At 43.0% G+C, this 72,089-nt stretch overlaps 1 protein-coding gene across 2 annotated transcripts; it reads left to right on the top strand.

The window, feature by feature from the left end:
• The first annotated feature begins 15,276 nt into the window (after nt 1-15,276).
• MYL3 (myosin light chain 3) lies at nt 15,277-54,037 on the top strand. 2 transcript variants are annotated; one of them, XM_075140823.1, is made up of 8 exons: nt 15,277-15,476; nt 15,869-16,011; nt 38,835-38,862; nt 43,972-44,121; nt 45,261-45,434; nt 48,037-48,114; nt 49,631-49,666; nt 53,203-54,037. In XM_075140823.1, exons 2-7 carry the CDS (start codon nt 15,889-15,891, stop codon nt 49,657-49,659), a joined length of 582 nt encoding a protein of 193 aa, XP_074996924.1. In that variant the 5' UTR covers nt 15,277-15,476; nt 15,869-15,888; the 3' UTR covers nt 49,660-49,666; nt 53,203-54,037. The 2 variants fall into 2 exon arrangements, with proteins under 2 accessions (XP_074996924.1, XP_074996923.1); XM_075140822.1 differs by lacking the exon at nt 15,277-15,476 and having other exon boundaries at nt 15,775-16,011.
• The last annotated feature ends 18,052 nt before the right edge of the window (nt 54,038-72,089 follow it).

Genomic DNA, 72,089 nt, shown 5'->3' with positions numbered 1-72,089 from the left:
GCCAAAGTGATGCTCAGAAGTGCAGGAAAGTGGCTTTTGCAACTGTGTAAGTGGGTAACTCCTATGACAAATGGGGCAGTGCCAAAAGAGCTTCCATGGGAGCAAGGAGAGAGGACAGATGGAGTCAGAGACTGATTCGTCTCTCTTTGACCATCCACCACGAAGACTGAAAAATTTCTTGCTCTTTACCTGCTTCCACCTTCTATCCCCTGCTGGCTGTTTGCTATAGATCCTTCTTTGAGGTTAACTGTCTTCACAGTTTGCTTTGGAGCAGTTCATATGGGTGTTACCTTTCACCACAAGGTTACCTGGTTTTGTGCTGAAGTGGATTAAAGAGTGTCCCACCTACCCTAATTCTGCTGGTTGCAAGGGCTTGAGGTTTCTTCTGGGGACAGGGAAGAACAGACGTTGTGGGGAGGCTGAAACCACACCAGCTATATATAAAATCAAGCCTTCATCACAAATCTTAATGACTTCGCCTGGAGTACATAATGAATGTCAACATTGTCCTGTGCGTTAGCAGGTTGCAGGAATATCAAACTCCAAGCTGGTGAATAGAGACAGACAGCTGAATGCACTAATATTTTTATCCAGAAGAACTAAGTCTGGAGGAGGTCCTCTGTCCACTGACAGCTGAACCTCTGGTCTGTCCGCAGGGCGTGATGGCTATCCAGTGATCTTTTTCTCTATCAGTGGTGAATATTCTCTGGCTGTTTGTGTGATGAAATGTAAGAACAGAGATGTGCGCATGAATAATTTTTCAGTATAGGAAGGACCATGAGGAAATGTGATCTGCCATGAGACTGCAGTCCTTTGAATATGGAGATATCTCAAATCCCTTTCAGAAAGGCAGAGCTAAGTGACCTAAATATAACAACTGTCCACTTTCTGTGCTTGGTTTTACAGAGAAAAACTCCTTTGACTTCAGCAGATCTTGGATTGGCCCATCTGAGAAACCACCAGTAAACCCACACCAAATTAGGGCTGGGAGAAACCTTGAGGATGAATCAATCAATATGCATACCTGGAGGCAGAATGGGGCTGGTTCTAAGAGAGTCTTCTGAGATGATGGACCAGTGGAGGGTATGGCAGACCATTTCCCCATCTACTGTCTTCTTCTGTTGGTGAAAGAAGCTGAGACTGAATATTCCTAGGCCTAGTAACAAAAAGTCTAAGGCTCTCATATCTGCCTGGCTGGCCTTGTGATGATTTGGTCTCCTTTCCTTCCTCCTCTGATTTTCCAAGTGGTTAGTGAAAAAAACCTACTCTAGACTCACCTGACTCCCTTTGTCCCTGCTGGGACAGAGAAGACGTGCAGGTAGCAGAGTCCTTCTGGCTCGCGGGCCTTTTCATGTTTTCATAGCCTGTGCAATTAATAGCTACCCTGGTCAGAAAAGCTGTTCAACAAGAAGAGCTGGATCCCATCGGTATGAAAACTTCCTGGGGAACCTGGACCGCTGTCGCCTACCTGACTGCATAATAGGTACCATTCACTGACACACTGGGCCCAGTGGTCTACACGATGACTGGGGCGGTCAGAAAATGGAAAAGCCTGGAAGAGTCTCAAGACATGTCCCAAGACAGGTTCACCCCCCTACACATAATCCTCACCAACACGCTGGGGGACTCTCCACAGTGGTGGCTCCTTCCCATGAGCTCACGTTGGTTACTGAGCCCATCAAGGTTTCGACGTGATGTCTTCAACGCAAAACAGAGCCCTAGGATCAGATGACAGCAATTGCTCCCACTGCATCCAAAACACTGCCTCTCAGCAGAAAAATATGTCTGGAATGCACCGTCATTGTATTACACAGGGGCGCGATTTCACTGCAGGGGATACAGTAAACCCCTGAAAGATGTTGGCTGATCAACAGATCATGCCATAAGGCTCTGCTCAGATTGCTTTTGGCATGGCTGCCTTGTGACAATTCTAATTAAAACCAGCTGGCCCTAACTATATTTAGTGATATTTATTTGGGTTTTGATGCTTTTTTTTTCCTTCTTTAATCCATATGGCTGTAAAGAATTTCTAAACAAGCAGGAACAAGCATGTTGTTGATCAGCTAATGAGAACAAGAGCTGGATAAAAGGGGATGGCAAACCCAACTGAAGGGCATGATAAACCAATGAACTGGCCATAGGCAACAGAGCTGTCAAGCTTTCTTTGTTGTAGGGTTGTGACTGGAAATTAAAGCAGCTAATTGTCATGCCTGTGTGATCGAAAGGGTGGGATTAGTTCTGATTCCTAGCGGGATTCCCAACATCTTGGCAGACCCTGAAAGACCATCCAGTCCCAAGGCAGGAACAATTACATCTATGCTCTTCCTGACAGCAGTTTATTTAAACTCACCTTAAAGCTTTCCAGCAGGCAAAAGTTTTCCATAAGACAGATTCCAGCACACAGCATTCATCCTAACACAGAGTTTCTCCTAACATTTAAGCAGAAAGATTAACTGTGCTGCAGTTTAAGCTCTTGATTATCACAGACATTGAGAATCGAGTAGTTTTGTATGCTCTGAAGTATTTTTTCATGTTCTTGAAGGTTATAAATTTCTTGCCTTTTCTTTCCCTTTCCCCCATCTCATTCCTCTTTAACCCAAACAAACCCAGTTCATTCAGTCTGTCCTCATAGTTCATATTATCTGGATACGTGTTGTTTGGCAGCATCTGGGGGAGGCCCACCTTCTCCTCCCCACACAAGCAACAAACCTACTTCTGTCTCTGTCTGTCTGCAGGATTTGACGGGTTGCCATTCGGGTGAGATGGGTGGGCTGCATAGCACGTGGCCATCCCCACTTCACAAGAGTAGGCGCTCACCCCTTACCAACCAGTACTCATCGGACGAGGATTTACGCAACTGGAAGCCCCTTCCCTTCCTCCCTCCCTTTAAATCAACTTCTGAGCTAGTGTTGTAACAAGTCAGATGGTCATATGGCTCCTATTACCCTGGGATGCGAGCAACGCCCATCATTTCATCTAACACCTTGTGAGTGGTGGCCAGGGATCTGACGCTTTATGAAACCACGCTTTTCACGGCTGATGAACCAGAATGGAAAATCTGGTAGACTCTGTGTTTTATGAGAATGGGGAGAACAATGCTGTCATCAGATTGCACTTAATCTTTCCCTCTTGGCAGTCCAGATGTAAGCGAGGTTGACATGCTGCTTTGTTTCAGACTCTGCAGTGCTGTTGTGAATATGACTGTTCTCTCTGCAGCTGTCACTCAACGTGACACAAATGGGACAAAATCAAACTCTACAAGACTTGGAAAACCCACCTGGTGGGTCCTCTGACCTGTTTATTCTTCTTAAAACTCTCTTTTTCTGCATTTCTCCTACACTGAGTGGCTGTGTACAGGGACAGATGCCTGTAGATGTGCAGTTGAAGATGTCCCTGCCCGTTGCAGGGGGGGTTGGACTAGATGACCTTTAAAGGTCCCTTCTAACCCAAACTATTCTGTGATTCTATAAGTCTATGTCCAGCAGGCTGACATTGACTGAAAAATGCTCATAAAATTCATATCCATAAACAGTTGTAGGCGGTTCTCTTTCTCTACAGATGTTTTTACCAGCTGAGGATGGGAAATGGGATGTAGCAGTGTCCACTACCATGTAGTACTCTGCATTCATTTCATTAGGTTTACTTTGCACGGTTAGGTGAATCCCAGAAAATAATCATAGTTGCATATCTTTTGAAGATACACTGAACAATTTATCATGACTGCACTTACACCGAAGGAGATCTGAACCAATCACAGCATCCACCTTTTCACTCAAGCTTGTGGGACTGAGACTTGTTCACCAAATAGGTCTCTCCCTGCCCAGCATAGGATCTGCTGCCAGGTTGACTGCCTGGAACTGCACAGCTCCTCAGGTCTGAGCTGAACACTAAAAAATTATCATCATCACCCTCAGCTGACAGACAAATCTCTCTGTATCATTCTGATTCCCCCTTATCACGTCCCAGATCCCCTTTATCATGCCAGAAGGACTGTAGACCTTCCTTTACCATGCTTTCTGTGCCAGGAATTTCAGGAATCTTGTGTCTATCCAGTGCTCCTGTCAGAAAATATGAAGGGAGCATAAAACCCTCTGGTCAAGAGCAAAATTGACAGGCAGATTTTGAATACTTTTTTAAAATGACAATGTTAGTAATGCTTTCATATTGACTACACACATAATATGATTATATATGTGTGATATACACAAATTCATATATACGTAACTTCATAAATGCAAAATTTCCTTGAGAGATTAATTGAAATACATTGCATTTTTAACTTTCTGTTATACGTTTATGTATTTACACAGTAACCTACACATATTCATTGGCATGCATATGGCAATGCAAGCACACAAATATATATGTATTTCTGCTCCAGATAAGCCAGTGTAACAAGCCAGACAGCAAGTAAATATGCTTTGATATCAGAACCTCAGAACATTCTTACAGAACCACTTTTGGGTTTTGGGAAATACTTTAGAATGGTCAAGCATATCTCTGGTTTGTTGACGTCAACAAGTATGAATTGGAGTCATTCTTCCCAGGAACTGTCGTCTTCTATTACGTCCTTGCGGTGCGCTGTAAAACCAAGATGTGACTGGCCTGAACTACTGGGGATCACATGTCTTATCCCATGAGCCGGAGTCCAAGGTCCACTTGTGAGCTCAGTCTCAGTGTACATTAAGTTTTGATGTGCTCTCAGACACCCTTTTAGGATCTTGACGGGGACACCCAGTGCGTCTTCAACCGCTGTCAAGTGCTAACCACTGGTAATAAATTGCTATTTTGGGGGGCAGAAGGGATTGCCTTTCTGCGTGCTGTGTGCAGGACATCCTGCAGACAACACTCACGGGACATGACTCATTAGTTGTAGTAGACTGATATCCCCTGTGGGTATCACAGCACAGAGAGGCACACTTGGCAGAATGCAGGTTCAATGTCATATTTCCCATGTCCTTACCCCAAAATACCTTTTGGCCTTCTTCTGTACAATATCATCTCTGGAGAAACTCTTGTAACTGAAACTGGGCAGGACCAGGTTATTATCTATTTTATGTCTTTTTATTTATTTACATCAACGATTGCTGCAGAGATGTGGGATGTTCTCTGTGGGGGTGGGCTTGTTTGTTTTAATTTTGACATTTGTTCAGTAGATATAGTGAACAATAGAGTAGGCTGTGTCTTAGTGGGAGAGTTTGGCCATTTAATGTATCCTACACAAAAAGCGTAAATCTGTAAGGACCAGACACCCCTGGCATCTCTTTAAACAGAAAGCTGAAGGAGTAAGAAAACCTAAGAGCAGAACATCAAGCCTCTTTCCCATGTGTCTTCTAATAACCCAGACATAAGACATCGCAACATACAATCCACCTACACTTGTCTTCCCACCGCAAAGCAGTGTCATTTTGGTCTCTTTGGCAAAGTCAGATGGGCAGGCTTGGCAGATGCCTGGTAGGTCAATATACTCAAGCCATTTTGGACAAGCGTATGAGGACTATAATGAAAGGGGAAAAGAGTCTTGTAGATGTATTCTCCATGTGGAAGGGTATCCATCATTAACCCTTTCTGTGATCAGCAGAGCACAGTGTCAAAGGAAAAAACTTCAGCCTAAAGTAACACTTGAGAGATCAGTGAGATGTACTGGCCTCCCCAGTGAAAAAAGCATATTAAATAGAACTGACTCATGACAAACAGTTTTCCAGGTCCCAAAACCTGCACCTCTCTTATCTCAAATGAGCTTCGGTGAATGTCAGCAATGGGTCAGCTGACCAATCATAGAGTTCATGCAGTCTTTAGTCATTAGATGTCCGTCCAAATCTTATTCCAGCTTCTTGAGTCTGTTTGTGGGAAATCTCTCTTGGCACAACTAAAAAGCCAGGGGAAGGAGAGGGAAGAGTACAACAAAAAAGGGGAAAAGGGTAATTTTTGAACAACATCAATTAGATGTCAAGACCAAAAAAATGTGTTTGGTGGACACCTTTTTATAAAAGATCTCAAGCTCCTTCAGAAACGTGCCAGCTGATCAACAAAGAAATAAGAAATATAAGGATAAGATGGTAACCAAGGCAGAACAAGAAATGTAACTAGAAATACACCCAAGGGCAAGTCCTGGGTATGAATGCTGGGAGGTTAGCATGGGATCATATTGGTTGTTCGCGGGCTGAATTGTGTCTGTATATCACGAACTGATCCATGGGCAGATCTGGCTCCACGTGTTTTGCACATATTTGAATGCTAACTCGGCTGCCGGCGCTCAGCTCTCTTTTTACACCTCCATGGCTTCTTCAGCCAAGCAGTGCCTGGTGGAGGGTCCCCAGGGTTTCAAGAGCGCAGGGCAGAGCTAGCCCTTGAGTCCTTCAGCCCAGGACATTCCTGGCATTCTTCTGCCAGCCAACTCTATGTGACTATTGTTCCCAAGCTATTGATTCAGATTGGGTTACAGCCCTTCACAGGGGGGGTTGAGTTTCACAACCAGGCCAGGAATTCTGCTGCATGAAAAAGGAAGACAAGTATTTTGGGAAGTGGCAGTAATGTTACACATGTGACATCACAAAAAAAGACTCCATGTTCCCTTTTGATACCCCCTCTACTTTTTAAAACAAACAAACAAAAGAGCATCAACATCAAGTAAATTATTTACTGTTAAAACGTTGCTGTGTAAGGTTTCATGAGTATGTTCCCATCACATACACTGTGTGCCTTCTGCAGGAATTGTGTTCAGCTCTCAGTATGTATAGTACAGTGTGGAAAAATCAGGAGAAATTTATTTATTTCCTAATTCTGTCACAGACTCTCTCTTTGACCTTGGTACTACAAAAAAAAAAAAAAAAGGATAACACTCCCCACTCCCTTTTTCTCCTCCTGTCACTTGTATGTATATTCTAAATTTTTATATTTTTATTTCTATATTTTACATATTTTTTTTCCCTCCATGTCTGTAACTAGCAAGCTGGATTCTGTTGAGACCTCAAGATAGTCCTGTGACTCAAATGATAATGATAAATGATAGCAAGGTGTAAATTACTTTGATTGTCACTGCAAAAGTTGCCTTTATGGTTATGGCCCAGAATTTTAAATACCTCTGGTAATAAAAAAGGAATAGAAAAATGCATAGCAGGGCCAGATCATGAGTGTTTATGGTTCATTTGAAGTTGTTAGTGCTCATCTGCAAGCAGGATTTGGCCTCCAGGAAGCAGAAATGAGATAAGCCGGGTACATCTATTTTTGTTGCTGAACAGAAAGTTCCAAGAGAGGCCTGGCTTCTTGAAGGCTGTTTCTTGTGATGTGGGATTTCCGCCTTCATCTCCCATCACATCAGGAGATAACATATGCTCAGAGCTTCCCAAAGCTATGCTTAATGCTATAGTTGTGTATGTCCTGGGAACTTGCTCTGATGGTCTCTGGGCTTGGGCTTTGATAATGACTGGAGTAGAGACAGCTACCCAGAAAATTCATGAGTGTCTTTTGCACATCACTCTGAGAGCATCAGAACAGAAAAGTGGGAGGCTTAGACTCAGTCTGGAACCTTTGCTAACCTCAAAGTTGCAATACTACAGCAGTTACCACCACTTCACAGCTTGAAATACAGTTTTATTTGGCTGGAGCTCATTTCATATAACTAACCATCCTGATTAGTCTTCCAGGCTTCTTGTCTGGTAAGTGGAGTGATATAGAATCATAGAATCATTAAGGTTGGAAAAGACCTCTAAATCACTGAGACCAACCGTCAACACAACACCATCATGCCCATTAAACCATGTCCCTTTGAAAAGCAAGTAAGACAGATTTCCAAGAGAATGTGATAAATTGCCCTTTTCCCATGGATTTTTTTCTATTAGTTCCTAAAAGGGAACCTGAATGGACAATAATACAAAAGAATATGTGTATTTAGGGGGAGGGAGGAAGGAGGGAAGGATCACTTGTAGATCCAGTGTGGGAGCAAACTTGGCTCTTGGTGTTTTCCTTCTAACAAGGAAAGAGTCAATTGCAGGCCCTGACTAGACTTTTTTCTTTGTTGGGATTGAAAGTAAGAGTCTTAATTACATGAGGTAGTTAACAGTGGCCAGTGCTCAGACTCTGGACGTGACCGGAAATCTTCAGTTTCTGGAGGACTTCAGATCAAACTTCGCTCTAGGCCGTATGACCTGCCACTGTGAGTCATCTACTTTGGGACAAAAAAAATCAGTGTTTGATGATGGGTCCAGGTGAAGATGCTTCCCAAAATGCTTACCACATTCCCCTCTGGCGTGTGATACTTCTTTTTGGTTTAAGTGGTAAGAATTTATGTTACAAATTTGCTTGCATGTGACTGTGCAGAGAGGAGTGGGATGTTCAACTTTTTATACATGATCCCATTAAGGAGGCTGTATGATTAATTATATCCTGTGTCCAGCACCAGGTCAGAGAAGTCTCCTGAGATGTCCTCTTCTCAGACTTTACTGTGACTCTGGATAAATTGCTCCCCCCCCCCCCCCCCGCCGTGTCCACCACTGGCCCCTTTTGGGTCATTTTTCCAGTCCAGAGCTAGATCTCTGTGAATTCACTTCAGGTTGCTAGAAGAGGGCAGCTGTTACTTACAGTCCCTGGGGTTGTTTTTCACTTAATGCCACTGAAAACAGCACAGCTTGGAAGAAAGGACGAAATCCACCTTTGCCCACCCCTTGCACTGCAGCTGTCTTTGGTAGTGGTTTAGTAACAACTCGAAACGCTCAGCTTTGAGATTTACAGCAGCCACATTGCAGTACAAGTGGGGAGAGTCAAAGGCTGTAAAAATAGTTGCAGTGCCATATGAGCTGCTGATCTCATACAGTACCAAAAAAGAGAGAGCAAAGGAGCAGAAAGGAGGAGAGCAAAATGCCACAGCCCCATTAAAATCAGCTCTGTGAATCTCATTTTCCTTATAATGGGCTTTATAAAGTTGAAAGCACAAGGTAATGATGAAATGGTGATGGCAGTGGGGACTTTTGGATAAATCAACTTGGATCTACCACTTTTGCCTTCAGTATCTGCTCTAGGATCTGCAAGGTCACTCTGAAAAGAAGTATTTACTTGCCTGCTAAGTAACCAGTGATCAGGGTATGGGTAGAACCTCTCGTCAACCTGTCAGTTGCTGAGGCTGATCATTTTACTTTGTTCCTGAGAAGATCATGAGTTGACTTGCTCGGAGCCCATAAGTATTCAAAAGAGAAGAGTTCTCAGACTCTGTTGAGTCCCAGAGACAAAGGCATAAAAAAGTGTGATGGATGGAGTCTGGGGGTAGGTATGCTCCTTTTGGAAATAAAGGAATGCATTATTTTATTCCTTTCCTGAAAAGAAAATTGAAATATCCTAGTGGGGATGAAATGGGCTGTATGAGTATGGAAATGTGGAATTTCCTTACTTTAAGCATCTGAAAGTTAAGCCTCCAATGTGAACGGCTGGGACTTCCTTTGCCAATACATATAACGAAAGAAAAGTCTAGAAGAATATTCATTCTACCTGTTATAAAGACCAAAAGTTGGAAAGAATCACCATCTGGGAGTGTTTCCTCATTTTAACAAAGAAAAGGCAGAGCTGATCGCTCATCTAAAAGCTAGATATTTCAGCGACGCTGAAGTTAAATGACATCACTGTCCCCTAACGTTTCTAATAGGAACTAGATGATTTTCTGAAGAAAATAAAGATCTATACTTAAAAGAAGTAGGCTATCATGAAGTCTACAAAATAGCTGTTAATTAGTCCTTTTAATTGACATCTAACACTATTGCCTTTCAACAACCAACTTGAAGGTTCCTGCTGATTTTTGCAGACTTTTACTGATTTTGCAGCAGGACTTTAAAAGTTTGCTAAGGCTGTAATGCACAAGCATTTCGTTTCTGTTCCTGGTCCCGTGGTACGTAAATAGTCACAGGATCCATTATATACTAATTTTCTACTAAATCCCACATGTAGCAAGCGCAAGAGCACATTTCCACCTAGTTTTGTGTCACCAGTGCTGCTTTGCTGGTTGGTATCTTCAGTGTTACATTTTCTATACGGATTCAGCTGGTTTTTTTCTTTTCTTTTTTTCCCGTTCTGCGCCCCGGTCCGATGAACAGCAAACATGTGTTCTCCTGATCCCAATAGTCAGAAAGTAAATGATGGTTACTGCCAGACAATCTACTATTCTGGTCCATATCCACAGCTGGTATAAATCAGCATAGTTCCATTGAAGTTAGTGGAACTCGCTGATTTATAGCAGCTGAAGAGTTGGTCCAAAGGCAGGCGTTTGCTCTTCTTTTGAGCTGATGTTCCTATAGGGAGCAGTGGTAATATCAGTCAGACAACTGACCCTATGGAAAATGGGAGCAGCAACAGTAATCTCAGAGAAAATTCTCATTTTTACCTTTATTTCTGTCCTCCTCCACCTTTGCTCACAGCAGCTTCCCATCAGATAAACCCCACCGCATCCCTCTCTCCATGCGGATATAACCCCTTCTGTTCTTCCTCCCAGTATATTCTTGTCTTGTTTTAACCACTCAGGTATTAAGGCATGGATGGAAAAACTGATGAGCTCTACAGTTGACAAAAAATAGGGAAAGAAATGGAGATTTCTTGGAAGTTCCCTGTCCGGTTTTCTTTTTCTTTTTCCTTTTTTTTTCTCTCTCTTTTTTTTTTTTTCCATTAACTATCTTTGAAATGCCATTGCTGTTTGAAAATATCGGACTTTCTGTTTATAACTTGGTTATATTAAAGTACAGAAGTTGAGTAGCATATGAGCAGATGTGGTTTGGGGCTTGCTTTCTTCGTCCAACAGCTGACAATACATCTGCTGTGCTGGGGACTGAAGAAGCAGAAAAATAAATCGTCTTCTGGTTGCAAATCTTCTAAAAACACTTTTTCTCTGTTCTCTGGGGAAGACACTCAAGCTGTGGCCATCTTACAACTCTAAGGACAGCATTCCTTATTGGGAAAAGTTGCACAACCACTTTTGGTTGGAGAGAGAACATCTTTGACGTGCTCTCAACCTCTCATTTAAAGATGTCTGGAGAGTTTCCATCAATGGTTGTTTTTGAAGAGAGAATTGAAGTTTAAACTCAAAGATTAATTTTATTTTTATTTTTAACAGAAAAAACCCCCAACCTACTCAGGGTGGGGGGGATGTTATTCTGTTGAGAAGTCAAATATCTGAAAACTGATATGTTTTGGCCCCAAATAATTCGACTCAAATATCCCACAACATTATTTCATGAAGATTGTTAACTTTTCTCAGGTCATCGTTTTTCTCAGAAAGAGGCGATTCACATTCTCTATACAATCTTTTCTACTTGGTCTGAGAGAGAGTGTGGCAAATTGCAGTAAATGGAGTAAGATTGCTAGATAATCTCATCTAGGCTCTCTTTCCTATGAAAGGTTGGACCAGATGATCTTCTGAGGTCCCTTCCAACCTGAGCTGTTCTATGAATCCAGCAAAACTGGACAGACAGACTTATCTAGGACCGGAGAATCATAAGGCACTGTGGCAGTACTCCCAAATTTAAACAATTCAGACTTTGGCTAGAATATTTTGTTTTCACTTAAATTCTATTTTGCTGGTTCTTAAATCCAATTTTTTTCTGTGGGAAATGTTTTGATGAGTTCTGTTCTTTTTGAAGATGATCCCGGTCCATCTCTCAGGAGAAACTTATCATACCCCAATGATCAAGAGAATTCTAGAAAATTCACAGCTAGCTCAGCCTCTCATGTAGGACTCTAGGGTGACTCTGGAATAGCTTTTTTGGCACTGAGATCTGCTGCTAACATCTGTTGTGAGCATGACTGAAAAACTGAAGAGCACTCCCCCCCACTCCTTGCCCTTCAAAACCTATTAATAGGAAGAGGGATTTTTGGTCAGGGGTTTTTTGCAGCTGCTGGGACTCTAGGGATCCTCATGGAAGAGATGAATGGGGGATTTAGGGCAAGATTAGCTGCATTGATTTGGCTGTTTGCAGAAGGATTTACAGGGCATTGGAGTATCTTTAATCCATGGAATTGATCCAAGACATCCACTAGCCGTGGTTAGCCAGCCCTGCAGGTACTTAAAACTCATAACGTACCTCCCTGTTTTGCCTTGACATTCTATATTTAAATAAAGATAAGCATACATGCATGCAGTAATCACATAGATGGGGCTATTGCCTGTCATCTACGCTACACTGGGATGAAAAAGTAAAGTGAAGAAGCACCCGAAGCTGTGAGAAAGGGCTGATCTGTTAGGGTGTTCTGGTCATTGACAGGTCTACACAAATAAACTAAACAGAAGGCAGGAGGGAACGTGCCATGGGTCTAAAAGAGGAACAGACAGGTAGGAGACTGAATGAAAACCCAAAGTATCTAACTGGGATTTTTTGGCATTGCCAGAAGCCTTCCCCTCCAAGCAGAACTGACAATTTACAGAAAGTGTCAGGATGCTGCAACCATTTTCATTTTGACAGCAGTGCAAAGGATCTTTTCTGTGAACTGTGTCAAGCCAGCTGTATCGTGAATATACTTTATCACAGTTATATAAAAAGACATACTGCGATAATCTTTGTATGACAGTATCACTACTGAATTTTGGCTGAGAATCAGACTGCGGTGAGCTTTCAGCCACCTTGCTGGGTCATCTTTGATATTATTTCTCTAATGTTTTTTTATTAGAGAGCAGCTGAGGGGAAAAAAAAAACCCAAACCCATCAACAAACCCCCCAACCATGGCTGATTTGTGGAATTCGGAAGAGAAAGTGAAATACGACTCTCCTTGTTATTATGGTCTCTTCTTATCTCACAGAGGTGGAGGTGACAAGATCCCAAGCTGCTGTTGAGCTGCTGCTGGCATCTTAATTGCCTGGTATTTTCCAGTGCTGTTTTCATTTCAGGAATAAGACCTGGTGGCTTTTTCAAATGTTGTGTAAAACACACTCACGGGCTTAGGCTGGTGCCTGCTCAGATGCTGTCCTTGCGGTTACGGCTGCTCTCAGAGTGCACGCTAATTTGCACTGCAGTTCTGCTGCTTTGAATTAGCAGAACCCAGAATTTCCTGGGTCTGTGCTGGCTCCTGCGATGTCAATCGAGAAGTCTGTAGTGGTGGAACATGGTGAAATTACTCCCTGGCATTTCTTCGTGTCTGTAGAAAGCTCTTAAAATTCTCCAGCCGTGCCTCATTTCAGTGCAGAAATCAATGCAGCAAAACTTTATACAGGGCATGAAAACAATGCATATTTCTGTTATTTCTTCACAGAAATATCTACAGCTTGCAAAGTTTAGAGGGATCGCTTATTCTGATCAGCAGGGATATCAGACTTAATTTCCACACTTAATTCTTATTTGCCCTGGACAGAAAATGGGCAAATGAGAAATAGAAAACTGCAGAAAAACCTCTACTCCAGGGCTCTGCAATATGAAGGAAATCTCAGAAGATGGAGTTCAGCCCCGTTAGGGCTCATCTCACTTAATTTAGGTGTCTACAATGTAAATAATTTTATGTGAACTATGTGGCTCTGCTCCCATCACAGCCAACAGAGATCTAGTCCATATATTCAGTGTGAGGGTGATGCATCTCTTTCAGCTGTAGGTGCCTATGGCTTCACCCTGTTGCTTAAATGCAAGTACCTGGTGTCATCTGAGATGCCTCTGCCTACAATGGCCTCTCCAGAACTGTGTAAGTGTCCTATAGTTTAATAATTCACAGGGGATGGGATTAATTTGCCTACATAAGTGTTTCTAGAGCCTTTCCTGATACCTTATCTGAGACACATCTGAGACTGACAGGTATGTGGTTATGGCACAGACCCTATGGGAGGCTGAGGCCCTTCCGCAACGGCAGCTGAAGGCCAGGTGGGATCATCTAGTGCATCTCTGTTGCATCTCCAATGCAAACAAATCCCACCCTATAATCCAGGGATCAAATATATGTTTCTACCTTAGGGAAGCTGAACTGCTCCCCTGGCTGCACTGGTTATAGTGAGTAGATTGGTACATTGGTAAGCTGCTGGCAGAAACTTCTTCCCCAGGTGACCACCCAAACATGGATTGGGACTGGTGGGCTCCATCAGAGCAGGTCTTGTGGCTTTTGTGAACTGAAGAGTATTGGCAGGACTAGAGTCTGGTCTGAGCAGAGTGAGTAGACAGATCTCTGCACAGCTTCTCATGGAGACACATCCCTTCTTTACTACCAGCTTTGACCAGAACTGAGTTTCCTGGAAGGTGACACACTGCACGGAAAAATGCAGTTCTTCAGGCTGTCCCTTAAACACTGAAACACCAAAACACCTCACCAGCTTGGTCAGGAGCAGCTCAGAGCTCCTGTCATAGACAATGTTCTCGAAGTGTCCTCTTTGATTAGAGGAATGAGATTTGCTTCCCATTATCCAAAAAGCACAAATTACCATCACTGTGATAATCACGCTATTGCAGTGATGTATTTATTACTGCGATAAATACTGTGGCATTACCTCAAACCTGGAATCAGAAAGCAGGCTCTCATTCAGGTAGGACCTGGAACTGCACACTATGGTGTATAGACACCAAGCTCAGCCCTCTTCCATTCCCACTCCAGTCTCTTCAGGATCCCCAACTCTTTTCACTTGCTGAAGTCATGCTGGAGCCAGCAGCTTAAAGGGGTGGCCAGCTTTCTGCGTAGTATTCATGTCGCACTTCAAAGCTGTTTGTGTCCTGCCAGTAAGGGATGTGCCGCGATTTGGGAGCAGCTGGGCAGGATAAAGCACAAGCGCTTTTCCAGCAGAGCCACCAGAGAACCAAGGAGGGCAGAGAGGCAGGCACTGGGGGGTCAGGCTGGTAGCGGTGTTGGGAAGAGGGGTTTGAATGGTAGATTATCAGAAGAAAAAAAAAGAGATTTAGGATTCAACTGATATTTATTTGAAGTGCCAGCATAGATCCCCTTTTCAAATACCTTGTAGTTTGGTGAGTGGTTGTCTTGTTACAGGGGATGATGTCTTTTTTGGGAAGAAAAAAAAAATCTAAGTAATGTGGAAGCGACCGTGTCTCAGAGAGTGACCTCCTGATTTAGAAAAATGACATAAGCGAATACAGATCTGAAAATTGTTAACTCCATTTTGCTTTGAAGGGGGGTTATTTAAATAAAAGTGAGGCCGGGATTAGAAAAGCTTCAAATGGATATCCTTATCTTAGTTATTTTAATAGGAATTTGACATTCAAGTCCCTAAAATGGTCTGGAAAGTCTCAGCCATGAGGATGTACTTACGTGCTATCCTAGCCCCTGCGTGTGTGTTTTAGATACATTCTGCTATAAGCAATACTGTTTTTTTGCACCTTCCCAGGAGAAGACCAGTGTGTGATCTGAGGCATGAATTCTCCCCTGCGCCAGCTGACATGTTGATGGTCAACCTCCCATATAGCTCCATCCTCATGTCTAAATATAAATCTGTGCTTGTCTTTTAATGAACCGCAGCACAACAAAGGCCAGGGGTGCCGTCCAGCCTGAAAGAGAGACACTCTGCAGCAAGTGAGCTGGGAAGGTAAGTGTCAGCGTGGCTCTGGGGAGGATAAAACCCATCGATGGGACCTGGGTCGTAACCCAAACTTCCCCTTGTACACGTACATGCATGCACATGCACACCAAAAAATGTTTGACCCAGCGCCAGGCTCAGCCCTAAAACCCCCAAACTCTCTTTCCATTTAAGTGCTAATTTGTAACAATGCCGTATCGGATGGCTCTAAAATAGCCGGGTAAATGTCTTGTCCTTTTATAGCAGTGGCCCTATTGTAAGCTCTGGCATGTGACAGGTCTGAGAGTGACACAATGTGTGACTTCAAGAGACTGGACAGGGATAAAGACCTGTGTGCGCTGGTGATTTATCCTGCAGCAGCCACCTCTTTCCTGTCTGTCTCCTTCTTTCCCTCTCGAAAGCAGCCCACCAGCAAACCAACATGCCTCCAAAGAAGCCCGAACCTAAGAAGGCAGAACCTAAGAAGGAAGAACCCAAACCAGCGCCTAAACCAGCAGAACCAGAACCCAAAAAAGAAGTCGAATTTAACCCAGCTTCTATCAAAGTACGTATCTTTTAATCTGGCATGGGAGGAAGCAGGCTGGTGGGGCTTGGGTTGGTGGTGGTTCTGGTGGTGGTGTATTCCATGCTGTGAGATAACATTCTCCAAAAATAGCTCTTGGTTTTTAGCAGAAGATGAGCAGCAAAGGCAATTGCCACAGGTAGAGTAAGAGTGGGAGCAAAGTCATCAGGGGCTCTGCTAAACAGAGAAGCTAAAAGCTGAATCTTTTTTTATCTGAGGATGTTCAGACCTGTTGGTCCCATCTTATGCTCAAAGTAGCAAACTTTATTGCACGCAAGCTTCACTGACCTCAGTGGGAAACTTATTGCAGGCAATATTGCAGGTAGATGCCAGGAAGGCTTGACTGTACTCAGGGTTGACCACTAACTAACCAACGGCCAAGGCTAGATTGTAGGTTTGGAGTGGGCTTGGAGCATGGGTTGAATTCATTTCTCTCTGCCTGGAATGCATTGCTTTGGTAGACATCACCAGCTTGGGACTTTCTTAAAGTGAGCCAGTGGTACCTCCTGTGGTTTTCGAGAAAAGCCCAACTGAATGACAAAGGAACTGTGTGCTTATGTGTGTGTTTTGGAAGGCAGAGAGAAACTTGGGCAAAAATCCAGATTTCCTGAATGACCTGCTGCTTTCAGGTTCTGCCCCAAGGATTCCTTCAAAGGGCATGAGCCTTCTCCTCCTTCTTCTCCTTTAGAGAAGTCTCTGCTGGAAAGAGTCACTGCTGATCTCAGCAGGGGTTGCTGAAGTCTTGCTCAAATGTGTACGGACAAGATTATGTTTCCAAGGCCATTTCAGAAATAGGTTTTGAGAGAATTTGGGGTCACTGCTCTAATCCTGAGCTGCCTAACTGGCATCACATTGCCCTTTCAGTGAACCACCCCATGGACAGGGAACTGCCAATGTTTAGGAAACACTGAAGGTTTTAAAGCTGTGAAGTAGGTAATTCCTACTGAGGATGCTGGAGATTTGTTTCCCTTTCAAAGGCTTTTTTCCATGGGAGTTGACCCTTCAGCAGATATCTGAGAGTGACTCTTTTATTTCAAAAGTAATTTCTCTCAGTGAATGATAGGGAGAAAGAAATTATATATTCCTGTAGAAATGATGAAATGGACTATCAAAGAGTGACCTCTTGACTTATAAAAATGCAATAAGCAAATAAAGGTCTAAAAATGACTAGTTCCCCTTTGCTCCTTCTGCACCACACTCACTCACAGGCAATGTCAGAGACCCCTGCACGCATCTCTAGGAACAGCTTTCCCATATTATTTGCACAGTAAATACCCCATGACGGATAGACACTGCAAGACATAGCAGGATTTCTTTGCAAGGCATTGTCCTTTGGGAATTGTCCTTTGGGAATTGTCCTTTGGGAAAAGGCATTGCTCTGGGGGAAAAGAAGAGGAGCTTTGCAGCATCTCATGGGTTTCTTTCTCGTGGGGATTTGGACCAGACAATGACTGGGTGTAAATCAGCATTATTTTGTTGATTAATTTAAAGCAGCCAGATTCTTTCCTGTTTCTTACAAGAAATTGAGCAACCAACAGGGGAGTCCTGGTGATCACCTGTGTTTAAGGTGACCATAGGACATGAGACAAGACTAGGTAATGCCAAAGAGGAAAATGGGCAGATCTCCACTGCCATCATGGCACCAGCTCCTCAGAGCTGAGGTGATCTCTCTGGGACCCTCTCTTGTCAGCTCAAAGAGTAGTTCCCCCTCTCAGGAAAACACAGAAACTATGTGAGAAAGGGAGTAAGTTCATCTGTCTCTTCAGTGTGCCTCCTGAGCACACCGAAACAGGACTCATGGGTAGCATGTAAATCATGGGCTGCTGAAACCATTTGCTTCTTCCACATGGGACTGACTCCTGCAACTGGGGTTTTCTACCAAAGGAAGCACTGAAAATGGGTTTGTTCTTCCTTGAATCATAAAGACCTTGAAAATTTTTCAGTTTAAATACTGGTGAAAAAAAAAGCAATCATTTGTAACTGTATCAAGAAGAAGTCAGATTACAAGGAATTTGGTTTTGGGCTAGTTTTAAGAATAATGACACCAAAGTTAATGCTGTGTCTGAGAAGCACTTCCACCGTGACCTTGGGCAACGTGGTGGGATCCAGCTCTCTGCTAACATCTCTGTACTTAACATTCCTGCACTGTAAAAGGAAAAGGGGACGATTGCAATAACTTCTCTTAGAGGGCACAGATACCTTCAGCTGAGATGCCATGACGTTATGGTAATATTCAGCTGGGATACTATGACATTGTGGTATGGTATGAAGAGCAGCTAAGTCCAGTAGAGAGATGAGTTGTAATTAAAAAAAACCTAAACAAACCCCAAACTGGTACCACTCAAAAAATAGATATGCATCTTTGCAGTCATCACAATTTCAAAATCATCAAATTCCATTATCTACTATATACAAAACTGGACTAGGGAAAGCATTGGTAGATGCATGGTCTGGGTCTGGTGTTTTTTTTTTTTTTTCCAAAACTTGTACCAAGGGGAGATGATATTCTCTAGAGAAGTTTTCCTGGGAATTTTTCAATTAAATGTTTTTCATCAAAAACACTTTTGTCAAAATTGAAGTTATTTGTGCACAAGTGCTGGGTCTGGTAAATATATGGCTTCCTGTTCCATAAACCTAGCTCTGGTGCAGCTCAGGCCATCTGGTGTAGATCAGAATACCTCCCTAGATCATTGTACAACATTTGAAAAAAATGCTTTAATGAGTTTTGAAATTCTCCAAACATTCCGTTTCTGCATTCCAGGATGAAACTGGCTCTTGTTTTCATGCTGAAGATAGCCTATAGTTAAAAAAAGGCTAGAAAAACAAGCTTGTATCAAAACAAAATGTTAAAAATGATCAAAATGCATCTTTTGATGGGAATGTCTCAAATTATGAATATTTATTCTCAGACCTTATTGCACAATTTTGTATTTGGAATTTTTAAACTTTTTTTTTAGACACTAAAAAGTCTCAAAACTAAAATATTTCTATGGAAGAGAAAAGTACTTCTTGTTTCAATTTTCCTGACTGTTATAGTCTGCTGTCATGATAATGGTCTAAGAGCTTTATTTTGCACTCCAGAATCATATTAGATTTTCCCATTATCTTTCTCTTGCTGCTTCACGGTCTCAATCTGTATTGGGTCTGTATTGGGATGTCAGGTACAGTGACCTACATGCAGTTATTCTAAAGTTTTAATGTTACTCACATGTACATTCCCATAGCATTTGACCCAATATTTAGAAATTTTCAAAGTAGATTGGGTACGATTGAATGTTGTTTGCAACTCATAGATAAGAGTTTTGGGGTTTCTTTGTGCATTTGTTTTTCTGTAAGAGCTTGGCTGAGTCCACAAGGAAGTCTTTGTTTAAGAAAGTGTTTCTCTAGAATGGCCCCTCAACCTCTTTACTTTGGGGAATAGATTGTCCTGAAGAGATTTTGTAGCAAGAAGATTGTCTTTTCCATATATCTAATTCATTTCCACCTGAATGCTGGCTTTTAGCAGGGGGGCACATTTTGCCAGAAATATATTCTGCTCTCTTGAAAAATAGTAAGACTGATGCAAAACAGGATTCATCTTTTACTGTTATGGACACAGAAAGTGGGACTGGCTTATTTAGCTTTAACCATTGGGAAGATGATCATTGATCTTAAACAGATCATCTATAATCAGCAGAGAGAAACTTTCTAGAGGTTTATTCCTTGTTTAGCGGTGCTAAACACCTGTATCAGGATGGCTTGAATCACCCTTGGAGATGCTGATCTCTTGATAAAGGGAGATGAGACAGATATTTGGGTGCCAACATTTCAGCAGCTAAAGTTAGCTGAGATGACGTGTGCTCAAAGTCCAGTGAGTCCTGGGTACAAAAAGGCCACAGAGAGACAGCTGGCATATGTGAGGATCTGGCTTACCATATAGAGTTACCCTTAATAACCCCATTTTCCCACGTCATCACTTGATATGCTTATTGTAGCAGTATGCAGTAATACAGGTGCCTGGGGAGAAAACAGTCATCGTTTATTTTTGTGGAGTGCTGTGATCTTGAAGCCATGTGAAACCTGTTCTCCCTGAAAAGCCCTGCAGGCTTCTGAACATCTGCAGGGATACTAAAAAATAAATGCTCCTTCCCTTTTTCTGCAAGAAAAGATGTAAGAGCATCCAGGATGGGAGCAGCCACGAGGGAAATAAGCAGGCATCGTGCAGCACTGGTAAAGATGAGACCCTGCCGGACTTGTCTGTTCAGCTCCAAAGCACCGAGTGTGCCGCAGTGCGATGGCAGGGTCGTAGCCAGGCAGACGTGCAGGGGTGCACGTGCGAGCCTCCGCCGCAGCGTGAAGCAGAGCTGGGCAGAGGTCGGGGAGGCTGCAGTCTGGGGGAAGGGAAGCAAACGTCTCTTGGGAGAGATGGATTGATTTTCAAGGAGAGAAATTCCATTTCTACAACAAATGTCCTGCTAGGGGAGACTGTCAGAGCAGTTTTGGTGCCTTGCTGAAGAATTTATTCTGGGCTGAAGTGACTGAAATGATGATTTCAGAGCGAGTTTTAACATGGAAGAAATGTATATGAGTTAATAGTGGACATACCTGTGAGAAGGGCTTAGATGGGGGAATGAAAAAGCAGAAGTTACTTTGTGGATAAAAAGGATTTTGTTTGTTGGGTAAATGTGTTGCATTAGTGTCCATGAGAGAAAATATATGCTCTATTAAACATGTGGCTGTATAAAAGAAATTCAGTTTATGAGAGGAATGAATGTGTGTACAAGAGAGGGTGAAGCAGCATATGACACCTTTGTGCCTTTGTGTCTGAAGAGGTACCTGTGTGAGACAGAGGTTTTGTAGCAACGTTTTTGAGGAGTTTGTGTGTGCAATCAGTAGCCATGGGGTGTGTGCCCTGATTTCTTGAGGTTTTGTAGCTTGAGGTTTTGTGAGAGGTTTTGAATGTACCTCTTATTGAGAGAGAGGTATTTAGCTACATCCCTGACTTCTGTAAGGAGAGAGGGGAGTCTGTGGGTGTGGGTGTAGAGGTGAAGGGTTTTGTAGGCAAAAAGGCTTCCTCGTGAATAAGAAAGCTGATGTGTTGGCCCACTTGACAGAGATTTTGAGCATGCAAAAGAAGTATTTTATCTGGATGTGTGAGCGAAACAGGGTAGGAGCTCCTGGGCGCACATCTCTTCTGGCGAGCGAGGCTCAACAGCAGATAAACTTGTAGCTGGCTGGTGGCAGGAATGTAAGGTCCTTTGCAACATAGACCCATGGAAAGCATGACACAACAGGGGTTGTGCAGGAAAGGTTGTGTGATGGCCAGAAAAAGCCATTTGCTGGCCCAAGGTTAGGACATCCCAGTGCGGGCATGATGTCAACCAACATATTGAAGAACCCCTTCCCTCTGGTGCAGAGACAACAGGAGCAGGGTTCTTCAAAGCCATTCACCAACCTGTTTCACCCCTGCTGTACACGAGGAAAGCACATCTATGTCAACAGTGCACCAGGTAGAAGGTGGTACAGAGCTGTCCCTGAGCCACCCACACAGGGCAGCTCATTGCTCTGTGTGGGGACCATTTCTTTGAGTCTCTGGGTAGATGATGACCTAGGACATATTAAAGGCATCCAGACAACTAAGGGCTTGTCTGATTCAGAAGAAAGCCTGTCTGGATATCCCATGCAGTGTACACATATCATACCCAGCTTGGAAGAAGAAATCGTGTTATGTTTTAGTAAGATGTGGGGGGGATGCAGGTCTTTGCCCTCTTTGAAACCTGTCAGGATGTTAGATCTCAGTGAGAGTTTGGCCAAGTCTTCCTTGAGAGTGATGTGGGAACTCTTTATATGTGTATACCTGAGCCTCCAAGATCAGGCATCAAGACAGCTGAAGGTGGCCACCATATGCGTTCAACCTCCCAACACCCTCTCATTTTTCTCTCCCCAACCTATTTTTTCCCTTGGTTTCGTTCCTTCCAGGTGTTACATATTCCCATTGTCATCACCATTATTATGATTGGCCTACAGTGCATCTCAGCAGAAATACTTTTAGAGAGCAATTTCCCTCCTGTGCTCACATATTTGAAGGTTTCTGAAGTGGGCAGACACCTGCCAGGCTAAACCGAGCCCACGCTGGGCCTCTTTCTCTCAGTGGTTTCTTCCTGAGCCTTTCAAGCACAGAGAAATTTGAGTAGTGAGTCTTGAGGAGGCCCCAGGCAAAAACGACTAAAAGTTTAGCAAAGACAAGAGACCCCATTGCAAGCTCGTGGGAGTCAGTAGGAAATTTTTCCTTTTGGTTTTATGGGATTTGCCTCTGACTCACCGTTCTTGCTATGGACCGGTGCTCTGGAAAGGTGTGAGAACTTTTGTGAGCTTATTGTGATTTATTTTTAATTTAGCGAGCGACGAACGCCTCTTAGGTATGTACTCAAAAATTGCATTGATCTGGCAAAATATCTTCAGATGCATGGAGACAACTCCCTTTTCAGCATAACCGTGGTACAAACTGCTGTAACTCCAGAGGAAGATTTCAGATGCCATTTATTTTAAATACCAGATATCTTTCTCAGGATGGGATGAATCTTTACTTGAAAGGGGAAAAAGCCAGCCTGGCTTCTAGGGAGGGAACCTAGACATTTAGCTTAGATGAGACGTCTATCTCAGCTGGTTATAGTGCAGAAAAAGGAGCTCTACCCTAAAACCTTCGGCTGCACAACTTCGAGTTATTACCTCAAGCGCAGGGTCTTAGTAGACTATCCAGATAAGTGCAGAAAGTCACTGGAGGCTTGGATTGCATTATTAAAAAGTTTCCATAACTAATTAACACGCAACCCACTGCCCTTTTGCACTAGAAAGCTAATGAACCAAAGTGCCCTGATACCCTCGGGATGGGCACAGGAGAAGAACCAGAAAAGAATAAAATAGGAGAAATTCCATTCAATTGGAATAACCAGGATAACCAGGGTCCTCTGCCGTGCTCACCAAATAGAAATATGAAGGTAGTGAAGAAGGCCAAAGGCTCCTGCATGATCTATTAGCATTTCATGTCAGTGAGTGTGGCGAGTACTTGTTTTATAGAGCTTAAGGCTGTTAAATCATCTAATCTGACATTTTATACACAGATTTTGACCCAGACAAGCTCTACTGAGCCCAAAAATTTTGGTTAGGGAAAAGCATTTTTGGCCCAATGAGAAAGAAAGGAAGGAAGAAAAAATGTTGGATTCACCTGCTGTATTTCAGGCATCTACAAGTTAGATATTCAAGGCTGAGCTAGTGTCTTCAGGCTCCCACTACAGTTGCTAAGAGAAACAAGCACTTTCAGAAGTTCATTTATTTCACCCGAAGACGACCATCTAAGGTAGATTGAATGAAGCAGCTGTAGCAAAGAGGGCCCGCTGAAGAGCAGGAACACTCAAGCCATGATCTGGATGCAGTGAAGAGCCCTGGCAGCTCACTTTTGTGCCCCAGCTATTGAGAACTGCAAATACTTGATGCTCACCAGTAGAACACTGCCAGAGCTGGACTGTGCCTGGATGCAAGCCAGTCAAACTATCTGGTTTGTACGGTGCTGTATAGCTCCACTGGTTTGGATTTCTACCAGCCTGGGGACTTTTCCACAGTATAGACATTGGCTGCGGAATGTTAGCGATTCTGCCCAAGGCCCTGCTCTAAAAGGAATGATGGTCCTACTCCAAAATCCTGTCTCTGGACCGACCACGGAGGAGAACGGATCTGCAGGATCCTGAACCTGAGCAATCTCTACTACGTCTGAAAGAAAATCTCGCATCCTCCCCATCCGTCACCCCCTCGAAGCTGGGGGGAATCCAACTTCAGCAGCCTGTGGTCCTTCCTAGGAAAAACCTGACCTGAGGATTTCAGGTCATAGTGGGCAGCAATTGGGTGGGAACTGGAAGAGGATCATCCTCCTGGAGGGATTCTCCTCCCCATTCAGGACAGCTAAAGTCTGAGGCATGGCACTTTTTCTCCATAAACGGTGCTTTTTCCTTGCCCCATGCCCTCTGCGCAGCGGGGGGTGCAGAGATCTGACGTTACACACGTTGCACACACCCAGGCGCGGAGGGGAGGGGAAGCTCAGCTGGAGAATGCTGCCAGGGCTGTCAGCACAGTCTCTATTCCCTCTCCAAAGCCTCCCCGCCTGTGAGAGGCTGTTGTATGAAGCTACCATAGCTATTTCTCAGGAGTCGGTGGCTGAGACACACTGCCTTGCACATAAAAATCAGGTGATGATCAAGCTTATAATGCCCCATTAACAATTATCTTCAGTGCTTCTGGATGGACCCCAGAGATGAGCATCATTAAAATGCCACGCTGCCATAGCATGCTTCTAAAGGCAGCTCTGCTCTTTTATCCTCTCCTTTATTTATCACGCTCCGTGTCACTCTGGAAGCAGAGGACGTTCCCAGCCAGACCGGCCGTTGTGGGGCAGCTTTTAATAGTGGAGAGAGCAACTTTCTCCCTCCTGTCCCCTCATTCAGAGCAGATGGCCCCAGGTTGACATGAATTTGGCAGCTTGCTTGACAGAAATGAATCAGTGCCTGAAAGTGTAAAGAGTTATTTCAGCATTAGGAAACAACCTGTAGCCTTGACCCAGAGAAATGTTTCATCAGAAGAGGGGATGAAGGATGACTCAAGTCCCCGGGGCTGTAGCATCCCCAAAAGAGGTGAATCCCAAGAGATGCAGACCAGGATGCAAAGCAGCAAAGAAATAGTAAGACGTTGAGCAAGCGTGCAATAAAACACAGCAAAAGGGTTTCTTGGTGGTATATTCCACTCATTCTTAGGGCCAAAACCGAATAGCACTGGAAATCGAAGGAACTTTCCAGATGAATCTTCTGGGCCAACGAGAGTCTGGCTATCTTTGTATATCTCTCTTGTTCGCAGGGCTGGGTGACATTTCTCATAAAAATACTTTTTGGGGAGTCCTGAAAAGTGCAGTTTGGTGATACCAGGATGTTTTGCAAATACACTCAGATTTTTCAAAGACTTTTCAAAAAATCTAAAAAGGATAAAGAAAATTACCAGTTTCAGCTTTTTTTAGTTAATTCCCTGTTTAGATTTTTTTGATCTGAAACAGCTATTAATTTTGGAGGGTTCTTTCCTTCTTATATAAAAAAATACCCAGAAATTTTTAATGGTTGAAATTACTTCCATTTGGACAAAAGAGAACATTTTGACCAATCTGGAACAATTTTTGTCCCTCATTTCCAACTAAAACTGTCATCAAGTAGAACACAAAACCCAAACCTATTTTCATTCTTAATCAAAATGACTTTTCCCCCCAAAATTTGGAAATTGCTCAGTGGCACCCTAAGATATGTAGTAGTATGATTTTTTTTTTTTTAAAATCATTTTTCTGGGCAGTTTCCCCTTCCAAGTCTTTGTTATGCAGCTGCCAAAAAATAACTTTTCTACAATGTCTGATGTCTGTGGCACAGGGACGTACAAAACCAAACCTGTAAACAGCTCAGCTTGGTCTGAGGGATGTAGAGATGAAAACCTGTCAAGTTTCATATGCTCTTTTTTATTTGAAATAACTCAAGAGTTGCAGCATTACTGAATCCTCAGTAATTCACATGTAAAGTGAAATGTGCCGCTTTCTGAGTCTATCTGGATTGTTGAGGTAGAAGTGCAGCCGGATTTTCTGAACGTGACTTTCCTTAGTCTCTCATGGAAAGAAGACAATTTCTGTAGCGGGTCTTAAACATCGTCAACTTTATTTCCCTAATGCAGAAGAAAAGGCTGTGGCACTGGGTAAACCCTGCCCAAGGGCAGCCCAAGTTTACCGAGTCATTTGAAATCATCGAAAGTAAGGTTTTCTGCAAACGTGTCTAGGGTTTTTTTTCATCTCCCTCTACATTTCCCCTTGTAACCCTGCATGTTTCACATCTTTATCTGTCTCCCCTGACATTTATACGCTCCTTGTCTCTGCAGTACTTCCCAGCCTGCTTTTCATTTCTGTGTGAAGCACGGAAATCGTGCAAATCGTGCAAACCAAAGAATTGTGCAAAAGCAAAGAGCTGGTTTGAAAGGGTTTGCACTGCACTCAGCAAGGTGATTGCAATGCAGTTATTATCGTCCCCGTTTGTTTTCCCTTTTCAGTTGTTATCTCAGACAAGCTAGGACACAAGAGGTTGTTTATTTCTGCTTTGCCACCAGATGAACTTTGCAGCTTTTTGTAAAGGCGGGGGATGAGACAATAGCAAATAAACCCTGTTTTGACAGCTTCTGGGGTTTTCAAGTGGCCCTGCAGCAGGTCCTGACCTAGAAAGCCCTTATGGCAATACATCCTGCCACAGAAATTTATCTTCTGAGATCTCAGCCAACGTGTTTGTCTGCTCCAGCACGTGGTGTGGATGTGGCCTCTGTAGGTTTGTTTGCATGTCTATAGTTGTGCGTGAGGTAGGTTTTCTTTGATTTATAGATGGGAAAGTAAGCAGCATATCGATGTGGAGATCTCGTGCTATGGGTGTGTGTGCCTGAGGTGGGAAGCGAGAGTGAGAGCTGCCCGACCCGCAGCCTTACCATCCAGCCGGTGCCTCCCAGCCTTGCCTTTTCCTTTTCCTCTCTCCAATCTGCCCCTTGATGAGCAGGGAGTTATTAAAAGCACACTCGGGATACGGAGCAGCTCTGTAATAAGATCTGCATTTCTCACATAGCTGCTAAACCTCAATCAATATGGTTTTAATCGCCATTTGTGTAACGTGCAATAACTATTAAATTTAAATTAAATGCACAGCTCAGAGCATGCAGAAGGCCCTGGCCAAAGTGCTAACTTTTCCCAAGTTGCTGGAAAGCTGGACTGTAGAGACAGAGTATTTATTCCTCTCGTAAACCAGTTAAATCTTCACTTAGGGAAGAGGAAAAAATGTTGAGAGTAGCTATAGGAGGGATGGGGGCGGAGAGGAACAGTGGCTCTTAACAGAAACAGAAACTTTGGGTTTCCCCTAACTTTTGCAAAGACGTTAGTGTTCGGGCAGAGGTGCCTGGGTGCACTTTTCCCTGGTGTCTGTGCTGACAGGATGGAAAAAGGCATTAGTGGTGTTCCCTGTGTGGAGCAGAGCCACACAGGTCATGAGTTGGATGGGGATGTGACTCAGAGCCAGATGATGATGTTCTGCCTTCCCTCCTGGTCCTGCACCCCATCCCTTCTCAGGGGCAGGTTGGTTACCAAATTGTCACCAAGTCCTTGCCATGCTGGCCCAGGGCAATGCATCTCCAGATGAAAAGCATTCCAAACAAAAGAGCCCTTCAGCTTCTCTGTACAAGCCCACGAGCAATCACCTTGGGATTGCAATCACCTTGGGTAAAGACCTATTCTGCACTTACATGCTCCAGCAACAAAATGGGGACAGTGTTAATTATAGCTCTGAGATGGGCTTTCATGAAGGGTTTTGATGTGTTAGAGGAGTAGGACTGATATAAATACCTAAAAGCTACTTCAGAGCAGTTCCTCTTGGCAGCAGAAAAAGGCAGAGTGTATCTACACTGATTTTCAGGGAGAGGCGTGCAGTGGGTACCTGCTCTGGCCAAAAGCGGGGTAACCAGTTAGCTCTGCACCAAGAGCAGGAGCGTGGGAAGAGCTCCTGCTGCCTCTCTATGCACATGGCTCCAGCCATGAGACCTGCCCACCTCGCCGCACAGGCTCGGGGGCTCTGGGTCCGAAATCATCCCAGCCTCTCCTAAAGCTGCAGGGGTTGTAAATGGTCTCAAACTATGGGGCTTTCTAACATTAGACTAATAGTGAGCTCTTCTACCTCTGTCTTCTTTCCTCCCCCAGGCCAAGGACTAATGGGTTGCTTAGACTTTATTGCAAGGTTTCCAAGTGGCAAAAGGATTGGTTAAAGCCCAGGTATTATTAAAAACAGCAACAACAACATCAAATTTCCTAACAATATTTCATATATATATATATGTATGTATAAAATTATCATATGCTGGCCAGTGTAAAGAAGTGGAAAGAAATATGGGAAAGGGAATGGATGTAATATTAGTAGAGGGGCAATGCCAATATAATCTCCAGAATGGTTTTTTTTTCCCTCCTAAGCAAATTTCCTTCTTGAGTTTAATTTCATGTCTCATTGTATGCATGTATCTTACGTGGCATTGTTCCCTCCCCTGTCCTATCTGCAACCTGAATCCTAAAAAAGCAGACAGGGAGAAGAGGGACTCAACTAAATTTAACCTGAAATCATCGTGCTATGCTCAGGATATGTGGTTAGCTTGCAGCCCAGCTCTCTTTGATGAGATAGCTGCTTCCCAGAATCCCAGCCATAGCCAGGGAACTGGGTGTTGCTGCCACTAATAACAGGGATCAGGAGAGCTTTAGCAGCTTTTGCTCGTGAATGCTGTCCACCTCACGGATTGATTCCCAGCAGCAGGTCAATCAGCATAGCCCCCTCCAGTCACGCATGCACCCATGCTGATTTATCCCAGCTGAATACCTGCATCCTACTTTTCCAAAGATCTGTGCTCTGCATCCAAAAGATCCTAGTTTCTAGGTTTAAAAGGATCAGTGCAGATTTACACTGGTCCTTTATAAACCATCATCTCTCACTTCTGCTTTCTCTGTCTGGCTTGGGGTTTAATGTGTGTGTATGGTTGTGAATATGCGTTGTGCATACAATATATACTAGGAAGAAATTCTTTACTGTGAGGGTGGTGGGATACTGGAACGGGTTGCCCAGAGCAGCTGTGGATGCCCCATCCCTGGAAGTGTTCAAGGTCAGGTTGGACCGGGCTTTGAGCAACCTGGTCTAGTGGAAGGTGTCCCTGTCCATGGCAGAGGGGTTGGAACTAGATGGTCTTCAAGGTCTCTTCCAATCCAAACTATTCTATAATTCTATGAGAGATATATATATATAAAGTATATATAAAAATACATAGTATGCATATGTGTGCATAGATGTGTGTAGGAAAGAAATGTGAGTGTGCATTTATGTATATTCATATGCAAATATGAATCAATATACATATATATACAGACTTATATATAGACAAGCAAACATTTACACCCATGCATACACCCCTATGCAGTTTGTTTTCTTTATCCAAATGCCCGGTGCATGTGTAAGCACACACCGTAGCTATGCAAGGTGCCTGGATGCCCAACTCCGGGACCTGTGCCCCCCTTCCAGCCCTCCAACAGGTGCAGGAGAGCCGAACCCCACAGCCCATCCTGCCGGGATCGCTCCGGGAAGGAAGGTGGCACTCAGCCCGCAACCCGGCCGGAGCCAACCCAGCCTCCAGCCTGCAAAAACTGCTTTGCTCCAGCAAACTTACGCATCCAAAACCCAGAATAGAAACAGTGACAATCCATCGATTGTGTTTTCTGGGAAGCAGCGGAACATCGCAGCCACCGAGCAGACGCGGCTGAAAAATCTCCTGTGAGAAGTCTGCTCCTGTGAATGATCTTAGAAAAACAAACCAGTTTATAACCCTCCCAGCCTTAAAAAAACAACAATGGGGAGCAAGAAAATAAAAAAAGGCATCGTTGAGAACCCAGCTATAGTTAAGAGCAGCCTAACAATAACTGTTGAATGCTTGGGTGAAAAAAAAGAAAAAAAAAAGAAGGGGAAAAATAAAAAAGGAAGGAAAAAAAAAAGATAAAATCTTGGTAAGGAAAATAGCTCAAACTTTTCAGTGTTTGTGGTTAGTGCTGACTAGTAGGTAAGAGTCACAGCCTGGCAGGGGGTAAAAATGTTCTCTCTCTTTGATTTAATGGTTGCAAAATGAACTACCCCCCCTGCAAATGCACCCCCCTCTGTCCAGAAATGACATGTCATCGAATGCCATGCTGCTTGGTGACAGCACTTCATAAACACAACGACTGAATCTGCCTCCAACATCCTTGCGTATGACGGCAGGAGCTGGCTGTAATGAGGGCGAAGGGGTGTTGGGGACTGAGGCTGCGGGACAGGCACAGACCTCGTGGGTCTCGGAAGAAACTTGTTTTTCAATGTCAGCCTGGAGAAAACCGTCACGGGTCAGAGCACTTGTTAATATGATCAAGTTTTGGACATTGACACTGTTGTAAGGGGACTGAAAAAAAAAAAACAAACCCAAAACAAAATTCTGAAACGTCAGCTCCAATTGCAGTTGTAGGAAACTTCAGATTTGGCTTCTTTCTACATAAATACATAAACCTCTAAATCAAGCAAAGGACCCCAGAAGGCTGAACTGAAAGGAAAAACTCGTGGTGGTGACAGGGAGAGGGAAAGGCTTTCTCCTTCTTTCTTTTTTCTATTGGAATTTGAAATTTCGATAAAAGAGCAGGATTTAAAATTTCTATTCCTCTTGACCAGCGTCCCAGCTGGGGCTCAGCTTTTCGGACTTGAGCTCCCTGGTGATGCTGGGGACGGGCAGGAACATCCAGTACGGCTGCGGTTACATAGTGAGATCAGAGCACGTTGTTTTTCAGCTCACAATGAATAACGTCCTGCTTTGGAAAATAATTTAAAAAAACCAACCCAAACCAACCCCCAGAGTACGAAGTATGGCAGATATTAATTTGGGCTCGTGGATTTTCTACAGGGAAGTTTTGGCCCATTTGAAAGTGGGGCTGGGTTACAGTGTGATTATTTTGGGAGCGGCATGTGCGCTACGCCTGCCAGCTTCATGTAACAAAAGCAGAGCTCTCCCCGTTGCCAGCATGTTATCGCGGTGACCCTTTGGCAGCTTAATCTTTTTTTTTTCGAGACAGTTGCAGGGTAAGGGGCATGACATTTTAAAGGGGTCCAGCTACTGTTTGATTTTTCAGGAGCTGCAAGTGCACAAGGATGGACTGGATTTGCTGGGGGCTGGCGGTTGGCATCATCCCATCCCTAGGAGGGCTTGGGGTGGTGATGGCTGCAATGCCAACGATGGAGAAATATAACACCGTTGGGACAGAGTTGGGAGAGAGTGATGTTTGCATCACGTTGCAAAGTCGTGTCAGGGTATGTCTGGGAAAACCTTAATATTTTCTACCCAGGACACTGAAGCTCTTTTGTGTGTATCGCTGGGCTGCAAAACCTTTAGTCTGTCAGACTAGTCCTTGGAGGAAGAAAAACATGGTAGATGGTTGTGGTGGCTGGTGCTGCTGGCGGAGGTACTTTGCCAAAGTGTTTTATTTCTCAGGGGACCTCACTGTGTACGAGCAAGAGCTTCAGCTTCCACATCCAAAAATGACTCCTTTGCTTCCAGGAGATTTTTTGCTTTACAGACGTCTTTCTGCTACGTCTTGCCTGAGACCCATCAAACTCATTTCACTTAGGCCAACTAAATGCCTCATATGGTCTCATTCACTACTAGCATAACTGGCACGTCAATCAGCAACCTACAGGAGTTACACAACCGTGTCATCTGAGAGGAAAATTAGTTTAGCAAAGGGTGGTTGTTTTTAGGCTTGGTGGGGGAATTAAAATATTAGAAGAAACCAGCTTGAATTTTCAGGAGGAGGTTTCAGCAACACACAAAAAAGCCACAAAAATTCTTTTTTGGCAACTTGAAATGGATTTGTTCAGCCCAAAAAGAATTGTTTTGGTAGGATTTGGAGTGATCTAATGTGGGGGAGTGGGATTCTTTAAGTCAATTTTGCATGAAATATGCCATTTCAATATAAAAATATTTGAATTTAAAAAAAAAAAAAAAAAAGAAAAAGCTGCCAGTATTTGCAAGACAAAACATTTGATTTTGGAAATGAAAGACAAAGGGAAAGGCTTTTATGTCAAAATAAGAAGTGTAATAATAATAATAATAATGTCTCTTTTTTTCCTTACTTAAGCTGTTTACCAAATTATATTCAGTAGTGTTTCACTTTTCCTGGACACTTTCCAACATATCATATCCACCAAATATATTATCTGGTGGCTAATTTCCCTGTCCTGTTTGATACCTTCTGTCTTAAGATGATGATATTGCAAGGGGCACAAGTGCAATGCTGTCCCATAATTATGTGTGGAATGGTGGAGTCCACCTGTCCCCATGCACGTGGATTGAGACATGAGCCGTTTTCCTTCTTAGCACCCACTCACCGGGAGGTTTGAGGGCGTGAAGTCCCTAGGAAGTGTTGCAATGTGGTTCACAAGCTGTATCCTTGGGGGTCTTCTCTTCTCCATTAGAGACCCAACCCATGAGCTATTGTCTACTTCAAGCAGACAGCACAGGCAACGTCTGACCTCTCCTACACCCCAGGCTGCCCTCCAGGATTTAACAGAAGGTATTTTTTAGGTTTTATAATTTCTTCCATGGTTGCGAACATCTGAACAAACATCTGCTGGTGAGGCTGGTGAAGGGGGGAGTTGCAGAGAAGGCGGGAAGCCAGCCGTCAATAAATGGTTGGAGAATCCAAAACCATGTTGCTACAGGGAGAACAGTCAGTCTACAAAGTATTTTATATTTCTGGTACTGGCCGTTGCCAGAAGCTGTCTCAGTTCTCCAAAGAAGTTGTGTCATTCTCCTCTTGAGGCTCTGGAATTTCCCTTTGCACTCCGGAAAGTTGTGGCAACACATTCCCCATCCAAGAAAGGGAGCTATCAATTTATAGGCTACTACCAGAGTTGGAAAAGCACATTGATTGAAAAGCGCACCGCTCCTTCAACCCCAGAAGGTATTTACAAGAAAATAAGAAGCAAAGGGATGTGAAACCCTGCCAGGGGACTGCCACCCAGCGCTCCAGCTCAGGCTGAGGGTGCTGAGCATCAGCGCCAAAGGTGAGGTTGCTTTGAGTCACCAGGTGCTTGGACAAGCTTCCTGCAAAGTGCAAAACTGAACCTGTGCCCTGTAGACATATCAGGCTGTGGTTCCTCACTCAGTGGGGATTCAGAGCACAATAGTATGGCTGAGCAGATGTAGTCTGAGGTATTGAGGTTCAGGATTTTGTTGTGATAAGACAAGAGGAAATGTCCTCAAGTTGCACCAAGGGAGGTTTGGATTGGACATTAGGAAAAATTTCTTTACTGAAAGAGTGGTCAAGCTTTGGAACAGGCTGCCCAGGGAAGTGGTGGAGTCACCATCCCTGGAGATATTTAAAAGACGTGTAGATGAGGCGTTTAGGGACATGGTTTAGTGGGCATGGTGGTGTTGGGTTGATGGTTGGACTCGATGATCTTAGAGGTCTTTTCCAACCTTAATGATTCTGTGATTCTATGATTTTTTCCTTGGGGTAGGAACCTCATGGGTTCCCCAAATCTATTTCTCAGTCTGGCTGCACCACTGATCTCATGGTTCTCCACAGTCCTTCACCACCCCAGAACCTTTAGTGCTATGCACCTACCTCAGCTCTCCCCCTCTCCAGCTCTGTTGTCACCTGGGAGCATCCCATGGAGTGACTCTGAGACCCAAACCAGTGCTTCGTAACCCCAAACCACCGCTCCTTCACAAAAGGCTTTCACATTTACTTCTTGAGGGACCAGGTGAATCAAAAGCCACAACATGGCAGACCTCATCCAGACTTATTCTAAAATAAAGTAGGGACCTGGAAGCCATAAAGTCTGCTGAAGTTATAGTAGGAGCAGTGGTGATATACTGCTGTAATTTTTCAGCTCTCAGGAAACCCAGATAAAAGAAAGATTCAAGGTGAGCATCTTCTGGTGAAAAAGTGCAGGCTGGAGAAAAAAGTGCCTGTGTATTTCCTCATGTAGCAGCATCCTCTGCATGACCTTGACAAAGACTTTACCTCATTTTCCTGGTCTTGAAATACGTACCTTTTTAATGAAAGGCTTCACCAATTCAGCTGAAAATAATGGTTGATTTTTATTTTCACTTCACTTTCATTATCAGTATAGTTAGGTATTGTAAAAGGTCAACAATTCAGTTCTCTATTTGACTCCCAAACAATACATTTTCTGCCATTCCAAAATGACCTGTCATTTCAGTCCAACTTGAAATAATTTTTCTTTTGAAAATGTAAAACTGAAAACATAGAGTATCAGCAGAGTTTTATGGTTGGGTTTCTATTCTGCAAAATGTTCTTTATATTTTAGCTGTTCCCCATGAAGACCAGGTGGAGCACCTTGTACTATCATGTATCACAGCTCATATACTAGTCAAGTGTCTGTATGTTGTACCATGCCTTTCCTCCCATCAGGCCATGAGCTGAGTAGAAATAATGAGGAAAGTCCTTAGGGCAGCCCTGGGAGTTAAATGTAGATGTACCAAAAGAGTTTCAGAAGGCAGAGGAGGTGAGAGATCAGGAGTGACTATCAAACAACAGTAAGGGATGGAGCTGTATGAGACTTGACCATGTGTCAAGGTTTTCCCACGAGGAGTGGAGGAATTTATGTACATCTTAACTGCTCTGCACAGAGGTGATGGGAGAGGGGATGATGGGGATGATGTGTATTAATAGGTTTAAAAAGGTCTTAGTGGAAAAACCCACGTGCTTGTGAAATGCAAATGTAACCTCAACACAATGATACTGATCTTGATGGCCTTCTGGGCCTCTTTCCATCTGCTGCATTTTTGCCTCCTAAATCGGTCTCCCAAGAGCACGCAAAAAAACCCCAAACCCTTCTCCTTCTCCAAAACTAGCCCTGCCACAGCTAAGTGAAAACCTTGCTGTTTGTATTGGGATTCCTCAGTGTACTATGAAACAAGAATATTGTTTCTTTTCTGGAGGGGCTCCTTGCTTGCATTGTCTAAATGCTTCCCCCCAGATAACCTCTTGACTGCTGGTTAGCAACAGTTTTATTAATAGGACTGATTTCAGACTTAATTATGTCTGACTTACCATGCACAGAGTTATGTGCTTGATTGAGATACTATGGGTTTATAAAAAAATTCCCTGAGATATGAAGCTGTGAATGACGTTAACAGCGCCAAGGGGTGCGTGCATCCCTCCTGGTGTCTCTGGGACAAAACCAGCTTAATGCCATTGTTTAGACAAAGAGGACAGTAGCATCAGGGCTACAGCTGACGCCACTGGTGACCAGGTGATGATCCCCTAAAGCCAAGATTGTTAAAACAGTAGGAAAGCTGGCATAAAGTTTCCTGTTTGTTATGGAAAGTTTTTAATTCAGACGTCTGGTGTCTTCAAAGAGCATGCAGCACAGTCTACACATCAGGGCAGGAGACAAGTGGAAAGAGATTAGCAGTCGGCAGCACTGTCTCATATGGATTTGTACCAAATACCACCACTGTGAGCCCTGGTGCTCTGGATGCTTGGCACTCCTAGGAATGTCCTTGCTTTAAAACCACAGTTGCCAATAGAAAAAATGCCAGGGGAAACTCAATTCTTCTGAAGTGCCAGTATATTTAAAACAAACAAGCAAACAAACAAACAAAACCCCAAGGGAAATCATCCTAGTCTACTTCCAAGGAACTGGAGAATGTAAAGCCATATCTGGGAAAGCAAATTCACATTGAGCTTGTGAGTAGCTTTTGCAGCCTCCAGCCTTGGGCAATGAGGGCTGCTCTGCTGACCGAGCTCAGTGAAGTGTGGGGTGATGCTGGTGTGCAGTGGTGTAAGTGCCTGGGGGCAGGAGTCGGTCTGGGCATCAGAGATATCGCTGGGGGCTTTCACTCCCTTGGATGCCCGTTGCATTAGAGCAGCAGAAGCAGAGCTGCCTTAGAGCATGGATATGGGGTCACCGTTTGTGGCTGCAATGCATTGGGACTCATTTGCCCACTGCTTGCCTTAGCCTGACCCCATTTCTACAGCCTGTCCTCTGGGCCCCTCCTGCCTGGGGTCTCTGGGGCAGTCCTCATGGACAGCTCAACCCTTGCTCTTGGCACATGGAGATGGCTTTGGTTTTGTGTGCTCCACACTGTTTTGAGGGAGAGGGGAGGGAAAACAAAACCCCAGCCGCCTTCAGTCTAAACGTAGCCCAGGGTTCATTCCATCCATCTTCAATGATACCTTGTGGCCGGGTAAATGATGACTCGTCTTTCCCTACAACTCCATGGTGGTATGTGCTGAGAGGGGAGAAAATAGCAGCAGCCGCCACCCACACATCTCTGCAGCTTTCCCAAGAGGAAGCCATGCCAGGGTGGTAGGTCTGGTCAAACCGTCTAACACCACCTTGCCAGCTATCATGCATAGTCCTCCAGCTCTGGCTGGTGTTTTTATAGGGGCCATCATTAGAGGTGAGTCACACTCAGTCCTTCAGCTCAAACCTTCCCTTTGATCCAGCTGCGGGAATGTGCAGTCATCCTTTTGTGCTCTGGCACAGTTTCTCCTAATCTGCAGTCTGCCAAAGGGCTAGCTCATGCTTTCTGGGTGGGACTCATCAGATCAGAAAAGGACATCTACATCTGTGCTAGTTGCCCACACTCTCTTTATTGTCATTGTAGAATTGATTGATCCACTCAGTGAAAAGCAGAGCATAACTCATCTTCTCTCCAAGTATAGACCTAAACCAAGTCAAAACACACCCTAGAAGTGCCCGTTCCCTTCTACTGGTATAAAGCAAATGTGGGGTCATTGACACATCCGAATGTCTAACATCTAAGTGTAGCTGAGATGAATTCTTCCCCAGGAGCAATCCATCATAGTGATTTACATACGAGTTGCCAGCAGTTCTGGCCTTATTTCACCCACACTGGCTATTGACGCCTGAATAAACTCAATATGCAATTAGCTTCAGTCAAATTCTCAAAGCTTGATATAATTAGACACCCTGGGCATAAGGCTGCTGCTGAAAATGCACCTGTATGAATGTGTTCCCCAATGGATATTTATTTCTAATTAAACTAAGGTATGTGGATTTGGGATAGGACCCAATCTAGATGATTATAATCTTCCTGACAAAGATGTGTTTGGACCCCTCCATGTGTTAGGAAAGGGAAGAGCATTGCTATTCTTTTGGGGGCTTCTTTCTTGCATTCTTTAAATGCTTCCTTCCAGACAGCTTCCTGGCTGCCACTTAGGTAACTATTTTATTAATTGGATTTCATTCAAGGTAAATCATGACTAAGAATTGCAAACAAAGTGGTAATCCTCTGAATGAGCTAGTTCAGATAAGGATTGAACAGGGCAGACTCAATAATATTGGCCTATTTTCAGCAATTGCAGGATTAGTGTTGAGTCCTGCCTTCCAAATCCACCAGATGTTTTCTGGTTCTTCCTTCTCCTAAGCCAGAAGATGCTCAGAAACACTATACTAGGGAGAGATAGGCAGGACAGTGATAGGAAATATGAGTTTTGGGCTGTCTATATCTGCCCTGTAGACCCTCAATGTGTCCTATGAATGCTAGAGCTCCTTGTGCTGCTCGGGGTATGTGGAGACAGAAAAGTGTCTGGGAGCTGTCCACTGAGCCCTGGGTGGAATAAAGAGATTGATGTTGTCATGCTCTGCCATGTCACAGCCATCCTGGCTGGAGAGCTGGGGAGTTACAACAGCTCCACCCTTTAATATTATGAAAATCCCAAGTAGGTGATGAAGGGATGTGTCACGTTACATTTCACCTTGAGACAAGGAAACAAGGAGTTTGCGTTTGAGGTTCTTGCTATGCCTCTGTAGCACTTGGCTGCTTTGCTACCAAGGAACAAAATATGATATTAAACAATGAGAGGTGGTCAGCTTCATATGGAGAATCTGCCCCAAAATGTGTGGGGTTGTACATATGTTGGCAGGGGGAAGGGTCATATATGTCCACAGAGGAATGCTTCCAAGGGTGTGTATTCGTGTATGTTAGGTCTGTCCCAAGTGTATACTTGGCATGTATGCATTTGCATGTTTATGCATACCAAAATATGGTTTCTCTTTATTTATGTGTTCACCATAAGGGCAATCTGCCAGTCTTCCTGCACTGCCGGAATGTCCCCATCAGCAGGGACACCCACCCTGTTGGTTTTCCATGAGAGACAGGTATAAATTCTGGTGTAAATTCACATTTCTGACCTGTGCTTGTTCATTCAGAAGCTTGGACCTCACATTCTGACATTGTGTTTCCTTCTTTTGCATTTGAGCTCAGCAGCAATCTGTTGGCATCTTGTAGCATTTTTGGGATCCAGAGCTGCTAGAAGGCAGTGCCACATAAAAATAGGAAGCGGGACAACCCTAAAATTTAGGAAACAGGAGGAAATATGAAGTGATGAGAAAACAAGAGACAGATGGCAGAGTCAGAGCAAGGTCCAGAGAGTTGTCCAATATAGTACAGCAATGGTTATTAGAGGATGCTTTAGGAAAAGGTACGAGAACTGGGCAAAACTTCCCTGAAACACTCTCCTAAACCTCAAGCAGAGACTTCCTAAGCTAAGTATTGATGTATATTTTGTACTGTACAGAAAAGGATTGCTTTTCCAGGAAATGATCCTGTGACCCTTTACACATATGTAGACTGTGAACATCCACAGTATCCCATGACCAGCTTTCCACAATTCAGCTGTAAGAGCAAAGAACCACTTCCTTCACTTTCCTTTGAGTCTGATTCATGCCAGCTTCACTTGATACCCCCTTGTTCTTCTGCTGGAAAAGACGATAGATAGTAGATCCCCATCTGTCTACAGACAAAACCCTTGCAGTGAAGTAACCTGGGATTTACCATGGTGCTACCATAATCATCTCTGGAGAGGGCATCAGTAGTGGGGAGTCACTTGGGACAGGGGAAGGAGACAACAGCAGGGACACAGGAGCAGCAAAAGAATGGGCAAAGGGTATCTGCAGCCTTGTGGTGAGGACAGAAGTCCTAAAGGTGGGGCTGGTGAATAGGGAAGGTGGAGGAGGAAAGAACAAGAATCTTCAGGCTCTATAAAATTATTTTCTTGGAGTTACAAGTCAGTCTCTTTCATGGACCTCACAAATATAAGACAGAGACTAAACCAGTGCTGCTCTTGTTTCCTTCAGTTTTCTGTTTTTTATCTGGCTGCTATTCTTTGTCTCTTTCAGGTTGAATTCACCCCTGATCAAATTGAAGGTGAGGAAGATGTGTTCCTCTTCTGTGCACAGTAAATACTGTCACTGGGAGGTGCTGGCAAGTGCTGGGGTCAGCCTGGGTGTGGTATTGGAGATACCTTGAGAAAGCTGTGCATTAATTCATGGCTTTGCTTCTGCTCCGTCCCTCCTCCAAATGCTTTGTTGAGTTGGTCAAGAGAAAAGGGGGAAAGTCATGCACCATGGAGAGTAGGTATTTATTTCATTAAAGAAAACATCAGCTCCACTGTCAATGATGCAAAACCAAAAAAAAAAAAAAGAAAAAACCACACTCCCAAAACCTCAGTCCAAATATATGCTCTTTCTTTAAGAAAACCCACTAACAAAATATCAATCCTTTCAAGAGAAAGTCTCCCAACTCTGTTTTTGAGAACTTTTCCCTGTATTCAATCAGAATTTAATGTGTTACAGTTTTGTGACAGCTCTCCAGAAACCAGCAAATAATGACAGCAGTGGCGTTTTTTTTCTTTCAAAGAAAAACATCAGCATTTGTTTCTGAAACTTTTGTCCCAGCCCAAGAAACTGATACTAAAACCTCATGCATGAAGTCCTGGGAAAACTACCACTGCAGCTGTCCCTTTTTTCCTCAACTACCAGCCTGCTTTTTACTTAAAGGATAATTGATAGATGGAGTCAAACATCTGGCAGAATTTTGCTTTGGTTTTTAAACACTTGGCAGAACTTGGTAGAGCCTATGAAAGATGGTATCAGAAAATAGGTTAATTGGAACAGATGAAAAAAAAAAATCACAGGCTATCCAATCAGGCTGGTTCAGAGAGGAGAGATACAGAAGGAAGGATTTTCTGAACTGGAACCAATGCCATAATATCTTAGAGCTAGAACCCCCCCCCCCCTTTTTTTTTTAATCAGAACTTTTTTCGGATTTGAAAATTTTCAAAATTTTCCTGAAATTTTTGAATCAGAAATGTGGCTTTGCCACAGACTACCAACATTACCTTGGGATTTTCAAGCCCCCCTTAATGGCTTTATTTTCAATTTTCTAACAACAGGTCAAAGTAACTCATGATTGGAGGCAACTGTTAATTTCTGGAAATCTGCCCATTTCCTAGTCCCAAAGTCATCGGAGAACTGTAGGAGAGGCACAGTTCTGAGCCACAAACCTTTGAACGATTCCAGCAGCACACAACAGCTGGATCTGTCATCAGCTAATGTTTTGGGGATTGGATAGGACCCACCTAGTTTCTATGCCTTGTTTTCTCTCTCCCTGAGGAGAACTAGCTCTAGAGACTATATCAGAGAATGGGAAAAGAAAAGAGCTATTCAGAAAAACATGGGATACTTCTCTGGCCATCAGCCCATTGAAGGGCTAGGAAATGACAAATTTGGAGCAACCCCAGGGCTGCCAGAAAAGGTAGCAGGTCTAGAGCAGATGTAGACCATCTCTAGAAACAGAAAGTTGCATCTTCTTTCTTTTCCTGTTTTCTTCTTACAGCTGCCTTCTGGTCTAGCTGTACTCACTGCATACACAGAGAAAAGCTGGGAATCCAGGATTTGTGAAATAGGATGGCCTTGAAATATCAAAGGGAAATCCATGGGGCAGGAAGCAGATAACATCATCTGTGTGAGAAAGGCTATGAGACCTCCACGTCAGCTACAACAGCATAACAGAATTATACTGGGTGCTAGCCTGGGGAGAAACACTAAATCCACTCAAGGTTAATACCACAGTTGGTTCATAGGTTCTGCCATGAGTTGCTGGAAGGAACGCCTAACGGCCTGAACATCACCTGGGGACGGAGCAGAAAAGCACTGCTCCTCAGTCAGCTCCTCAATTGCCTTCCTCCTAACCTCTTCTGGTTCTTTTTCTTTTTTTTCTCTCCTGTCCTTCACCTGACCTTTAGAAGGTTCTTAGGTTCATAAATGAGTAGGCAGACAGATTGATAGTTGTTAGATAGATATTTACTCCTAGGTAGAGCTTAGATGCTTCAGGTGTAGAATTATATCTACAGCATGATCCACAGTTGTCCTCAGATTGTTACTGGCATATGCTGTCCTCTGTACATGTCAAAACCTTTCCAAGAAGTGCGCCACCAGTTTAAGAACGTGAACAATCAGTATTCCAGTGCTTGAGACTGTTTTATTTTGTGTTAAAAGCGCAGGTTAGAAAGCAAGCACCACTTGCCATGATTTATAGCTGTTATACTGGCTGTTGGCATGACTTGAGAGTTGGGACTCACAGGAACTCTAGATTAATACGTCTTTTTGATTTGTTTTCTCCTTCGTATTCTCTCCTCACTCTCTCAAGCTTCCAAGATTGCCAGCTCTCCCTTTCTTCTGGGTTTCAGTTGCACTTGTTTTGTTCTGCGTTCATTTTCAGCTCCGTGCTGCACTGTCAAATTTCCTCTTTCAGAAAGTCATGAGGAGGTCAAGATCAGCTATTATACCTTTATATGGTATATGTGTTTCTTAAAAAAATAGACCTCTAATGTATAATAATCCCCTCTCTTTCTCTCTCCCTGTTGACTGGATGAGGACCTAGGTGTCTCAGCGAGACTAGATGCTTCCCCATTTGTCAGCTGAAGCTAGATCAATAGGAAGTTCATCTTATGTGTTAGATATTACTGGCTGTCAATCTATCACCATTGACCCAACTGGTTTTCTGGCAGCTAATTCTGAATTGAGGTGGTGGAGGGGAAACAGACAACGCAGCATCTCAAGGTCTTTTCCAGCCCTATCTCTAGGATACTCTGAACCTCTTGCTCTTGCTAAGGAAAAGACTTTGTTGCACCAGACTTACTTCCCTGCAAGGATTCATTGTTATGTTAGCCCCCAAAATGTTACTCAGAAGGAGAAGAATGATCTGTGGGTGAAGCCACATGCAACACACCCATCTTTACACGTCCTCCTGCCTCAGCTGTGAGTGTAATTCATTGGTTGTGGCAATGTGTATTTATGAAACTGGATTTCTGGCCTCTTCAGCCCCCTAAATTGCTGAAAAGAGAAGAATGCAAGCTATTCAAGATGAGAAGATAGGTAGCAATTACGCATATGAAAATATACACTGCTCCTGCCAGTGGTTTAATGGCTAGCGGGAGGACAAAGGAGACCATAGCCATGCTGGTTTCATTGCTTTGATGGAAACTTGCATTAAGCCAGCAAATGCAAATGCAAATAATAAAAAAAAAATAGGCTGATTCTGTATATTGACAAAAAGGGGTTTCCAAACCCACAGGCCAATGCTCTGGTGAGAGGCGGTTACATCTGATTTTAAATTAGGAAAAAAAAAAAAAAAGAGAGAAACATGAGTTGTCAGTAACTATGATGAATTGTGAACCTTTAGGAGGGGTGCGAAGGGTGCTGAGGCAATTGGTCTCAGGGAGTAGGTAAGCGGCAGGCGGAGGAGTAGCTCAGGGAGGTAGGCGTATTTCTCATCCACCTCAGCTGCTGAGACCCCCAGGAAAGGGCAGAGCTGGGAGTGGGTCTCTGACCCCCTTCCACTGTCAGCAAGGAGCCCATGAAAATCCACTATTGCCCTCTGCTGGAGTGAGGACTGCCAATGGGAGCTGGGCTCGGCCGGTGACAGAGGAGGCAAAGATCCAGCAGAGAGAGGCAGGGGGAGGAAGAAAGAGAGCGCAAAGAGGAGAATGCAAAGAAGAAAACAAAGGGAGAAAATGCATCATTGTTTGAAAGTGCTGGATGAGGAAGGAAATGAGTAAAAGATGAGGGGAATGATAAAAATGAAAAGGGAGGGAGAAAGGGGGAGAGGCAAACCCAGCAACGTTGGAAGAGGGAAGGAGAGAGGGAAATAAGCAAAGGAGAAGAAAGAAAAAAGAGGGACGGGGAATAATGAGGAGGAGAAGGAATTGAGAAGGGAAAGATGGAGAAAATCTGACATGCAGAGTGCATGGCTGAATGGTTGAATAAGTCAGGATCTAGGGAAAAAAGATAACCTTAATGTGTTTGGAGAGTAGGAGGGAAACATATACAGAAGAGTAACAGCAGGGCAAGGGGCAGATTCAGGGATTCACAGCTTTAAAGCCAAAGGGATATTTGTGATCACTTGCAGACCGTGCACTATGCAGTGTGTTCATTAAAGGATAGCAGCCTATTGCTGCTGCTTGTGCCTGGAGATGCTCCTCTGTCTCTGCAATGTGTCTGCAGCTCCAATGGAGAGAGGCACCCTGAGTAACTAGTGTGTCTGGGGAAGTCTCCCCTGGGATCCTGCACTGACCCCATTAATTAATGGTAGAACAGGGACCCTCTGCCATGGGAATGCTCATGGCAAGGTCTTGCTGCTCGAAGGGACTCCCTCTTCGGCCAGAAGTAAAGAGAAGGTGTGAGGATATCTTCACAAGGAGGTAGTGGAGGGGAGCAAGGGGAAGGGCTCTGCATGAGCACACAGGGTAAAGCAGGCAGATGTGAAACCACTGGAGGGAATGATTGCATCTCCACACATGAGATCTGGCCTGGCATCGGTAGCTGGTGTCATACCAAACCTGACTTCTCCAGATGCAATTGGATTGGGTGCTAGAAAAAAGAAAAATCAGAGGATTCTTCTAGATCTGCTCCGTGACACTGTTAAAAACAACAATTGATCAGTTATAAGTTTTCCATATATCTTCACCCTCCCCCACCAATAGACTGCTTGTTGTGTGATTATTCCATAGGTTATCGTGACATATCTTGTTACCTGCTAATAGAGATGATCCTTTATCTCAGTGGGCTGTGTCAGTGCTCTCTAAGTGTATAATGCTGAATACATACCCAGTTAGCTAATGAGCAGAACTCCTATTGAATTCTGTGCCATCCTGAGTGCTCCTGATGGGCTGGAAAGCTCTCAAGGCCAACTATTTCTATAAGGTTTTCTGCATTTTCTGATGTTAGCTGAGACGGAAATACCATGAGAAGAGCATTTGACCTCTCCGATTCCATTCCCTGATTGAACCGGAAAATGCAGGGGAGGAGGAACACAAACATTGCAGATAACAGCAACAACAAAACTCATCAAACTTGTTCCCAAACTGCAAAATAAAAGGGTCAAGCAGAGTTAATTAGGGGGAAGGTCTAGGTTTGCTTTGACTTCATCTGAGGGAGCATGGCATGCATTTCTTTCTATCTTTTTGTCTTCCAGAATTTAAGGAAGCCTTCTCACTCTTTGACCGGACTCCTAAATCTGAGATGAAAATCACATACGCACAATGCGGAGATGTCTTGAGAGCTTTGGGGCAGAATCCAACCCAGGCTGAGGTCATGAAAGTGCTTGGCAGACCCAAACCAGAAGGTTGGTGTCCTCCTCTGTGTTTGTTTTCAAAAAGATCATTCCAAGAATTATTTGTGAAGCAGGTCTCCATTTTCTGATGGAAAGATTAATTGTGAAGTAACAAAGGGTATGGAACAGTCTCTGCAAATCGTTAGCAGAAAAGTAAATGGGGAAAAAAATGATCTTGCAGTCAATACAATTGGCTCAAATTTAAGAGAATGAATTAATTTAATGGCCCTGTGTGTCAATGTGTTTTACAATGACAAGTTTTTGCCTTTTAAAATTGCTTTGATGACAGGCATTCACTTGTGTTTATTAAAAATGCAGACATCTTGAAGACATCCAAAGAAACAAAGGGATAGACTGAATGTGAGGACATAGCTTGTTCTACAAAAGTATATATTAGAGTGTCTGTAATGATTGCAATAATATCTCCCTTCAATATTCACTGTACACTGGCTATCTCTTCACAACAAAAGAAATCTTTCCCAGACCATACCTACATTCAGGCATTTTCTAGATTATTTCTCTGTCCTTTCCTTCCATTGAGGTGGAAATGACAATTAGGCCCTCATTCAACAGCTACGATATGTGAGGATATGGCAATGACACAGTGGCAGGTGGGACAAGGAGTCATATGGGAATAAAACACCCTCTGATGTTCTTGAAAGGCAAAGAATCAGGAAAATGGGATACACAGCCCTGGTCCTGCCTATTTGCTCTAAAGCTCCTCTCCCAGTGTGGTTTTAAACATCTTGCAGTTATGGGGCTGCAAAGCAAAGCTGATTTTGTATTGGCAATGAGCTTCTCTTACTGTCTTCTGCTTAGTTTCATACTTTTATGTTGCATGAAACAGTCTTGAGAGTCTAACAGTATTTTCTTTCCTTGATGTTTGTGTATGTCAGATACTAGGACATATCTATCTATCTATCTATCTATTTATTAAAATTCATATTTCTCTCCTTGCCAGACCTCTTTCCCACTATATCCATTCTTCCATCTGTACTTAGGTTATTTCTGTGCTCTTTTCTCCCCTTTAGCTGGCATTTATTGCCACAGTTGTTCTACCCTCACCACCTACCCATGGTGGATGCCCCATGGTTAGTCCTCAACTCTCCCAGAATCCACCAAAACTTTCATTTCCATCTGTATCTTTGTAGACATGAACTCCAAGATGATCGACTTTGAGACCTTCCTGCCCATGCTCCAGCATATTGCCAAGACAAAAGATACAGGCACCTACGAGGACTTCGTGGAGGGTCTGCGCGTGTTCGACAAGGAGGGAAATGGAACGGTGATGGGGGCTGAACTCCGCCACGTTTTGGCTACACTGGGTAAGGTGAACCTTTCCTCATGCCATTTCATCACTGAGGTCCTTCCATACAGCTTGTATCATTCTAGGTAATCTTTATGGAGAAAATGACTGAGCAAGACTTCAGCCATCACATTGTCCTCAGTTATAAAGATAAAAAAAAGTTCTTTAATAATGAAGCTAAAAATCACTGACCTACAGCTCAAATATTTGTCTTTCCATCTTCCTTCCTTCCTTCTTTCCTTCCTTCCTTCCTTCCTTTCATCCTTCCTTCCTTCCTTCCTTCCTTCCTTCCTTTCTTCTTTCCTTCCTTCCTTCCTTCTTTGTTCTAGTGTTTTATTTCTCCAATAAATATTACATTTCTATCACCATAAAATTGTCAAAACATTGGAAACCCCATCTATTCCTTCGATATTTTTCTTCATTTTTCTGCACCTTCAAGACAAGTTTTAAGATGAAGCACTTTTTTGTCAGTGATGTGTTTAACAGAAGTGTCTCTGAAATGGAAAGCTCCTGTTTTTAAAGTAGGGATCAATATTTCTCCGTCCTCTCAAATTTTGAGTTCAGAAGCTCGTTTTTTCACAGAGAGTGATGACAACAGAACGAGCGCAGGACAGAAAATTTGGCTGTAACTTAATGACAGGTTTCCAATTTGGATTAGAAGGCACTGACATGTTGTCATCTGAATCCAGTAAGCATTTTTCAAGATCAGCGTTTTCTACTAGTGTTTGTCCACTATTTAAAAAAAGGATGAGCCTTTACAAAAGAGATATGATTTAAACCAAAGGATTACAATGATGGGTTTTGACCTGGGAAATCAATTCAAAGAGCCAAACATTTTATGCCCAGGGATTTTCATTCGATGACACATCCATGTCTATTAATGACACAGGGAATAAGAAAAGAAAGCAGCGCTATTTTCCTTTTTATCATTGATGCTATGGGATTGGTTTGGGGACCAAATTCAGCGATGACAAAATAAACACCACAGGGTCTGGATTGTTGCTCTATCTAACCTTACCTGGGATAAAGAAACCACTCTGTGCAGTTTTGTGAGTTTCACAGTCCTACAAGAAATACTTTTGTACTTACCCTTCTCTTTCCAGTAACCCAGAATGTGGCAATGTCTGATTTTCAAGTCCCGATTGGAAGTATTTCAATCTTAAGAATTAATAGTTCTGTTTAGAGTGGCGTCTCTAACTACTGGTCAAATCCTAGGCACAGTCAAATATTCTGTCAATTAGCATGCTTTTTTGTTCGATTTTCAAAATAGCAGTTGAACTTTCACAGGTTCACATCAGCTGAGGACTTGTTCCTCTGTACCAGAACTCAGTGATGGAAAAGTGGAACAACATGAGTAGCAGGGCATACCCAATGCATTTTATTTTACTTTCATTTCTATGGTTTCAGGTGGCCAAGAAAGCCAAGAGCATCCTGGCCTGTATCAGAACTAGTGTGGCCAGCAGGAGTAGGGAGGTGATCGTGCCCCTGTACTGGGCACTGGTGAGGCTGCACCTCGAATCCTGTGTTCAGTTCTGGGTCCCCCACCACAAGAAGGATATTGAGGTGCTGGAGCGTGTCCAGAGAAGGGCAACGAAGCTGGTGAAGGGTCTGGACAACAAGTCTGATGGGGAGCGGCTGAGGGAACTGGGGTTGTTTAGCCTGGAGAAGAGGAGGCTGAGGGGAGACCTCATCGCGCTCTACAACTACCTGAAAGGAGGTTGTAGTGAGGTGGGGGTCGGTCTCTTCTGCCAAGTAACAAGCGATAGGACGAGAGGAAATGGCCTCAAGTTGCGCCAGGGGAGGTTTAGATTGGACATTAGGAAAAATTTCTTTTCTGAAAGGGTTATCAAGCACTGGAACAGGCTGCCCAGGGAAGTGGTTGAGTCACCATCCCTGGAGGTATTTAAAAGACATGTAGATGTGGTGCTTAGGGACATGGTTTAGTGGTGGACTTGGCAGTGCTGGATTAATGGTGGGACCCGATGATTTTAAAGGTCTTTTCCAACTTAAATGATTCTATCATTCTATGAAATCCCTCTCAAATTTCTCCCTCACATTTCTGGAACTCATTTGATCTCATCCTAAAATCAGTGCCTAATATAAGAATAAGGAGATGGATTGGGTTGATCTCTGCTTAACCAGAATGAAGCCTTACAGGCAAATAGACACCTAATATGTAGATAATTAAATTAAATGGAATGGGTCACTAATCCAAATCAGAGATCCTAAGTTTGATCTCGGAATATTCCTGAACCTCAAACTCAGAGGTAGCCTAGATGATAACTCTACAGAGTTTACTTAGTGAGGACTTGGTTAAAAAGTGACTAAAACCTTCAAGATTTGGCACTTAGAGAAAGGTTATTCTTAGAAGAATGAGTATGTGAACATAATATCATGTGGGTTTCCATATTTATTCTGTCTTTCTGGTTTTCAGATCAAATTTTCTCAGCTTGCAAGTTCAAAAGCAGCTTTCCTAGCAGTCAGCACCACAAATTAAACTGAAGAGAAAATCTCCCCCTCTTCTCTCTCACTCTTTTTTATTCTCGGATTCTTTGAACTGTGCTTTGTAAATTCTTAAAAAAGGGTTGAGGTACTAAACAGGTATTTTGCTTTCCACCCAGGTGAGAGGTTGACTGAAGAGGAAGTTGATAAGCTAATGGCTGGTCAGGAAGATGCCAATGGTTGTATCAACTATGAAGGTAGGTATGACCACACCAGTCTGAGCAGTGATTGTGTGCTTGAAGGCTTTGTTGCAATTATCCTGAGAAAGTTCAAACCTGTGGAAGATCTGACTCCCAAAGATCAGGATGTGTGCTTTTCCAAATTTTAGAACCAATTCAGATTCTATAATTCACTTGATACACCCTATCTGTTGAAGCTTACTTGTATTTTCCATAGCTGAATGGCTGTGGTCCTTTCAGGAGGTGGGGCTGTATATTTTTATTTTGTTTGCCTTTTTAAAAAAACAATTGCATTATTTTTTCTACCTGCTCCCACAATTCCTTATCCTCTCAAAAAGAGATACACATCCCTTTTGAGACTTCTTTACAGAAAATCACTAAGTTTTCCTTCAAAACCTCAGCAAAACTTGTTATCCTTAGCATCCTCTTTGGTGTCCTAAGATTCCTACAAGACCTTCCAAAGACCTTCCATTTTATTTCACTGCTATTGTAGAAAGCCAGAATAAAAGGATTTGGTTGTGAGTAAGTGGATCATGGTTCTCTCCTGCATCTTGCAAGCCTACATGCTTCAGGCTGTTCAATAAAATCACAATATTCTAGTAGGGACCACGAACACGTTATTGTACACAGCTGAGTGGTTCTTAAGGTTAACTGGTGACTGATGGTTGTATCACTGTGGTGATTTAGCTGGTCTGTCATATTCACTGAGCCTTTTATGAATATTTGGGTTGGTGGTCTCCTTCTACTTACAAATACTATACCAGTGATTTGAGCTCAGGGAAACATTTCTTACGAGTATTTTATTGTAGAAATCCGTAGATTTAGCCTACCCAAATGACTCATGAACTTATGCTGAATTCAGAGAAATTCATAGCATGGGGGGATTATTGGGAAGGAAAAAATATTTCCTTACTGAAAAATATATTTTTCCTTTTCCTCTTGAATTTTGAAATTATATATAATGAATTTTTTTTTAAATGGAGAAAAATGGAACCCAAAACTTTTTGAAACAAAAGCTTAATTTGACTTTGAAATACGTTGTTTGTTTGTAAACGTGAATTCACTGCAGAGATATAGTCACGATACCTGACTTGGTGACCTGCTGTGGATTCTGGAGGTTAACTCAAGGCATCTTCCATGCTCCCTGACTTAGTAAAAACGTGCTGAAGTCTTGAAAGCCTTGCAAGATGAGGACCCAGAGTTTCTCATGGCTGCATACTTTGGAAAGCCAGTTCCTTATGGCAGCTGGGGGTAAAGGATTAAGCCAGTTATGGATTGACTGATGTACGTATTCATTTCCACTGGCTACCTAGACTGCTGGCTACGCTCCACTGTATATATCTCATCTTAAGGACTTACAACGCATTTAGCACCTAGTATCTGGAGTCTTATTTACAAAGTGGTGTGGTCTTCATTGCGTCAGAGGAAGTAAGAAGAATGAATTTAAATAACAACCAAGCTGAGATACCCAGGATGTTACTGAGTTCAGTAAAAAGAGATTGATAACTGACCCTTCTTTTTCTCTTGTTTCCAGCTTTTGTGAAACACATCATGGCTAACTGAATGCCAGGTGAGTCTCTTCTCTCCTCCTTCAATATCCTATTATTTTGCTTTTGGCATCTGAGATAGGCTTGAAGAATACGTAAGTGACTAATCAAAGAGAGTGAATATTTTCAGCGTACTGTACAAGGAAGTAGGACAAGAATGAGTATAATGTTATCTTCATCCTATCAAGTGCACAGAAAATCAGTGACCTTTCTGCAATTGTCTGGTAAATCTGGACACCTTTATTTTAGAAGTCCAACATAATATATCCTAAAAGGATTTGGTTTCCAAAGAACAAGTGCTCATTCCTTTATGATTGACTGGGAACTTCAAAGGATGCATATTTTTCATGTCCACTTACAAGTCCCTGCTCCTAGACTTCTCCTAAAAAGGCAAGGAGATAGAACTGAGCTGACTAGAGAAAGAGTGGGCAAAAAACCCAAGGAAAACTAGATAAGAAGGAGTAATGCATGCTCATGTCACTGAACCTACACTAGGAGGATAATTATTGGCCTTCCATAAATCTAGCTCCCAACATCTCCTGGCAAATGGGTTGGTTTTCCAGGAAAAGACATGAGCTTTGTCCAGCACATCTTCTGGCTTTATTCAGTAGTGTTCTCCAAACCACAGTACCATTAAGGGTGGCTCTGTCTCGCCATTGCAAATGAGCTGAACTTTATTTCCAGTATTTCCTGGTCACCGTTTATTTTTGTATTCCTGGAAAAGGTGCCCACTGTTTTCAACTGGCATTCACCATTATTTATCTCTGCTCAGCTCTTGGGGAAGGTCTGACCTGAGACTTAGCCACTCCATCTATTCTGCAAAGTATCTGATAAACAGGGAAAAACAGTGGCTTCCTTCAGATTTTTTCTGGTTGTTTTGGGTTGTGTTTGTTTCATTTTTTTTTTTTTCTTCTGCTTTGTTTTATTTTTCTATCCTGTCCTGACCAGGCCTGGCTTTGTTTTTCTTTTGGAGCTGACATTATCCCACCGAGACCTGTCTGTTGTGTGGTGACTTTATGTTCACTGGCACCCCAGGGAGGGAGTTACGTAGGAGTCACATCCAGGTTTTTGGGACTTTTGTTCCAAGACATAATTGAACGAAATGTAAACTGGCTAAAAAAGATGACTGGGTTTCTTTTCTTATTATGATCCAGTTTTCTTTCTTAAAGGCATTTATCTTCTCTGAACATACACTCAGTTTTCCAACACTGGCTCCCAGTTTTTGATTCCAAAGATCTGGACTGGCCCACAGCCATAGTGGGTAATACCACAGCTAGCATGATCCTTACTTGTTGTTTAGAGATGTTTTCAATCCTTAATCCTATCTAAACCCATTGCCATGGGAAATTCCCATTCCGATGCCAAAAGTCTTTCTAGTCACCTAAAGCAACGTCAGCCACCAAAGAAGACAAGTGAACAGTGGTAAGCTGTAAAGCTGGCACAGGGTGGGAGCTGCAGCATAGGGACCAGCAAGAGTGTCTTTGCTTATGATGGGTTTGGAAAGGGAACTGAGAGCTCCTGACTCACAGAGAACGAATGTGCCACTGATTTGCCAATGAGCCATGATGGGCGTCATTCAAGGGTGGCATCTTCCACTCCCTGCTGTGTTGCTGTTGGCATGTTTAGGGAAAGACAAATGCAGTCTTTACCCTTGAAAGGGTGATGGCCCTTTGCCATAGAGCGTATAAAAAACAAATCCCATAACACTGAATTTGAACTCAGTGGGAATCTGGATCTGAGTCCAAAAATAAAGTAGTGGCTCGTGTTTCTTGGCCATTCCCATATGCTGGAGGAAAGCTAGAGCTGTATCCCAATATAAGAACTGAACTGTGTCTTTCCTTTTCTCTTTCTTTATTTTCTGAGCATAGTTGTTGTGACTACTGTGTATTGACTTTTCTGTTATACAACCTCTCCACTGGCCTGTCCCCAGGTGCTACGTACTATTTATAAAACAGAGTAACCAATTGCATCTTTAATTAGTGACCCTTCCACTGCTTTTTTCAGCCCCCTCAGGTCAAGTGTTCTGCAGGATTATAGCCCACCAGTCTTTCTTCACAGTAGACATTGCTGTAGAAAACACTCCCAGATTGGCTGCACATCTACTCCGTACACTACTCAATGGGAAAGACATGAACAGCAGGACACATTAAGCTTTCTCACATAGCTTGAAAGCACTATACCCTACTTGTGGTCCAATGACCACTGCAGTGTGGAGCAGGGCTGTGGGATATGTGCAGCAGACTACACGGACCCCCTGTGAAGGCAATGCACACAACTCTTCCCCCGCCATGTGGCTGAATGTGTGATGAGCAGAGTCAACCTTATCTCACGGCCTATCTCTTGGGTGCATATCCATTCTTGGGAGCTGATCAAACAGCCCAAAATGTTGGGAAAGAACATCTTTGGGAGCAAGATGGATGTTGTCAGAGTTGTTCAGATACCTAGTTCTCTTACACAGACTTTGTGTTACAAAATCACCCTATTTAGATTTAAACATATAAGCTCAAATAGCAGAGCAGTACAGCTGGAGGGACAGTCCATGGTGTGTACACAGAGGCTCAATTCAGTGTCCCACGTGTAGGTTCATGGTGTTGTTTGAGATGCTCCAGGTGTTTCATATATCCATGGCCTCACCAATGGGATGCAGAGCCCATGGCAGGCTAGTGCTTTCTGGCAGTTGGCAGCCAGGCAGGGTACCCTAGGACATCTCAAGTGGTTCTAGGTGCTGAGGTGTGGGGAAGTGAATTGAGCCCTGTGGCTTGAACTCATTAGACTGTAGATGAAATCTTAGGATATGCCATCAGTATTTGACTAGCTGGCAGAGTCGTCCTCGGCTCCCATCAGATTAAGATGCCTACAAGTAGGTGTCTACATGAAAGCAAGGTATTGCTGTTTCCAGACCTAAAGGAGGTCCAGTTAGATGGAGCATGCAGAGTGATTCACCTCATCCGAAGAAGGGACATAGATGCAGTGAGTCCAGATGCCAACACTGAGAAGGACAAATCTCCCACGAACACTATGTCATATCTGCCATCTATATGGGAATGTTCTGAATGCCTTGGGTCTCTCAAATTGCATTAGATGCTTATGGTTCAGGAACTGAATCCTGCCTGAAATCTAGACGTTAGCTAAGAGAAATCCCTGTGCTCAAATGTTGCTGATGGGAGACTGACTACAGGTAATAGAGGGATAACAGAAGTAGGAAAAACTGTCTAGTGGTTCAGGAACTGGACTGTTTTTCTGGAAACCTGAGTCTTTACCCTAGTTTCACGTCTGACATGGCTATATTACCTCTCCATATCACTGCTTCCCATATTTTGTCCATCATTTACACGTTGAGTGTAAGACTGAGGGTTGGGACTGACTAAGGATATTTTGTCGTGTTGTGCGATTGCTCTCTGATGTCAGTTGGCATCTTCGTAGTGCAGAGACACTCAGCTGCAGATCTTGCTGCCAATAAGCTGAGTATAGACGCATGAGGGTGACTGAGGCTGATTCCTGGTGGGGTTGTTTATTTCTTCTTTCTTCCTCTAATGCTTAAAATTAACTTTATTTTTAGGACAAGATAGGCGCCGAGAGCCCCAGATGCTGGCCTTGGATTTCAATGTAATGGAATGTCTTCTCATTTTTCAGTTCCGATTCCCATTACAGAGCTACAAAATGTGCTGTCCCTAAAGTTATTTGGATAAATGTGTTTTTGTTTGTTTTGTCTTGTTTCTTCATGGGAAGAGGGTGGCCTCTGTGGAGATTCAATACACTCAGGAAACTGAAGAAACTGGAATTTGAACTATGAATACCTGGGCATTGTCATTTTCTTCTGATACAGAATACGAACAGCAACACAAAATTGTTAAGGGAGAGGGGAGAAAAAGGGAGTAAGTTTTCTCATGACTAAATCAATCAAAAAATGTATTTGTCACTAGTCATATCCTTCCCTCCCCTCTCCTCTTCCTTCCAAAACAACTGGACCTTTCTCTTTGTGTTTATTGCATTTGTAAAAAAATAGCTATAAGAGAGTAAGGGAGAAAAGAAACTAAACCAGTTGTATAAATCTCATGTATGCAAGGAATACTCTTAATTTTTAGAGAAAAATAGTAAAAGTAGAATGCCCAGCAATCTGCATGGCATTTGTTGAACATTGTTCACATGTTTCTCAGCTTTGGAAGATACCACCTTTAACATATAAGACGTAAAGGAAGAAAAAAACAAAGCAAACTGGAAGTGCCTACAATGTTTGCTAAAATGCATCCCTTCTCCACAAGGATTGCTTCCCATTCCAACAGGCTGACCTATGAAACAAGTAAAATGTCTTTCCCAGTGCAAACTGGAAATTATTCTCATATACATATCTTGGTCCTGTAGCTTTTCACAGTAAAACTTGGGATTCTTTGTCACTTGGTTTCATCATTGTTTCTGTGTCTGTGTGAGGGAAGGGGAAATGGGAAATAAATATTGTTGGGAAAAAACTCAGTAGAGGCAAAGGAAAGCTGAGAAGCGTGCAAAAGCACATGGGTTAAGTTGGCTCATTTTCTGGGGAATAATAATTTAAAAAGTAAAAAAAAAGAAGCTATATCGTTTCAGGGTGGAAAAAGGAGAAGATAGAGGCTGGTACAGTTTGTTAGGAAATACCAAAAAATCTAAATATGCAACACTTCATTTAAGCAAGAGGTATTGTTAAAACAGACAACTTGGAACCTTAGTGGAGGGAAGATAATCAGTGGAACATTGAAATATCAGTATACGAACTGCATAACAATGACTGAATAGGTCATCCCCACAGAGAAGAATTGCTATGAACAGGAAAACACAAACAATCAAATTACATGAATATATGAGCTGTAACAAAATGTACAGCGATTTGAATAGCCATAATAGAAAACCAGCAGTTAGAGAGCTAAATGTAATATCAAGCTGATGGCAACAACAATACAATGCTAAAGGAAATTCAAAAGGCTAGTGCAGAGGGAGGAGTAGAAAGATGCTATTAATCACTGGTTTTGAAGAAACCACCTCTGAACCATCAGTCCTGAACAGAGCCATGCATTGAACAGGCCATTGATAAGGCAATGAGATTAGCAAGTGGGTCTGCTCCAGTGTGCCAGAGATGGACACCAGAGGTAGTCACCACCGGTGGTCCATCTCCTCCTCAGGGCTCCCTTTGTGGGCACCCACTTCCATTCTCAAGCGTTGGCTCCTGTGATTTCCTAGGGCCTGGTTTGTCTTGGGGCAAACACCATTTCATAGGCATCTTGCCTTCACTGTCTTGTAGATACATATGATAGCTTAATATTGTTTTGAATCAAAGGTGCACAGCAGTTGGAAAATGCAGTTCTTCCTCCCTTTCCTGCTGGTGCAGTGAATCACTTGGGAATGTCTCCTGTCCTCTGCGATACTCTTACAAGGGTATCTCTACTTTAAAGACCCCTTGAGCTCTAGGACTCATACAGCTGAGGTGCACTGTGAGGGCTCACTACGGAAACACTCTGCTAGCAGGTACCATCTGACTACCTCGTCTTTGTCCTCCACTTCCTCTTGTTCTGTCAGCAAAACTCATCTCTAAATTGGGCTATTGCCATCACATGCAGAGTCCTACATGGCCTAGTCTAGGGCCAAACCTGTCAAAATTTCCATCAAAATCAAAGCATGGTTGGTTGTTCTGACTTCTTTTCGGAGAGATTTAGTTACCACATCAGGTGCAGCTTAGGTGGAGGAGAAATCCTGATCTCTCCAATGGGCCATCAGCTGCTTTTTTCCTCAACTGCTAAACACAAAGCCACCATCCTGCCTCTACTCAAACTCCCAGTAAGGGGTCACTTGGAGGCGTTATATCTAAATCGTGCCGAATATTTCACCATACATTCCCCAAACAACATCTGTCCTCATCCACAGATGCAGTTGAGCCTTTCATCTGGGCATATGGGTGGCATTCACCCATCTAAGTGCATATATCTGTAGAGTTGGTGTCTCCATCCGTCCTAGGCTTCAATGCTTATCTTATCGGCACATATGGTATCTGTACCATGAGGATTACACATTATTACTTTTTTTGTTACTGTTTTTGTTGTTGCTGTTGTTAAAATCACAGTTGAAACACCCTCATCACATGAATCCAGCAGCTGGGACCTACATGAGGCTCACAGCTATTTCAGGAAACCTTGAAGGGCTGGTAGTGCTGCAAATGAGTAAGCAAGTCCTTTGATGGAGCAACACGAGAGGCAAAGACCAACAGGCCAAGCCCAACCACCTGAGTTGATGTGCACCAGCCAAGAGTGCAAGGCAAGAGGACTGCCGAAGTGCGGCACACGGGGCAAGCTGGGCTCACCAGTGAAGTAGAACAGAATAAAATAGCAGCTGGTGTTTCACCCCAAGTGCGTTGGCAGGGGTCTTTGAGGAAGGATCTGCAGGTCAGTCCAAGGTGCATAAGCAAAGCTGTGTGTGGGAGAAGGTTGGAGTTGTGCCTATTGCCTTCCGTGTCTTAGGACATGCTGTTGCTGAATTTTGTTTTCATGAGCGCACGATTCACTCACAAGCAAATCGGAATAAATAAGCAATATCTCCCCCTTCCCTTCCCCTCCTCCTCTCCCTTACCCCTAACCCCAAATTAAAAAAAAAATAAACTCCTATCTAGAGAATGTTTCTTTAAAAAAAATGTGGGCAGGAGACATGCCAAGTTTCTAGAAGATCTTTTTATAGCAGTAGCATCTGGCTCTTTGGGAGACTCCGTAGGGAGTTTTGTTGGTGACTTTACATCTGCTGTGGTTAAGCTGCTAATGGACTGGCTGTCTGGGCTGCTGCCTGCTCCACTGATTTCTCAGTACCATGCTTTGGTTATTTGAGGAGTTTGAGCCTATTGACTTCTTGCCAGAATTACATAGTACATTCCAGCAGTAACTTGCATTGCGACACCCAGTCATACAGAAGGGGTTTCAGATGGAGCAAGGATATTGGCTGGCATTTCATTACCCTCTCCTTAAACCCACCCAAGCCTGGATTAGAGCAGGGAGTGAAGCATGGATATTTTTGATCCGGAAGCCAAAAGGAAAGTGAATACTCTAATATTTTTTCAGTGATGTCCACAAGCAAATAAACAAGTAAATACATCAATAGTTTAATCTGGAGGTCAATTAAAAATACTTTGCCCTCTAGTGATATGTTCCAGCTCATTTTTTTTACTTACTCATCAGTCTAAAAGCTATTCTTTAAACTCAACTAATTAATTACTGCTTTGGAGTGAAAGACAAAATGCATCCATCAGCATCATTTTGAAATGAAACATTTTTACATTTTCAACATTTTTCAACCAGAATTCTTTTTCTCAGCCATTTTCAGCCAAACCTGTTGTCAAAATTACACCTGATTTTAAGCATGAATTTCCTTCTAATGCCATTCCCTAGAGAATCTGCAGTTTTTCCCAGAACTGGTATCAGGATTAATTTTTCTCAGCTGAGCCATTTGGTTTTTCATATGATGAGATTAACTGGCTTTTAGAAACACTGTTTTTTCCCTCGAATGAGAATAAAATTACTCTAAACAACTGCTTCAGGAATAAGCTTTTTGAACTCAACTCAGTGGCCTAAACAGTGATATGTCTTGCCATTTGCAGTGCTCTACGTTATTGCCCCATTTTGCTCAGAAATATGCATAACTTCTGCAAGTCCTGTTTTGAGTTTTTATGCATGAGATTCATCCTATTCAACTCGTAAGCTTGATCTATTTGCTCACAGACAGAGACTGTCACTTCATAGACCTTGCCTACATGTTACTTCACCCCTTCCTTGCCCACCAAGATAAAGCCCCCCCCAGGTAAAATAGGTTTCTTTATCTGATTGTAGCAGCAGTGTTTTTGGAGGAGTAATGATGGGAAAATATCTGTGAATTCATGTTTACTGGTAGAATTAATATCTGTTTATATGATACCCATCTTAAATACATATGTGAGTGTTTATGCAGAGATGTAACTACACTGCACAATGTAGACAATGTGAGCTATGAATTCACCAAATGCCTTGTGATAGAGCATAGTTATTTTTTCCTAGTTGTATTTAACATAGAAAATTATTTGGATTCCCTAAAGTTTCTTATGTAGCCTGCACCCATCTATCCTTCTTCTCCCATTTATCTGGTGAAGTTGTTGAAATATGTCAAAAGCCCAGCAAAACAGCAAAATGAATGTTTTCATTTATAAATCCAAAAGTGCCTGTGTTTCTGAACTAGCTGTTCTGTGAATTCCTTCACTTTCCTGTAATAAAAGTGCCACAGGAGAGTTATGATGCATGCCAAAGATAAAAGACAGGAGAAATGAAGAAAGAAAAATATATATGTGTGTAGGTAGACCTATACTGAATTGAAGCAACTGTGTGTCATTTGGGACAGCACTAGCATTTGAAGCTGTGCTTCTGTTCCCACCAGGAAGAATCAATGGGTGCATAGGAATAAACACACAAACACATAGATAACACAGACTCGCACAGAATATCTTAACATGTGGCTTGACATTTCTGGAATGAAGTTTCTAGTTTGATGATACTAGGCTTACGGGAGCCTTGTAACAGATTTAAAAAAAAAAAAACAAAAAAAAAACCAATCCCAAAACCCACGGTTGTGCAACACAAAGTACTTCTCCAGTGTAAACTCACTGCGTGTCTTCAAACCAGCTCAAAACTTCTGAAGAACTTCATGCTGGCTTGTCAGAAATAAAACATCAGTAGTATCTTTCTGCAGCTTCTGTAAAGCAGGTGTAAGAGCAGAAACTCAGCACACACTCTGTATCATGCACACCAGACAGATTGACAGTATCACGGTTGCACGCTCAGGGTTGGTCTGGATGAAAACCTGTGCATGCCAGTTTGTCGGTGAGCCGCTTCCACGTGCACTCACAGACAAACTTACATGCAGAAATACATAAAAACAGAGACACTACTTGAAAATCCTTTGGCCACTGCCATTTCGGAAGGCACCTTTGGCATATGTGACGTACCTCTTCGCATTTGTCCTGCATTTCAAACCTTCTAGCTTCATGAGGATGCACTTGTCCATAGAACGGACCAAACTGTGTCTTAATGGTGGCAGGTCAGATATCGCTGGAGCACCAGGCAGGAGCAAAAAAGATTCCCATCATAGAAAAAGTGAAAAAGGTGTGCTTTAGGGCCAGAAGAAGAGGACATAAGTCTGTCAGGCAGTGCTTTTCTGACTGAAGGAAACAAAACAGCCTTGCGGATTGCTGTCCTGATCTAGGCAGACATATCCTAAATCCATCCCCACTCCCACCAGAGTGTGAAAAATCACAGCTGTGGTACAGAAGAGGTTCCACTTCATCTGAACTGAGCAACCTGAAAGCTTAGAGAGTGATGTTTCTGCTGATCATTTTAGTTTTGAGGAGCATATACTGTCTGATGATGCTTAGTCATGTCTTCCTCCTGCCAGACTGCCTGTGTTTTAGCATATCACTCACCAAAGAGACCTTTAAAAAAAGAAGAAAAAAACCCCACCTTTATCCCAGTCAACACAACTGCAGAAAAAAAACCTTCCAGCAGGTGCTGAACCCATGACTAATTCCTCCCCACTGCCATTTGTGAATGCTGAGAGTTGGTAAATAATGGGAACAGAACTATTTGGAATGTGCCAGGATGTTTCAAGAAATCATAAACAGTTACAGAGTAAGTCCATGCAAAGCCTATCTTTGAGAATCAAGTATTTCTTGAAGGAAAATGTTTTTGATGTGTTTATGGTGTGCAGAAAACGATATAGTTATCTTTTCGATTGCCTCAGACCATCTCATGTCTCTGTGCTGTTAGTTAGTGGGATTTATTTATTCGTACAGGGTACCCAAGCCTGAAATGTCACTGCTGATTTTAATACTAGGGGGTCAGTTCACTCTCTTTTCCTAAGGAATTATGCATGGGTATGTTTCTACAGCACATAAATAGCTTTGGATGCTAAATCCCCACAGACAGTTACAGCACCAGTGTGCAAAGGAGACAGAAATGTCCTCACGTAACTCAGACACCTACAGTATGGACATGTAGATTGGAGCACCCACCATAGTCAGCAAGGACAAATATTCAGTCCTGTGTCATGGTTCAGCTCTTCTATTTTAGATATCAGCAGTAGAATAAAATACCTCGTGCTCAGAACTCCACTGAACACATTATCCATATCTCAGCTACCAGTGAGGAAAGCTTGGGTGGACGGCTCTTCTCTAGATGCCCACGTTTGATTGGGTTTTCACTCTGGCTACCTCAATCTGAAAGGACAGGTCCTTGAAAACATGGTATGTGTTCACCACATTTTATTTTTGTTTTGTTCTTGCCCAGAACGTTGTTCCTTTGCTGAGCTGAACGCCTGAAGCTTCAGTTCGTGTCTGAAGCTGCTTGGGATGAGTGTTCGTTCTGACATACATCTCCTGCACTGTAATGTGATGAGTGGAAATGGGCTGAGAAAGAGGACTTCCAAGTACTACATTTAGAAGCCAAAATCCAGGTTTAGTCTGTACAGTTAATTTATTGTCTCCATAGCAGAACAATCCAAAACAAACTTCTGCCCGGATTCAGACCTTGAGTAAATTTTATGAAGATCTCTCCAAGGTCCCAGATATATAATATCTATATTCCTACCAAAAATAAAACCCCAAACCTCCTGGAGGTTCCTAAGATGTTCTGCTGGGTTTTGGCCTTGGGGATAGAGTACACGCTTGTTTAATATAGTGGGGTCAGATCTGGTGTGGCATTTGCTGCAGAGTGGAGAGTGGACCTTGGGGGGTGTGTGTGCACATGTACCCAATTTTAAGAGGCAAATTTTACAATGGTAATGTAATTCTTTGCATAGAAGTGGATCTTGGGATAAACTGAGTAGTGTCGGCACAACCCAATGGGATTGGATTCTACCCATCGCTTGTGGGTATTTCTGAAGCATCAGCAGTAATAATGCTGTATTAATAAACCATCTCCAGGCAAACGTGTCTACATGTCCCTGAGTTACTGAAGGAATCAGAGTGCTGGACTATGGAGGTCCCCAAAAATTTCTTCAAATCGTGTCATTTGGGACACACATGCCAACACAGACACCAAAGGCAGCAGTTTGGAGTGGAAGGACAAGAGGTAGCAGAAACACCGTGGCAGTGGACTGGAGAGATCTCTGCCTCCATCAAGTCCTCTTAGAAGATTAATTTCTTTTCTCTGGTTCAGCAATGCAAAATTCCCCCCAGATGTTCCAGGAGGGACCGTCTTTTACTGTCCAAAAAATGGAGTCTCATACATTTTGAAAAAAAGAAAGAGGAAAGCAAAGGCTGATGCATGCATGTGGGAGACAGTTAGTAAATGCAAAATATTTCATTAATGCATTCCAGTATCACAGGCATGATGAGCAAAGCCCAGAATGAACAGAGGCACTATTAGTAACTACTACTCATCATTAATTGCTATTAATTTATAAATCCCTAATAATCATTGTTCTTGCCAAGGATTACAGGCATTGACTGGGATCATGCTGTGCTTGACTCGAGACCAAAACAGAACAAAAAGACAATTGCTTCACTGTGTCATTTACAGTCTAGTTTCTTTCAAAAGTATTGTTTTCATCAAAACGCATATTTATGATGTTTGGCCAGTGATGCATGCTACCATCAAACAGAAAAGTGAGCAACAGACAAAAAAATACCATTTTAAGCAACACTAAAGTGTGCAGGAGCTGGATGAAAAATGACAGAGGAAAATTCTTCAAAGTAAAGCCCAAATTTCCATGACTTTTTGGGGCCAAACTGTAAATGAAAAGTGGCAGAGTAATTTCACATTTCAGTTTTGGAGAATGGGGATGAATTCTAGTCTGGGAAAAGTTATCAACACCCTCATAAGCTGGAGTTTTCCTTTCTGACACTTTTCTTTGCACCTCTCCTGCATTGACAATACAGCTGACTCACATCGTCACGTCCCGCTCAGCAGCGAAGAGTGGGCATGTCGGCTGTGCGAGCATTTCATCACCCGAAGAAATGTTGCCACAAAAGGCTGGAAACTGCATCGTCTCCAACTACACGCTCAAAGTCCCTGTTTAGAGACATTCCCAGAGGACAAATGCCCAGCTCCAAAGCTCTCTGATGCCATCCCTTAGGGGATGCTGTCCCTTAGGGACCAGAGCCTGTTGTCTCTGAGTACCCTGCAGAGAGCAGTGGGATCGGTTTCCACGCTTGCTGCAGGTGATATAATGGAGAATTTTACCTTCCAGCATGAGCATGACCACTGGGCTGAAGGGAACTGATTCAAACCATGAGTCAATGCAGTGAACTGTGTTTATGCTTTACATTTCTCCCTTTATATATGCTGTTCGGTAGCATGAAAAGGTGTGAGTGTTGTCTGGTGCGGCTCTGCCAGCAGAAGCTGTGAGGATAATTACACAGACAAGGCTGCTTATTCTTTATTGGTATAGTCTGTGCACAGTGCTGAAGCTGCCTAATCAAAGATCCCCTGCTATAAGCCTGCTTTAACTGAGAGATGCAACGTTTCAGACATGAATGAAATCTAGCTTAAGTATCAAGCTAGTGAATTTAGGAAACAGCAAGATCTTTGGCCATGTTCACAGAGGGGATGATGTACCTGGCATCACGTCTAGATGCTTTTAGCTCCCTTTACAAATGCAAATAACAGGAGCTTATTCACAGCAATGTCAATGAAGATGGCAGTGAGTGCATGGGTAGAGCAGCCATGTGCATGTAATGATACCTCTGCAGCACTGCAGTCTTAAGTGCATGTGATACCAGATAAGACCAGTATTAATAAATGCTGACACTAGTGTGACACCCGTATTATGAATTCATGGCCTAGCCTGGCCCTGTTTCATCAACTGAGGGGGGCTTTTTCTGGGAGGAGAATAATTGGCCTCCCAGCTGCAGAGTTTAGAAGGGTGCTGTGACTGCTCAGGGAGTCATTGGACACCTGAGACCATGGTGAAGTTCTTCTCATCCTAAAGAAATGGACTCTTTCTGTTAAAAGAGACTCTTTGTCCGTAGCTAACTATATCGTGCTTATGATAAATGGGGTTGGGAGCCTAGGAGCATCTGCTATAGGGCACTGACACATACATACAGGAGCCAACTTCCCATTGCTGCTATTTAGAACAGGGGTGATGGATTAAAGTGATTCTTTCCAAGGTCAAAGCTGGAGTCTGTTTCAGAGCCAGGGTAAATATGTAAGAAATACTGACCACTGTTCAGACCTTGTTTTTATGTACACAAACACGGCAAAAAATGCAATCAGATAAACATTAATAAACAATACAGAAATAACATCAAGATGCCAAAGTCTGCTCCAATGCCAAGTTTGCCATAAAAGCAAAGATTTGAAATGACTGAAAGATGACTGAAAATATGTGCCACAGGGGACTGGTTTATATTTCTAGCAGAAATCAAAAATACTGTTATAAGAAGTTTCAAGGTTAGACTTGGTTCATGGCATATGGATTTGTGGGTGGCAAAGTGTGTGCCCTAGCCTGTGTTGGCAATTTCCTGCTGCTCCTGGACAGAGCTTAAAATACAGCAACCACCTAGAAAGCTAAATAAAGTTCTTTCAGGATGAAAATATAACCACAATTTAGGGGAACACACCAAAATTATTTGAGCCGTATGGTTTTGTGTAGAGCAGCTTTGACTAAGATCACTTCAGAGATCTAATGAGCTGCTCCTGCTCATAAAATCCACAGGGAAAAGGTGCAGGATAAAGAACGGAATCAAATCAGAGGATGCTTTGCTCTCAGGAATAATGTCACAAGAAACTGAAGATGATATTGCTGCCATCCCCCTGTGGGGAGGGAGGGATTGTATCAGATACCTTGTCACCCCATGGCAGACCTTTCTCATGTTAATTTATTGAGGACTTCATTTGCTGACTGCATTTACTGCCTGCCTTCCTGCGATGGATGAAAAGGGAACGGGATTCCTTGATGGGCAGTTTTGGGGGATCAGTTTCTAATCACAGCTCAGGCATTAGCATCAAACATTTCTCTTCAATGAACATATCCTTCTCTTTTGTAGAGAATCCCTCCTTAGTCATTATCAATAAGATGAGATGATGTAGAAACATCTGTTATGGATACCAGTACCCATACATCTTGTATTTATCTGAGTTAGATGCTCACATCTATATGACTACATACAGCTTTGGAACCAATTTTGCATGTGTCTGTGTCAAAACGTGCCTGTCTGTGTGTCTGGTTCCCATCCAGGGGTGAAAATATATTTGGGAAGGGAGGGGGTGTGACAGGTATGTCTGTGTACTTCTGTGTTGGTACCTGAGTCTGGATAGTCGTAGTATAGTGGTCTGTCTCTCCCTTTGCATTTATACAGGCAGGAGTGACAGCCTGTTAATGTGTGGCATAATCAGGGTAAGGCTGGTGAGAGACGGTAGAGCTAGTGCAAGTATGTGATGCTCGAGATACATCCTGAGCAAGACGAGATGTCTGAAACACAGTGTGGCAGATCAGGTCATAGGAAGCATGCAGCCCAGCCATGGTGTTTAGCAAAGCATAACCCCCCTCTCAGGTCTCCTTTCCCATTTCACAGACAGTTGATCTGGTCCTGCACTAGCTGAGCTACAATGAAGGATGAAATGTAAAAGGGAAATTTCAGATTTCCCTCTTGCCAAAGTGGAGGTGTGCGGTGGAAAAAGGGTCTCTGGCATGCCTGCGTGTTTAAGGTTGGAAAATTATTTAAAACAAAGCTGTAGAAATAACTCGCCTGTTCCAGAAACTGCTCTGGGGAAACAGTGCTCTGGAGCCTTCATGGGGAGGTGGGTTGCTGGGCAGGGAACCTGAGACTGTCTTTTTCTCCATTCCCTTCACTTTTGCTGACTACAGCAAGAACCAATTTCCCGGGTGAACCTCAAGTCCAACATAGATACTCTATAAACTAACGAAACCTCAGAAAGACAGGAAGCGTCTAGAGACATGGCAGCACAGCCAAAGACAACAGTTCCTGAAGACACCCAAAAATGCTCCCCCACCCCCCCCCCCCCCCCCCAGTGCCACCATTAAAGATATGTTGGCTCCATTTTGGCTAGTTTTTTTTTTGCAACAGGGCAAGATGCTCAGCCTGTCCCCAGCCTCCCTGGATGTTGCATAAACAAAAGACAGACCTTTCTTCTCCCTCCCTCCCTCCCTGCCTCCCTCCTCTCCCCAGGGGGTGACCTCTCTCACAACCCCTCCAGGAGAAAAAGAAACAAACACACAAAAAGGATAAAAATAAAGAAAAGAAAAAAGAAAAGAAAAGAAAAGAAAAGAAAAGAAAAGAAAAGAAAAGAGAAAAGAAAAGAAAAGAAAAGAAAAGAAAAGAAAAGAAAAGAAAAGAAAAGAGAAAAGAAAAGAAAAGAAAAAAGAAAAGAAAAGAAAAGAAAAGAAAAGAAAAGAAAAGAAAAGAAAAGAAAAGAAAAGAAAAGAAAAGAAAAGAAAAGAAAAGAAAAGAAAAGAAGAAAAGAAAAGAAAAGAAAAGAAAAGAAAAGAAAAGAAAAGAAAAGAAAAGAAAAGAAAAGAAAAGAAAAGAAAAGAAAAGAAAAGAAAAGAAAAGAAAAGAAAAGAAAAGAAAGAAAAGAAAAAGAAAAGAAAAAGAAAAGAAAGATATGGGGATATGACCAGAAAGACAAGCACAAATTTTCCCCAAGGATGGGCAAATGTTTCAGACTTGGAGGGACTCTTTCCAATCCCAGTCTTACCTCTGGCCTTCTTTTTACCCAGGAAATATTCCCCAACCGCAAAAACCTCTGAAAGACCCCACTGTGCAGGGCTCCAGCGGCATAAACACATACACAAATTTATGGTTTAGCTCCTACAGACAAGACTTTACTCCTGGCTTGCCAAATAATTGTACAGGCTTGCCAGTCACGTCCACAGTACCCAAACACACATGGCAGGCTCATCTCTCACCTTTCCCACAGCCAGACTTCTATACCCTTGTGGCCCTCTCTCTGTCTCCACCGTTTCCAAGCAGTAGGTGCAGCTGACTGGTCTGGTGGAGCTCAAGGGCTTCAAAGAAGCCACTTTTCTGCTGGTGGGCACCATCTCCCAAGAGCCCTTCACAAAGGTTGAGCTCCAGTATGGGACTTGACACTGGGGCATCCTCATGCATCAAGGGAGAAGATACCTGAGGGGTCTGTGGAGCACAGAGAGCATCTTGCCTTGGGCATGACACTGAGTCTGCCTGTGCCATAGTTTGTCACTGAAGGATGGAAAGTAGAAGTTTTTATCTCCGTTAAATGAAAGGCAGTCCAAGGCAAGGCTATTTCTTGTGCTTAAGTCTGATCCAAATACAGGGACAAAAGTGGAAATTCCTGCTACTGAACTGACAGTGGTTCAGCTCAGGAGCCAATTTCCCACTGTTTTCCTTTCTTTCTTTTATTTCCCCCCCCTACAGGGACTTCTGACATTGCCAATATCCAGGCTTCCTCCTATTTCCTTCTCATGGTACATTTTCTTTTTAAGGCTCTTGATTTGAGGTTGTAGGGATCCTGAATTTGACACAGGAATTTGGTCAAGAGGGATATTTTTTGACTTCTGCATGTGGACAGAGGGAGGGCTTGTATTACAGTCTCGTTTGAATTTAACATGAATTGAGTAGTTATCTGGAGTGGGCTCAGGAATCAGTTGCCATAAGAGTCCCTTCCTACCTATGAAGCCTTCTGAAGGTTTCATCTCACTGATATAAATAAAAACCCAAATATACGCAATTATTGACTTAGTTACGAGTGTAAATTGGTACTATTGAAACTGGTGATTTTTTACTGGCTTTCTTGAAGAAAGAAAGTACATATTGACGAAAGTCTGAGGGAAACTGGCACAACTGTGTGTTGCTGAAAGCCAGTTTGTATTCCTGTCCTCCCTTGCCATGGTCTTTTCAGGTGTGCTCATCTCTGAGCTTCTGTAGGATGTGGGTTGATTTACAGGGCTTGATAATTTTTCTATGATTCCTGATTATCTTCCTCTATACAATGAAAGATGTGGACAGTGATTGTAATCAGCACCTTGCAAACAATTGGCTGAACCACGGGGATGTAATGAGGACTTGCTGAGGTACTGCTCTTCCTGCCATATACACGGGAATGAATCTTCGCTCACACAAAGGTGGCAATTTCTGAGAATAATATCCTCTAATGCTCTGCAGATTTCATTTCTCACATCTGCTACAGGATGGCAAAGCACAGAATAAATGTCCTTGGACAGACTCCTGTAGGACAGCGGTATATAATAGCTGCCATGAAGTATTTGCTATGGGATTTATGTGACTAAGAGTCAACATTTCTACCTGAGCTAGATACTCTGAATTCTTTTTATTGTCATCAGAGATGTGTTCAATATGTTTAATAAACTGGACTGTGGTTCTTCTCGTCCTACATTTTGTGTTGAAGGTAAGTCAGATGAATTATTCCCTAAAATCCCTATTCCCCTCTGCTGTCTGTAAGGAGGGAGAAGGGAGACTAACTCAGCTGTAGGTGTTGACACTGCAGACACTAGGGCTCCATTGACCATCTGCAGCTATTTAAGACCTTAATGTGGGCATATTTTTCCCCAAAAAAACCAGGTGGGTTTGGCAGCTGGTGCAGATCTCTGTTACAGAAAGCCACAGGTAGCAGCCAAAAGTCATTTACAACTAGCTCATGCTGACGTCTTAGATTGCTTTCCCCTCTATTTTCGGTGGTGCTGCCCACCTGGCCACGTCCCTGCTATGACTTGAGATGGTGGAGGCAGCAGGGCTACGGGACTCCATCCCGCTGCCCTTGCACCACATTGTCATTGCTTCTCTCGGCTCTGTGACCGCACGAGCTAGGCAGAGCAACACGGCTGAACTGGCCACTGACCTGGGTTGCTGAACCTCTCTTAGCTGCTGAGACCTTGCCACAGCCCTTGGCCACCCGGAGCTCACCTCTGAAAAACCTCTGTATCTGAGCATGCCAGTACTTTCTCAGTCTCTTTTGGCTTCTCTCCAGAAATAACTTTCCTATTTTACTCTGCTTTTTTTAAACACTAGCCATAGCCTAAAATTATTTTACATGCACACACATATACATCACATGAATATAGATTTTCAGTACGATCTGCAAAAAGGAAAATTTGTCAATAGGAAGGAAGTCATTCAGAGATGTGAGAGAGACTGGGAGATGTACAAATCCTCTATTATTTAACTCTAAATGAAATAACCAGCTGTTTCATAAAGGAGAATTCAAATGTACTGTGTGCTGCTTTGGTGGAGTTCACCTCCTTTCTTCATTGAGCTTTTCTGCTTTTGACAGAAGGCGTTGAGTGGGAAAGCATGGAAGGGAAAGAGGTTGACAGGCATGAATTTGAGTGCTTATTTGAGAGTCCATTTAAAGGTGGCATGCAATTGGCTTATGGGTGTATTTATGTGCAAGTTCCCAGACTTTTCAGTTTGCCATAGGATTGCAGGATGGAATTACCTGCAGACATTTTCATAACTTCTAAAGGAGGCTAGAAAGTTTGTTGCAGCAATGCACTGAAGTGCTTGTTCCCAAGTATTTATAGATGGTTGGGATACTGTGAGTGAGGTTTGTATTTAGTAACTTTGTAAAAGTGATCTGCCTAAACCTGATTCGTCTTATCCTAAGAGATATCCAGATACAGCTCAGGAGGCTGGGAAGCACGGACCTGTAGCAAAGAAAAGTAAAGGAAGAAAGGCTTTTTAACTGGACATCTATATCTCAGGCATCTAAAGTCACGTAATGCAAATCTCAGGCCTAGGTTTTCTTGTATTTTCTGGGAAAAAATGTAGTGTGTGGGACATGTATCTATCAAGTGAAAGAAGGAGTGATGATTGGCTGTTGTTTTGGATCAAAATTTAGACCACATCTAGAATACTGCACCCAGGTTTGGGCCCCAGTTACAGCAAAAACATTGACAAACTGAAGCAAGTTCAGTGGAGGGCCACCAAGATGGTTGGGAGCTGGAGCACTTGTCCTGTGACGAGAGGCTGAAGGAACTGGGTTTGTGCAGCCTGGAGAAGAGAGGGCTTTGTGCGGACCAAATAGCAGCCTGCTGGTACCTATGAGTATCTTGTCAAGAAGACAGAGTCAGACTTTGCACAGTTGTGGTGGATTGACCATGGCTGGCCACCAGGTGCCCACCAAGCCGCTCTATCACTCCCCCTTCTCAACAGGACAGAGGGAGAAAAAACAATGGAAAACTCATGGGTTGAGACAAAGGCAGTTAAACAAAAAAAGCAAAGGTCATGTGCAGAAGCAAAGGAAAATAAAAATATTTATTCTTTACTTCCCATCAGTAGGCAATGTTCAGCTACTTTCTGGGAAGTAGGGCCTCGCTTCAGAAGGCTTGAATGATATCTTCTGGGTTATGCTGAACCCTTTCCCTTGGCCTTCCCTCACCTGATCTCCCCTTGCTGTGGTCCCTTACCCTTTGAATGAATGGGACACTCAAACCTCTTTATAGGTAGCTCCTTCTAAAAGAGATCATTGCTGCCTTCTCCGCCTCTGCCATCAGCTTTGGTTTAAGGTCTGTGGTACTGACGTCCGCAGAGGGCTGTATTTGTGGAGAAAAGGTATACTTTGGATTTCACAGCTGCAGGAGTTAGACAGTGGGGAGGATGAGGGGAAATGCCATACGGATTTCTTGTGGTTTGTTAATTTGGTTTTTTACAAAATATTTTCCCTTACTTTGACATCATGGTTGGAGGACCAGGGAAAAAAAAAAGGAAAAAAAAAGAAAACCTCACAGTTATATATTTACCCTCAAACCACTAAATTCAGGCACGAAAGTATATTAGGCAATTTCAACGCACACAGGAAAGCTATTGTCGAGCAAAATTATTCCTTGGTTTTACTACTGTAATATAGGGGCATGTGTTAGAGTTTAGAGACTCCCTAAAGAGCAGCTGTTGGCCTGTAGCAATTTAATTAAGAATGTAGCTATGGCTAGCTGATTATATTTCTAAATCTGTCTTTGGCTCTCTTCCCTTTTATCTTTGATCTTGCAGGCCTGATTCAAGGGCCACCCCAGTCAGGGCAAATCTGCCTTAGAGATTGATGAGGTTTAGATCAGTCTTGGACAGCACAAAGGTTACAGCCAAACATGTACTTAGTTTTATACCCCATCCTTGCAGTGGGTGGGAATGAAACCAAAATAACAACAGAACTTTCCATTCCCCAGGGAAAGAAGCTGGTAGAGATTTTCCTAAGCACGTGTGCATCACTTGTGATATATATATTACTGTAGCAGTGATGCCAAAAAAGTGAGACATCTAAATTAGGGCCAGCACTAAAGTCTAGATACCCCAATGTTACCCTGTAGTCAATGGAGAGAGACAGGTTCTTTCAAAGAGTTGATTTAGAGGAAGGATCCAATTCATTGTTCTGAATTGCCCTCTCAAGGGAGTCGTTCTCTATTAATTATAGAGGGGGCTCAGAAAGATTAGCTTCCTAACATAGGTGCTTAGAGCCAGATCCACATCTAGACACCCACATTTAGGTGTCTACCTGTGAATATCAGTGCACTGAGTGTCCTAACTCCCATCACAGTCAAGAGAAAGCCAAGACTCAGTTCGACTTCTTCAACATAGATATGTGCTGCTGCTTGAGATCCCCTAGGCCAAGTATCCTGCTTCCCACTGGACCAATGACAAGGGCCAAGGAAAAATTTCAGGTAACTTGGGGTGCCTGAAATGGCACTAGGAGTTTATGTTTCAGCAAATTATATTAGCCCCAGATCTACATAAACTATAACAATAACTAAGATACCCCATTCATATGAACACATTGCATATAGATACTTGAACTCAGATGTCTGAATCTGCAAGGTGAATGCCACCCCTAGAGTTAGGTAGTGTCAGTACCTCCCTCTAGCCACTGGACCTGTCAAGGTCCCAATCTCCCCCCAGAAAATCATCTGTTGTCCTAAGAGTGAGAAGGAAGAGAACTTGTTTGTATGTCTACTGGTGATCCAAGCCATGATTTACCTGGAAGACAATGGAGCAGCATGATCCTGAACCTCCTTGATGGTTTCACTGAATGCTGGTAGGTTATCAGTCATTAGCATAAGGAGTTCCTGAGGTGACTCTCAAACTAGAATCTTGGTACAGTGCAGAGCTCTGAGGAGATACTAATCTCAATAATATTATCTTAGAATTATTCCCTCACTAATAGGTCTAAATATCATAAAACAGATAGGGCTTCTAGCAGGAAACCCAGGACTTCACCTCATTTTTTAAAAGCAGTTTTCCTTAAGCTGTACTGACTCTATCCCTGTTGACTATAATCTGCAGTGGAGACATCAGCATTTATGAAAATGAAAGCACTCTCCCCATATCCAATTCCACTGCAAAGCACAAGCCCTCTCAGCAGCTGGTAGGATGCCCTGTGCTGTAGCTGGGAAGTCAGCACTGTTGTCCTAGAGCAAATTTAAGATGCATGGAAGAAGAGAAGGAATGGTGTGTTTATATGATAGCAACAGACATTTTTGGAGAGCAGCTCAGTTTGAGACTTTACTGACAACCCACAGTTGGAATATGCACATTTTAAGGTCAATTTGTTGTCTTCTCTATTGCACCATATCTCTTCGGTTCTCACATCTATTAAAACCACAGATGCTAAATAGGACATAAGTCACAACATCTCATTGCTTGTAGGTAATGTTTGGCTGGGTGATTAATGCCTTAACTAATCCTTAATGCAAGAACCTCACTAAACTTGTGTGAGACCTGAGTCTCATCAAGGCAGACAAATCAATTCAGCTTTTAATAGCTGTCTCCTTGCTATGCTTTTTAATAAAAAAGAGGTCAGGAAATGGAGACAAGGCAGCAAGTAAACCATTTAGAACACCCTTCTTTATAAAGGACTTGAGAAAATATAGGTCAGCATGCCAAAATCAGCAACAGAGGAAAGTTTTATACAGTGGTCCCTATTAAAACCTCTACAAATGCCTTTGCAGTTACCCTGGCCACACTGTTTCCTAGATATTCCTGAGGCTAAGCCTGTATTTGATACTAATTACAGGGAATATCATGAGGAAGGTTAATTGCTAACCCCAAAACTGTAGAGAACCACATGAACTTGTACATAAAGGAGATAATCAACATTTATGTGGGACATATTAGTCAAGCTGTGAGTGATAATCCCTATTCAGACCACTCACCATGATATTCAAGGTAAAATTAGATACCTGTCACAGTATCTTAGATTTCGGATAGAGATTCATGGTTTTATCTCAAGATGCCTTTCTCTGACTCTGATCCCTGCATAACTAACAGAGGGAAATCACGGTGAGACATAAGACACTTACAAAACTGGATTGAACAGGACCTTTTTTCTGACTAGGAATGAGAACCTATTGCCAATGACTTGAGTACAACTTTTTGTGCTTGGGGTGTACAATTCAGCTTCAAAACCTTGGCCAAACCACAACTGAGAGACTCCAGTGCTCTACATTTGACACCTGACTTTACCAGAAAAT

The sequence above is a fragment of the Calonectris borealis genome, chromosome 2 (assembly GCF_964195595.1).
Source record: "Calonectris borealis chromosome 2, bCalBor7.hap1.2, whole genome shotgun sequence".
Lineage (NCBI taxonomy): Eukaryota > Metazoa > Chordata > Aves > Procellariiformes > Procellariidae > Calonectris > Calonectris borealis.
Note: the sequence above shows the minus strand (reverse complement) of the source record. Positions and strands in the feature narration are given on the sequence as shown.

What these genes read in the sequence shown, in the direction of transcription:
- MYL3 (XM_075140823.1), top strand. Translation starts at nt 15,889, where the DNA reads ATGCCTCCAAAGAAGCCCGAACCTAAGAAGGCAGAACCTAAGAAGGAA. An exon ending in TTAACCCAGCTTCTATCAAA is followed by an intron (nt 16,012 to 38,834) that starts GTACGTATCTTT and finishes TGTCTCTTTCAG; the next exon opens with GTTGAATTCACCCCTGATCA. An exon ending in CCACGTTTTGGCTACACTGG is followed by an intron (nt 45,435 to 48,036) that starts GTAAGGTGAACC and finishes CTTTCCACCCAG; the next exon opens with GTGAGAGGTTGACTGAAGAG.